Source organism: Coturnix japonica, chromosome 1 (assembly GCF_001577835.2).
Source record: "Coturnix japonica isolate 7356 chromosome 1, Coturnix japonica 2.1, whole genome shotgun sequence".
NCBI lineage: Eukaryota > Metazoa > Chordata > Aves > Galliformes > Phasianidae > Coturnix > Coturnix japonica.
Window position 1 is genome coordinate 53564999 of NC_029516.1, and position 72089 is coordinate 53637087.

The window sequence follows — 72089 nt, forward strand, 5'->3', positions numbered from 1 at the left end:
CCTCCTGGGCCTGATTTCTTCACTGCACTGAGTTCTGCTTCTGCCATCCAGGTGTTTGTGTCACTTCTTAGCATGGCTGGTGCTTCTTTTCCTACATTACCAGTGAGTTGAAAGTAGCACCAGATGGAAATACTTCATGGTCAGGAACTGGAATGTGCTGCCCATGGAGGTGATTGAGAGATTGGTGGTGTTCAAGAAATACACAGATAATGTAGTAAGGTTTAGTGGGCAATATTGGTGGTAGGTGGGTGGTTGGACCGCTTGATCTCAGAGGTCTTTTCCAACCTTAAAGATTCTACAAGAAACAAAGTGTGTTATAGAAGTCGTTACATTCACCAAAGTGTTTATTTGGACACGAGAAGTTGTTGCAGGTGTGCAATTAGTTGTTTTACACCAAAGGGATAACAGCCTGCTGCTATCTTCTGTCGGCATGGTATCAGTTTTCCTCTAAGCACGTTATGGGAAATCTTATTTTCAATCAGGTAATGCAGCGTGAAGCTGATGTGCTAACTCATAAATCTTTCAAACGTGCAGGTCTGTGGCTTAGTAAGTAGGTAGCAATGCAAAGGAGAGGAACACCACGAACCGCCTTGAAAAATTCAATAGCTTTTGAGAAGTGAGCATCTCTTGGGGTGGACTGGAGGTGACACTGTGTGAGCCAAGACTCTCTGAACTGCTGGGAGCACATCTGCTGTGGCTGCTGCGTTCTTCAGAGCCCACACTGCAATTCCTGCAGGCCTGTGGATGGCCCAGCTCTGCTCAGCACCCTTATGTTCATGTTCCTTGCCCTCTCAGAATTCAAGCTTTGCAGTTCCTAAGGCTTGAAGAAGTGTCTGCCTTTGCTTAGCACTGACTGCAGTGGCTAACAGTGAACATGATCAGGGGCTTGTGTCTGGGAGGTACATACTTCTGAGAGGCACCTGGGCTGTGCTGTATCTCTGACCCTAACTGTAAACATCAAGCTGCCTGCTCAGCCACCTGATAAACAAACTGTCTTCAAAGCTGACAGCAGATGCTTCCTTCTGGGAGAACATCTGATCCTTCAAGCCACTTCTGTTTCTGGAGGTTGTTTGCACACATATGTCATCTCTCTTGTTGGCACACTGTACAGCCTGCAGACAAAAGAAGCACTAAAAGTGATCTTTGGGATGTGGTGTTTGAGGAGCTGTTACAGCTTTCCCCTACAGCAGTCCCCTCTGTTCCTGCCGGCCCATGGGTGAGGTATTAGACATAAACCCCAATGCCAGACATTTCTCAGAGACCACATGCTTGGCTCTATGAGCAGAAGGGTAACAAGGCTCAGTGTCACAGCAGAATGATTCAGGTAGTATTTCTGTGCCCCCCATTAAAGCACAGCATGCATTTATCTAATAACGGGAAATATCATTCTGCTTTGACTTCTACCTCAAGTACCATGTTAACTTTCAGGCCCTTTACTACAAGGAAAGACATTCAAAGCCCTGGAGCGTGTCCGGAGAAGAGCAACAAAGCTATGAAGGATCTGGAGCACAAGCCTTGTGGGGAATGGCTGAGGGAGCTATGATTGCTCAGTCTGAAGAAAAGAGGTCTCAGGGGAGACCTCATTGCTCCCAACAAAGACCTGAAAAGGAGGTTGCAGTGAGGTGGGGTTTGGCCTCTTCCAGGTAGCAGTGGTAGGATGAGAGGGAATGGCCTCAAGTTGCCCCAGGTGAGGCTGAGGTTGGATATTAGGAAACATTTCTTCTCAGAAAGAGCAGTGATGCAGTGGCACAGGCTGCCCATGGAAGTGGTGAAGTCACCGTCCCTGGAGGTGTTCCAGAGCCGTGTGGATGTGGCATGGAGGGACGTGGCCAGTGGGCATGGTGGGGATGGGCTGATGGTTGGACCGGATGATCTTAGTGGTCTTTTCCAATCTAAATGATTCTGTGATTCTGTGACTTGCTACATGAAAGCCTTCAGCAAGATGGATGAGAATATCCCCTTTAAGATAATGTATAGATGATAAAATGTTACTTTCTCCCCCAGCCCCCTTTCCTCTTCTTTCACATTTCAGAATGTTGTTTGCAAACTCTAAGAAAACTTGTTTCAAACTTAGTAAACTTTAGAAATAGCATCTCTCAATATTCCTATGAAATGCTTAGGACATTTTGTTGCTCTTGGTGCCTACACGTAAGACAACGATGCTATGTCTTCTCTTACCATGTAGTTCATTTTTCTTGTGTGCATGTTGACATGGATTCTGAACATCTGTTGTATTGTACTTTTCTGTTTCTCATTTAAGGTGTTCAGTAGACATTTACATCAAGAACAAGAATCTTGTGACCACATAAGCAAGTGATGAGATAGAATGTTCAGTGGACAACTGTGCCAGCTTTCATTAGAGATCAGCAGCAAGTAATTGTTGTTATTTTACTGATATTGCATCACATATATAAACAGTTGTCTTTGATGTTCACATATGATTAATGTGATGGTTTTGTGGCCTGACAGCTAATAATTTACATTCTTGCTCTACTCCTGAATATGTTCTTCTCTCTTCCCAGGAACTGATAGTCAGTGCACTCCTTTCAAGCTGTTCATTCCCTATGGCTTTGTATTGCTGTGTGATAAGGGCAGTTTCTACATGAAATCTTCTGGCCCTGCCGGTGTTTCCCTTAGCATGTCACAGACCTTTCCAGATACAGCATAAGGCAAGCTGCAAATAGAGATAAAAGGCAGGACAAAAAGTTCATTTTTTTCAGAGTAGAGATGAAACCCATTAAGGATCTACACCGGTCTCTGCGGTCTAAAATTCTCATAAACAATTTGGAAATGTAGGTGGCTAGTGAGTGGCTGATGGGGAGGAGAGGATACCAGATTCCAAAGACATTTCACGATGCTCTAATCTAATTATGTTTGGGGATTTGCTCTGTATCAAGGTGCTGTTGTATCTAATCTGGCTTGTCAGACATCACGGAGACATCACAATGAGGACGAATGTGGTTCGGTAGAAACCTTGAGACTTACATTTCTGACAGGTTAGTATGAGAAACTCCTTGCTCCAAGAGCAGGATCCACTCAGAAGAATATATATATATATTCTTAATATATATAATATTATATACACACACACACACACACACACATACACACACATACATACAAACACACACACACACACATATATATATGGATATATATATATATATAAAAAAAAAATAGAAATGACAGTGTTTGTTTTTCCAATAACAGTCCCAGAAGGGGATGAGGATTTTGCACAGTACAGGATTTCTCTGTGCACAGATGCAATGTTTAACTGCTCTTATCATCTCAGGCTTAAGAAATGCTTTAAATTCCTATTGTAAATCTGTGTGTTTATGCCAAAAAGCTCAAGCATGGGAAAACTGATACCACTGCAAGTACTATGTCTATCCTTCCAGTAGAATGAAGTACAGTCCAACACAGCACTTGTATGTGGTGCTGGTAACAATCTATAGCCCACACCCACCAGAAGCAGCAGGCTTTGCTGACTGTGGGTTGCAGTGATTGTTGGAGTGAGGCATCTGTCAGCCCAGAAGCCTTGTTGGAGCTGTGAAGGAGTGATGTTCGCCAGGCCAGGCCAGTAGAGACTGCAGAGTATCCATACATCCCAGCTCCTAGCAGTGACTCAGACCAAGTGATAACACTTGCCCTCAGTGTAAGAATCCAGCTACTGCCAGTGCTCTAGTTATCAGCCTGATGGATGGCTGTAAACCTATGTGTCCCCAGAGCTGCAGTGCAGTGGGCTCTGGATGTTTGTCACCTTTCCTTTGCCTCCAGTACTATGCAGCAACTGCAAGCTGGAAATCAAAGCTGCTCCACTGTGGTTTGGCTAATAGAGATTTCCTTGGCCTGCTGAAACAGGTAATGGCAGTAGGCAATTCTCCTCATTTCTCTGGCACATTAAAAACCAGGCAGACAGTGTCCCTGAATTTCTCAGTCTGCAGTGACTCAATTATTCTTGCAGGTGAGGAGAGAGGCTGCTCCTCAGCACAATGTGCATCTTACCATTAGAGCATGCTATAGGGTGCTGATAGTGGTTTACAGTGCTTAACTTCAATGTCAAACAAGACAAACTGTTTCAGAGCCCAGGATAACTCTCACTGCCAGATAGGAGGGAAGCAGTCCAGGTGCAGCTGTGTAAGCACTTTGATTTGTGTGAACCTCCAATAACCCTGAGGAATTCATTATTCCATCTTTACCATCAGCACACAAACAAACCTTGCTATAAATAGCAATTTCATTAGTGGGGTAGGCAGAGGAGCTTCCTGCCTGCGTGGCTTTGACACTGAGGTTACACACAACCAGCCTATCATTTTTAACACCTACCATATATCATAATGTAATAACCACGATTAATATATAATAACCTCTTAGGTTGTATATGAATATATATATGTATATGTATGTGTGTGTGTGTATATATATATATGAGTGTATATACATATATGTATATATGAAATATATATGTCTGTGTGTGTATATATACGTATATATATATAATATGTATATAGGAAAGATTTTAATAAAAGTCTGTATCTAAAAAGGCCACCTTCTCTTTTCTTGTAGTTGCTGCCTTTGGTTCCTTGTAGCCTCTGCTCGCAGCTGTCTCAGAAGCACTCCTTGCTCCCCTTTCCTTCTCCAGCTGAGAAGTGGAGATGTTTGGAGCCGTGTGCCCTTGGTGAAGGATTGCTTCAGCTCAAACCAAGGGCAGGCACTGAGAACAAAAAGGTCAGTGCTGGGGCATGGGAAGAAGGTTGAAAAACTGAATGAGAGGCAGGGAGGATGACAGCTGGGGAAGACACTTCAGAGAAACTTCCTTTACCTGAGAGACTGGAGAAAAGAGGCCTTTGTCCCACTCAGATCTCTTCACCCCTTTGTCCTAATCATTTTTCCTTTGTGTGCCAACTGTCCCATGGTAGAAACACTCAAGAGGAAAGGGGAGCTTTTCTGTTCTCTGAAGTCCCTTGCCTGGATGCCTAGGTATGGTAATGTTTGTTCCTCACTCTAAGCAGAGAAGGGTCCCTGCTTTATTCCTACAGCCAAACTTCGGTGTTGATCAGAATGGCAGATAGCCAAGGAGAATTGAACAACACATTGATAAATGGTCAGGATAAAAAGGGTTTTAATCCAACCATTCAAGGATAAGTAGCAAATCCACTGAATGTAATCAGAAGTATTAGACTGTAAATCAGTTGCAAATACTGCAGTGAAGCACTTGCTCAAGACACTATGCAGAGCCACTGGGGTGATGCACGTGCTTAGAAATGTCAGCAGTCATTATCTCAGAATCACTCCTGTTTGCCACATACTGCACGATACTGACGTGTTATCACAGTGACATTTCTGTTATTTCTTTTATTTTATTTGAAGGAGATAAGCCTCCATATTTCCCATGCAGTGTTTTTTTTTACATAACTCTGTGCTTCAGCCATTGGAAACCTTTCTGCTTTTTTGATCATTTATATTCCACTAACTTTTTCCAGATTACAAAATGATTTCCATGTCAGGACCTGCACCCACACTTGTGTCCTGACACTCAAAACCATGACCACTGCAGTAGCAGCCTTCCATCCTGCATGGCCTCTTGTATCTGGTGGTCCTCAGGCCTTTGGGCAGACCCCATGCTGTTGAAGCAGAGGCCCAAATGCACTTTTGATGATCGCTTTCTTCTATTTTCTTCTCCCTTTGCATCAGAGTTATATAACAGGAATTAATTTAGCTTTGGAACATACAATTTCCACTGTGCTCCTTTGTGCTGAGCAGCGTGATTTTTGTTTGGTTGTTTAATATTGTCCGATCTGTAGCACTGTGATAGATGATTAATCTTTACCAGTTGTGTTATCAAGTAGTTCCTACCAAGTATGAATTCAAACGTCTGCACTTCCCATTTTCCCTGGATAAAAAGGCTGAGCACATGTTGCATTTCACTTCTAATTACATATGTTAGGATGAATTATGCGCTATTACTCAAAATAAATTACCCTTTGATGTAAGTTCAACACATGAATGGACGGTTATAATTATGCTAAGTTGAAACAGAAATCAGACTCATTGTGCCTAGTCCAAAATAATTGTATGTGTTTTGTAATAGAATAAAATCAGCAATTTTCTGTTATTTCTCGGTTCAATGTGGTCATTGTGAAAGCATTTTTCCTTTGTGCGTTTGAACTGCAAATGCAAGAGGTAAGTGAATGGCACTGACAGAGACAAAGGAAAAGTGAGCCTTTCCCTTTGGTTGTCTCTGGTTTCCATATCACTTCAAAGTGAGTGGCTGCTGTACTCTTACTTCAATTCATCCTTCTCTTGGGAACATGCCAAGGTCCCAGTGTATGTTCCTGTATATTTCATAGAATCATAGAATCATCTGAGTTGAAAGGCACTCTTAAAATCCATCCAATCCAACTCTACTGTAATGAATGGGGACACCCACAGGTAGATCAGGTTGCTCAGAGCTCCATTCAGCCTGACCTTGAGTGTCTCCAGGGACGGAGCATCCACCACCTCTCAGGGCAACCTGTTCCAATGCCTCACCACCCTCATTGTAAAAGACTTTTTTGTTATATCCAACATAAATTCACCCTCTTTTAGTATGAAACCATTCCCCCTTGTCCTATCATCACAGACCCTGCTAAAGAGTCTGTTCCCTCCTTTCCAACAGCCCACCTTCAGACACTGAAAGGCCACTATCAGGTCTCCCCAGAGCCTTCTCTTCTCAGCCTGTCCTTGTAGAGGAGCTATTCCATCCCCGGGATCATTTTTGTGGCCTCCCACTCTGGATGTGCTCCAACAGGTCCATATCTCTCCTCTGCTGAGGACATCTTCACACAGGTGTTTTTTCAGGTAGACATCAATTCCTCACCCTGGCTGCTCTGTTGAATAACATAAAATGTAGTGTGTGCAGTTTAAGGTAGGGGAAGAAAGAGGCATTTAAAGAACTCATGGATGTTTCTGAGGTCATTTTAGTGGATAGCACTGATCCCATACCACATCATGTCCTCCAGAGCACATCAAGCAACTGCTTTTAACACAAACTCAGGATATATATAATATATATATATTAATGAGAGGACATTCTGTGTATCAGGCCTTAACTACAAGGGGTTTGGTTGATTTGATTAATCTGTAACTAGTTCCCATATTGTGCTGGGTGGGATTTGTTATCAGCACAGCCAGGTGCAGCACCAGCACTGTGTTGAGCTGCAAGGTTCTCTAGCTTTCATAATCATGCTGTTGGCTGCCTGTTTCACTGGAGTGTGTGTGTATGTGTGCGCTCCATTTTGGCTTTAATTATTGGTGGTAAATATGCTTAAAGAGTGAAATGTGTTTAATCAGGAGAACTCTGGAAGTGCTTTCTCAGGAGAAAAATAATTAGAAAGGTTAATGCAATCCACTCTATAAAAGGCTTTAATCTCATTTGCTTGGAGATGCGAAGTAGATGCTTTGTTCACATAACTATATTAAATTAGCCCTTGGGGGGGTCCCATTACTATTTCTGAAGTGTAGCAAAAATGGCAAATAGAATATAAATCAATTTTAAACATTGAAGATAAACACTGCTTGCAAACATGTACAACACTTCATCCAAACCACCATCATCTTACTGTGTGCTTTGTTTCACACAGACCTTAGGAGAGTGAAATTCAGAATTGCCGCTCCTTTGTATTAAAGCTGTTGGTCTCCTTGGGCATAAGACTGTGTTCTCAAGAGAATGGCAGAATTGATGTCCTAAGCCGTGAGCCAGGTCCTGGCTCAGACTTTAGGCAATAAACACTGACCAGAGCTGGGAACAGTTTCCTTTTGAGGCTCACAGTCTAAGTAGATGGGTTGACTTCCCTTAGGACTGTCACCCCAATGTTCCAACCAGAGTAGACAGAGCCTGACCCTTAGCAAAAGAAATAGCCAAGATAATACTTTTCAAGCAAGTATTCTAAAGCCACATGGGACTGTGGTTGTGCTGCTTGTGAAACAGCCATGCTTTCATAGTGAGAAACATTATTTGTGCAGATTTGACTTCTTTCTGTAACCCAGGGAGGAACGAAATGCTAAAGCACAAAAAAAGCTCATTCAGAGAGAGGCGTGAGCCTCGTTTTGTGTCCCCACTGTCAGCGCTAATCCAGGATGGATTGCTGAGGTGAGGATTCAAATGGGAAATTTTAAGCTCTGTGAATTTCCTTCCTTTGAAGCTAGTAGTCTGTCATTTAAATTACAGGGGGTTTGTTATCTCTGCAAATAATTTTTCACATAGCCATCCATCTGAAGGGATTAAGACAGAAATTTGCATTGAACAGAGGTAACTTTGGGGCTAAAATAAGAGAAGCTGTTTCTCAGGAAAACACTTGAGAGGAATTAATGCTGCTCAATCTGTCTCTCAATTGTTACTCGAGCCAAGATCTTACATGTTTTCACAGGCTGATGGGACAAAAATATAAACCTTCTGCATTTCATTCCCTTTCTGTACTCTCAAATTTATTACTTCCCCTTTGTCTGGCTAAATTCAAAGATATGTGATATAGAGAAAGCTACTTGGAGTAAATACAGAAACACGGTTCAGACTGAGGCACAGTGAGAACAACTGCAGAGGCTGATTTCTTAATAGAAGGTGAATTTTTCATGTTATCACTCCAGTTCTACCCAGATCATTAGTCCAAGTGACCTCCATAAGCAATGTTCTTTAAGCACAACAAAGCACTCCCCACAGGTGTGCTGCTGAAGGTCTTAGCCTTAAGTGCTTCCTCATGGTACAGCGCGTTATTACTAACAAGATGGCTGCCCAGTAGCTTCCCATTACTTTGTCTCTCTCCAGCTGAAGAAACTGCGATTGTGCTGAGATGCCCTTTCCACTATCTCTGGCCATCCTTCCAAGGTTTGAGACCAAGCAAACTTACTGCAGCTTAGGAAAGAGGAAACCTTGCCCTCTTAGTCCTAATCCTTCAAGCTGCCCCCATGGGGAAATGGGAATCCTCCTCCATGACCTTGATGTGGGTTACCCAGCCATGACCTGCCTGCTGTAGCCCAAGTCCTGCTGGCTGTAGTTAGCGCTTTCCTTTGACTGGCACTTTCCTCCAGATTAAAGGACTGCCAAGCTGTTACAGAAAAGTTATACTGCCAAATCTACTACCAAAGGCACAAGAGTATTCAGTTAAAAGTGTGCGTGCCCCATTAGACTGAGTAGTTCTTTGCTTTTTTTTTTGATGGCAGTTTTCCCAATTAGGATAGGGGTTGTTACACACAAAACTGCAGATAATTCTTCTTAACTTCTGGTCATTAAACAGTGAATTTATTGTCGTAAGTTCTCTTGCTTTACTTGGATGTCTTTTAATCAAGATGTGAGGCCCTGGCAAGGCCCTAACACAATCCTTTTACTCTGTTAAGTGATAGGCTGATGGTTTTTATTTCCTAAAAATGTTTCACATTATATCCACACCATAAATGCCTTCAGAAGTTTGAATTGTATTGTGTCAAGTCTACTAATCTAGATGTTATGATGAACTGGGGTCAAGATTATATTTACTGAAAGTTCCTTATTGGGCCGTATGATTTCTTGCTAAATTCCTGGGAAAGCGATGAATCTATTGGCAATTAGGAAAGCACACAGTGAAAAAACTGAGATCAGTTCAAGGAAGGGTGGGGCTAGCGAAGCTCAGTTGGCCTGAGGGTATCATTAAAAATAAGCTGTTATCTCTGGAAATTTGTTACTGATAATTGCTCCAGGGAAATTACTTCCTTCAATGTTAGTTTACTTATAACATGGGTATGCAATTTTTTTGCTTGCCTGGGCTCCATTGAGTGAAGTGGAAACGTCTTGAGCCACATATCAAATATTTAACACAGAAAATATATGTAAATAACAAAACTATATAATTTCATATATACTCACACACACACACACACATATATATTTAAATTGAAAATTGAAAAGAGAGCAACAACAGCATAAATCTAGTGGGACATGTGACCCTGTTTTTGTGAAGCTAATGCACCAATGCCTGGTTCAATGGAAATGGCTGTGATTCTTAGTGAGAAAGGTGCTCACTGGGTATTTTTGATCTTATTTTTCTCTTCCAGTACTTCATCCCTGAAAACAGTTGATAAAAAATGTACATACTGTCAAAAAAAAGCTGAGAGGAATAAGGCATGATTGTGAAGCGAGGGATATTTTTCTCTGGTAAGAGACACTGGCCTTCTCCATTGCACTCCACTGTCACCCGTATAGACTGTACTCAAGCTACATGCAATCAACTCATGAAAAATATTGCTAAAAATCACATAATAATGTTAAAAGTTTATGCTATGCGTGTGGCCCATGGAGCACAGGTTGGACATGCCTGACTTACAAATACACTGGAACAAGACCCAGGCTGCCTTTGTGCTTTGTGAGAGTGTTTTGGAGACATTTGGTCTTGTGTTGTTTTGTTACCTTGGGCCTAAGTATTTGTAGCACCAACAGTGAGAGGAGATTGACTTGTCCCTCCACTGTGCAGTATGACAGGACATGCTGGCTGAGTTAAGTGGTTTTGTAGGCTAAATGGGAAGAAAGAGTTTAACTGGCGCCCTCCCACACCAAGGGTGTGTTAAACCTAAAAATGCTGGTGACTTTAGCATACCTGTGGTCTATTATATTTTATTTTAATGCCCCACTTCCTTTTCTTTTGGTAATGCAGAAAAGAAAAAAGCCAGAAGGAGAAAAGTAATTTTGTTCAGTCCGAAGTATAACATTTTTTTCGTCCTCAACTAATAAACATATTCTTCATGGAAATCTCAACCAAAACCTTTTCTGAAATGGTGCTTCCTTACCTGGTACTATTGACATTCGGATTTTAAGAGAAATCACCTTGCTTTCCCTTCCAGGACAAATGGGCTGATGTTACCAGGGATACATTTGGCAGCAGCAACATGGGAGCACACACCCAGCAAGCAAGGAAAATTACACAGGGTAATGGGTGCGGCTTTTCTGCCTGAAGTTCAGTTGGCCAGTTGTAAATGAAATAGCCGCAACAGCCTTGTATTCCTATGAGTAATCAAATATTGCTCATCAAGGGTGGGTACACTGTGGTTCACAGTGTTAAATCCTAGCTGCAGAAAAGGGCTCTGTGATACTCTGCTAGGCAGTTTCCCACTTGATACAGATGTGCAAATAATGACTGCTCTCCTACCAGCAGCCATGGAGCAAAGAGAACTGTGGCACCTGAAGTCCTGCTCCAAACATGGGTCCTAATTTCTGCAGAGAAACAATCTCATAAGTCCTGAAGGCAGCTAATGAGGTCCCTCCTTGACAAGGTCAGCTTTTGGCTTGACATCTCCACTTTGCACATCTTGTTTCAGGCATGATTCTCAGCCAGCTCCTTCTCTAGATCCTGTTAGATTGTGTGGTATGACTATGGACCATCAGCTCATGGCCTTCTAGTGGCTGAGATGCTGTACCTTCTTGGGTTCTAATGTGTCTACTTTTCACCATGGAAGTCCTCTGCTAATAAGCAGCTTGCTTTGGACAGCTGTTCAGAACAAACATGTTGAGTTACTAGGTGATATTCAAACAGCCTACGTCTGTAGGTTGCACACAATGAATTGTGTTGCAGCTCTTTCAAGGTTAATGAAATAATGGACTATGATATGTATCTTTATGACTTGTTTAGTGGTTGTGTTCCTGACTCAGTGGGCAATCTAAGAAGATGCTTCCTGAAATTAATTACTTTTGGGGCATTTAACATTATTCATGATCCTGAAACACTGCAAACAACAAGACTTCTGGTTTTTCTCATCTCCCTAAGGAAGAACAGATCTGGGACTTGAATCAATTAACTTTAAGCAAGAGGAGACTTGAAACAAGTAAGATGACTCCTCTTGTCCTTTGAAGGAGAGAAGCTCTTTTCTCACTCTAGAGTACAAGGTTATGACCCACTTTCCTGCTTCACTAGCATTAATGGGGCATGCATGCAACCATTAAGGTAGTCCCTTCCTGGACTGCTTGTCTTCTGAATAGCTTCCATTATGCTTCTTGGGACCTGGCTCACTCTATCATTCCTTGTAAGCCCTGACCTGAAGCAATATAACTGGCTGGACACCTGTGACAGGTCTTGGGGACCTCACATAAATGCACATACAATTCAACTGTATAAGACAGCAATAAATGAATAGATAAGAGATCCAGATACTTGTCATTACAGTCTTGATTTCTCTTGACGTCTCAGCAAGTCTTCTGAAGGGCAAGGTGCCCATCAGGTGGTGCCTATCCAAGACATGATAGCTGAGGTTTGATCATGGCTACTCTGCTCTGGTGCCATACTGCGCAGCACTCAGGCACACTTGGGAGGAAGCTGCAACCACTTTGGGTGGTTTGAACTATTGTAAAACTGCTTTCAGAGCCAGCAGTGGCATCCAGATCAAAACACAGGATTTCCCTGTCCTATTTGATGCTGTTGCTGCTCTTTGCTGTCCACAGTAAATTTTCTTTGAAGCAAGCATCAGGCTTTTAAGTGCTCCATGAAAGTGCTGAATCGCGAGTCAAATAACCTCAGTAAGGAAGCTCTGCAAATACACGCTCTTTGCAACTAGCTGAAAACTAGTCAGCAACTAGATCAGACTGAAGAGGTATTCCTTTACATGGAGTCGGGTACAATTAACCTAATACCTTCAGGCAATCTCTCTTTGGTTTCATGGATTTGGTTTTTGTGTTGGTTTTTTTTTTTTTCCTTTTCAGTTCAATTCAAAGTCAATTATATCTCACCTTAAATCACAGAACATCTTTTTGCTTTATGTCAGTCTTTTTTCAGGTAACAGCAAATAAGGGAGTCTATTTCCCTACAATTACTCCAGCTTAATTTCAATGGGAGAAGCATCTTTCAAGTTCAAGTGACAGAAACTGTTGTGAGATCATCCAGGAGATCTGTAGCAGGTTGCATGTTGGGCTCAGTAAGTCTCTGTCCATATTCAGAACATACTGTCAGAACAGAACTTTATTTATCTTACCAGAGATCAGGTTGGTTGGATTGCTCTATAAATTCTCAGCTCACCTCTTAATCTTTGATGAATAATTTTATAATTCCTCCTGAACCTCACCACTTGTGCTGGAGATAACTGCTTAACTTCAGAGATGACTTCAGTCTAATTATTTCAAGAATATGTTATGCTAGACCCTGAGAACAATAACATGTATTTTATTAGGCTAGCAGTTAACTTGGTTTTGGTCTACAAGAGCCCGTGCTTCTATTTCCTTGTTAAACTTTGCAAGATATTGCTTGTAGCTCTGTGGGCCTCTTAAAGCACTGTCTAATCTACTTGAAAAACTGAAAATGAGCTTAGGCATCTGACTTGGTCAGTTCTAATACCACACTGAGGGTAACATGAAAGAAGTTAGGCTACAGATAACTTAATGCAGGTGAAACTTTTCAGATGGCCACAGAGCTGGGCATCCTGCAGGTCTTGCTGTAAGTTCAATTTTCTTCATTTGATCTTTATTTATTTAGAAGAGAAAAATATAAAAAGCACAGATGATATACAAGTATCAGGACTGATTTTACTAGTGTAAACACCAACGCGGACGCTCTTATTGAAAAGGAATTTACTTTTCTAACAAGAAATGTGGGTAAGTGTAAGCTTCTGCAAAATATTTGCTGCGGAGCTGAAATGCAAAATGTTGTGTGCTATCTGAAAATCTGGCAATTTTAATTAAGCCATCTACTTTCATTCTGGCCATAAAAGAAGTAATTTTCTCAAATGCTTAGAGCATGTTTTCAGTATTGCTGTCAGATGAGCTGAACTTGCACAAAGCCTTTTATGCTCTGAGCATAAACTGGGAGAAGTGTTTGGATAGGATCTCCAGATGGTTCTTAAAAACAGACGAATCCTGTCTTCTCTGCCTTTGTGCTACCATGGATCAGAACGTGGCAGCAGCATGAATGGACTCTTGCCTTGCGGATAGTGCAGTTTGACCGGGGTACTACAGGGATGGCCCCCAGCCTGGCTTCCTAAATGTGCAGTAACTTCAACATTTCACAACACTAAGTCAATTATCTCTCTGATATCTTTCTGATTCAGGCAAAATCATAGAATCGTTATGGTTTGAAAGACCACTAAGATCATCTAGTCCAACCATCTGTGCCTGTGCCTGTAACTGCTGTAGACCATGTCACTAAGTGCCACATTTACCCTTTTCTTGAACATCTCCAATGATTCTACCACCTCCCTGGGCAGCCTGTTCCAATGCATCATCAGTCTTTCTGAGAAGAAATGTTTCCTAGCATCCAACCTGAACCTTCCCTGGTGCAACTTGAGACCATCACCTCTCATCCTATCACTGTTACCTGGGAGAAGATGCTGACCACCACCATATGTTGTAGAAGGCTATAGTTTGATATATGATTATCTTTGTCAGAAGGGTATTCTCTAACACAAAGGATTTGCTTTTCACAAGGACTTCCTTGCCCCAAACCAGGCTATTAAATCCAGCTGTTCTAGTTCACCTGTATTGTCCTTCCAGCTTAGATTCTTCTTTGCACTGTCCAGACAAGAAGAATGAGAAACAGATCTTGTTGTTTTGCTGCACGTGTACATTTTTTTAGGTGCCAAGTGAATCTGCAGAGCTACTAGTTAGATAAGCCAATGCTGCTCTCATCTTTGCAGAAAGAATTTAGAAGTAATAATACAAAAATACCTCTTTTCTTACTTTTCTATAGTGTACTTTGGAATAGGAGCTCAGTTTATGGTTGTACATGCACTGCAGACATGATCTAATGGTAAGATTCAAACTGTAGCAAATGCTTGTATCTAGGTTTGGCACTGAGTCACCTCTTTCCAGGATTGTTGGGATGGGTTGCCAAAGAACATCCTCTTAAACATTTATCTATGCATCTGGCCCTCTCTTGGCATGGACTTGGCCTGTACATTGGGAAACAAAGCTACAACTTCATCATGATGTTGAAATGTAATAATTACCTGGAGTGGTTTTGAATGTTACTGAGGAAAATGAAGCACACTGATTGACCTGCTGCCAATACACAACTGGCATCCATGTATTTCAATCACGTGATGTTTCAATGAGCACTGACGCAAGTGCTCTCTGAACTGCTAGTGCAAGGCTGGGGTACTTGCTAAGTACCGTGAATTGTTGTGGATATAGTCATATGACTACCAATTTTGATTGCAATTTGGATATAGTCATAAGACTACCAATTTTGATTGCAATTTGGATATAGTCATAAGACTACCATTTTGATTGTAATTTGGATATAGTCATAAGACTACCATTTTGATTGCAATTTGGATATAGTCATAAGACTACCGTTTCAATTGTAATTTGGATATAGACATAAGACTACCATTTTGACTGTAATTTAATTACAGGCTTAAACTCTTCCTCTCTGTTCCCACGCCTTCAATGTTTGACCTTTCTCCCTCAGTCCCGAGAACAGTGTCTTTATAACCAGCGTGCAAAAATTTATATAGACACACACAAATGTATGTACATATGAAAGACACTGGAATTAATTGCACCTGAAGAGATTTCATGCACTTGTAGAAACAACTCAGGTGATATGAAAGCTCTCTTGGCAAATGCGTGCCCTTAAGCTAGTGTGTTGCATGAGGTGGCTACTACAGTGTGTGTGGGAGTTGTTAAATACATATAATCTACAGTTGCCTGTCAGAAATAATACATTTCAGCAACAACGAAGCAGTGGAGAGCTGTTGGGCCTTGAAGCAACGCTTGAACCAGCTGTGCTTGCAGCAGTCAGCATGCCCACAGATGCAGATGGTGCTGCTCACAACCTGGGGCTCCTACGAACCTGCAAATACCATCAAGTATTTGGTGTCCTAAGTCAGAACAGAGATCAAAATCACCAAGTCCATCCAAGCTGGCAAAAAGCAATAGATTAAGTGATGAGTGCACCTATATCCTTTCTGCTCTTTGGAAAGGATTTTTCAGCTCTTAGGTCCCATGGCTGAAATGCAATGGTGTGATTTTTCCTAATCTCAGTGTGGGCTTGAATCTGGGCTGCAGGACTGTTTGTACTGTGCTGGTTTATTCAGCTGAGTGCAGGCTTGGTAAGCTGTAGCATGGACAGTTGATCTGCGTGGACTCAAAGCCATGTGTGGGCACAGCAGTAGTCACTGCAGCTACAGGTTCTCAACAAAGAACAGCCCCTTTTCAAAGCAATAGATCTCCTGAAATCTGTCAAGACTATTTGAATGAAGTAACTAAACAAAGCAGCAGCAGATCTACAGGTTAGTATAGGATCCTACAGCTGTGAACTTTGTAATGAAATGATTTGATCAATGGTGTTTTTACTGTCTCTGGCTCCACAGGGGTAAGTAACTACTGCCAGGAATAGGGATTGTTTTGTTCCTAATTATGAAACTGCTCTAAAGCACTGAGTTGCTACAGATATTCCTATTGCCCTAAAGAGTAGTTCTGGTAGTATCTTTGCCTTTTCATTATTGATTGAATACAATCATTCACAATACAGCCCTGTACATTCATTACTTACGTGTGGAGCCCCAGCAGACATTCCACCTGGTGCCAGAGTTGTCTTTTGAATAAGACTTTTCAAAGTAATAAAACATAACTGCAACAACAACAACAAACTGCAATCTTGGTACTTTGCTGAGGAAGTGGCATGGATTGTCACTGGAGAGTAACCCAGGGTGGATATTTTAGGGCAGAATGGAGCATTTGAGATGCAAAAGGTGAGGTTAATTCAGCTGCTGCTCTTCCAGATTATGCCAAGGCAGCCTGGTTGTTTTGAATGGGTTCATAATAGGTTTTACTTTTTTACTTGATGCCAAGAGCCTTTCACTGATCTGACAGGTGAGCAATAACGAGTAGATTACCTTTCAATGCGGGAACCAAGTAAAGTCTTTAGGAACAGGTACAACCTGTTGGTCTTTTCCTGACGCACATTCTGAACTGTAATGTTTATATAGACAGTAAGTTTTGAGCACAGTGTTCTGGTTGCTTCCTCTACTTGTTTGTGTCTGCTGAGGTTTAGCGATGCAGTGCTACAGCACAATTAAATAACCCTATATGGCATGACAGCATTAAAGTGACTACGTGCTTGAGGAATAAAAATCTCAGTTTTATATGTGATTTTGATGGAACAGAGGCTTTGTAAGTCCTCAAATTTCTTGGAAGGAAGGCTCCAGGGTGTGCTTTTTCTAAGTAGTCTTGGCTGATTCCTAAGCCATTACATCCACTCACCCAACTGCCTTGCATTTGGAATCTGTGCTAGAGCTCTGCAGGCTTACATGTCCCTGTTTATTATGGTCGGGACTAGCTCCTCTATCAGTAGACAGTGCCAACTAATTCATGTATTTATATGGAGCTGTAATTGAGTTTGGTCAATGCTGATGTTGCAGTCCTGATTTTAGCATGTATTTTTCCTTAAGAACCATCAGCAGAATGATGACCCAGAAACAAAAAATAACCCATACTTGCAAGTCCCAGTGCTGTAACTAACAGTAACCTTTAATATCTTTGCATACTAAATGTGGTAATTTGCATCTGCAGTAACTGTTGAGAAAAAGTAGTGGCGCATTATAGAAATATTTACATTGAAAGCCCAAAATTTGAGTCTGGAAGCCATCTATTGACTACATGTAGTGAAGGCAGCTAACAAAAAAGATTAGGTTTCCTTCTTGTCTGAGACCTTTTTCACAATTGATTGCATTGCTCATTCAGCACCTAGGCAAGCCTCCAAGTCCTTTAAGAGGTCGAACTTCTTCCTGATGCAGGGCTCACATTTAAGCTCTTGGTTAGTGAGTTGATTAAAGGAATTTCCCAAGCTGGCCTGGTCTGACTAAATGATGGCTTTTGTAGCCGTAATGTGAGAGTTTTACTGAAAGGAGATGACAGAAGGATGAAAGTATGGCAAAAGAAACTGATGGTGTTGTGAAAGAAACAGGGCTTGAGCACAAGTACAGTAGTTTCTGACAACAAATATGGAGAAGCTCTTTTGTTGTGATGATTTTGAGACTGACTTCAGGAAAATCTGTTAATTATTGTTGAGGGTTTTTTCCTCTCAACATTTGCTTTTCCTTTAAGGTGAGGGTTATATGAAGTATCACCGAAGCAGAGCTGTTGGTTTGATTGCAGCAATGGGATTTGATTACAACAAGAAGTTAATGCTAATATTAGCTGGAACAAATGTTTCTCTGGTTTGGTTTTCCCACCAAGGCGAGGCTACAGAAAGCTCGATAAGCTTGACCATCCACACTAGTGGATGGGACTGCCTTCAACTGGGAAACATTTCTTAGTATTAAGCTGCAGTTAACTGAAAGAAACTATGGATTATTTTGGATTATTTGCTGTCACTCCTGTGAAGATGGAAGGCTGCAGTGGGGCATTGCTTGCAAGCAGATCTGGGGACTGCCTGCAGGTGAAGGAAAGGAATAATCTTACTGGTGACACCTTTAGCCAACAGAAGAATGTCTTTTAGCCCAAGCTGTGAATCATGAGTGTTTTAACAAAGATTCTGTTAGAAGGTTTCTCCAGCTTGTGCTGTTACACTGATTTTTAATTTATTGGACCTGCATGGCTATGGAGAAAAGTTCTAGCCAAGGCCTTAGAACCAAATTGCATGAAAGGCAACAGTGAAAGGGCAACGCATGCATTTTCTGTAGGTGGCTGGTGTAAGCACACAAGAAGTTGACAAGCATGACTGCACTCTGTTTACCTTTGCTTTCTCTCCTTGCCGGGCATCAACCAGCTGCTATTTGCTAACTTTAACAGAGAATCTGAGTGGACAAGCCTTTTCCAAGCATTTTGCCAAACATCAGTCACACAAGTGTTTCATTCATGCTGATAAGTGCATTTTTCCCAAGGAGCCGCGTACCCACAATATGAGCAGAAAATGGCCTCTGTGCTGCCCAAAGACCTTCCACATTGTAATGCTGTTCCTGCCTCAAATTTTGTTCAAGTAACAAACCCATTAGTCACTTTTGCTCACCAAAGCATCCTTCCATCCCATGGGCTACGTATCAGCTCCTTGAAGTGCCCCACGGGTCTCCCTGCCACCTGGCACCCTGCCCCACACCATGAGAGTGGATGCTGGTAGGGAGCCAGCCACATGCTCAGCTGAAGGTATTATACAAAATGGCAACGGTAGGGCCTAGCTTTTAAATCTGCTTATAAACACCTCAGATGAGATCACCTCTTGTTCTTACTCCCAGCTTACATTATAGGCTGTGAGCAGGACCCAGATAATACACCTGGTGTTAAATGCTAGCGGCAGAGTAGGCTGACAGCCTGCATGGCCACCCCGTTGCTGCCCAAGGATAAAGGTCGTCTCTGAAAGCCTGCATTGTTCTCCCTGCAGCACGCTGTGTGTTCCCTAGTCACAACTGCTACGCACATACAAAGGTAACCACAGTACAAATGCATCATAAAACCCCTCCTCTCCCCATGCCGCCAAGCAAAACTTCTATTACAAGGGAAAAGTTTTATGATGAAAAGGTGTATTTCCTCTTTATTTCCTTTTCACTATCATCAGCTTTTACAACAGATCTAACAGGATCTGTTTTAATCTCAGCTACAGCCCATTCACCCTATGTGCCATATTCAGGATTCTCCAGCCTTCAAAAGCCATACAGAGTTTACGCTGTTGCTGTGTTTTTAATTGGGCCAAGCCTAGTGTCCAGTGTTTTGAGTTCAACTAAAATCTGCTCACGTATCTTGGAGCACTCTTCCAGGAAGAGTTCAGCACTGCTTTTACAACAGTTACTGACTTATTTTGTTATTACTCCAAGCCAAACACAGATATTCTGCCTGAGGCCATTATGTTATGACCTTCATGGGCTTCAGAAAGCTTTGAACTTTCTGAGAGATATTGCCTTCTTAACCAGCAGCTACGCTTACCCTAAAAAAAGCAGCACAACCTAATGAAGAGCACTATTATCTGCAGCTGGTACTGATGTCTCAATTCCTTTGCACAGTCACAGTGCTGCCTGCCCTGTGAGCGCACTACTGGTCTACAAACACCATCTGCTGTAAAACCCTTTTTGTCTCCCTTTTATGTTTTCAGATGCTGCAGAGCATCTATAACTGTATGCTCGGTGCAGACTCTCGTGGTTATATATCAATGTCTGCTTCTTCACGTACTTGTCCTTGATGCAATGTGATGCTGAGTGCAAACTTGCCTTTTCTCCAGTCTGATTTCTGGCACGACTTCCAGATGTTTTGCTTATAGCAGGCCTCAAGGCTGATATCTTGCCCATGAGCTGCATCTGTGGTTGAGTCAAGGATGACAGCAGAGGTCTTAATCAGTGGCAATAACAGTAAAAAAGAATGGAAGGACAGCTGCTGGAGTTGAAATAACTTCCATAGCTTTTGTGTGATTCACGTGGTGTCTGCTCATTTACTTATCTCAAGAACTCCTGCAAAGAGCTACAGAGTGATAATGTTGGGTGTTTTGGTCCTGAATGCCAAAGACAGGAAAATGTAAGGCCAGCTGAAGCCCAAACAAGAAAACTGGAAGCCTGAGATACAATTCCTCAGCTTTAATAAGAACCTGGATTTCTTTTATCATGGCTCATAATGGTGCCAGTTCATCTCATCTACATGGGCCTATAAGGGAGGGTTAACTTTTCTTAATACATGGCATTCACCTGCACAAAAGAAAAAACTCACCAAAAAAAAGACAGCAAGTAACATAATGCCTATGTTCATGCACAGTGTACTGCAGTATTTTACATAGACCAGTTCTATTTGGCATGTGAGCGAGAAGGCACTAACATTTAGGAGCTATGACATCAGAAGAAAGGTAGGAGGATGCTGCATGCAAGCAATTTGGTCCACCAGTAACAATGAAGGTCAACGACAGATATTTCTGTTAGAGTACACTTTATTATTTCTCTAACATTCATTGCTTTCTCTGGCATCCAGCTGAAATGCTTTTGATTGTCTGCAAGTAGGAGATTAGTTGTCGTAAGGTGTGTCACTGTTCCTTATCCCTGTTTATAGCTTTCAGCTGCTGCCAGGCCCGACATTCCTCTTTGTGACTTCTGAATGCCGCTGTGATTTTAAAGAGACACTATCAATAGAAACAACCCTGAAAGTCTGTGATTACCCTCGTTCTTATTTAACTCACACTTGAGGTAAATAAGGTAGACTTGTCGTTATTCACTCACAGTATATGCAGCATTAATTGGTTTAACAAGTTAGAATTAAAAATTAGACTTTAATTGTCCATTTTCGGTCATAGTTATAAAACTTATAAAAACACTGTCCTCAATACGAGGTGCTGTAAGTTCCCTTCCCGTGTTGTTTTTGGACTTGGAGTATTTTGGAAATAAATGATCTCTTAAAGGACAATAGTATTTTTAAAACCTCCTACAGGAACACACTTGATTGGAGTTATTCTAAGCAAATGTGAAGGACTAACAGACCTGTGAAAATGACCTTTGCTGGAAAAACAGGGTTGGTTGTTTAACTTCCAGGTTGTTTTGTTCTGAATGCAAGTGTGTGACTTCTTGGCAACTCTGCAAGAACTATGTGCATTTCCAAGCATAATTTAGCTCCAATATCCAGAAATACATCTGGACACTATGCAACGTCACAGTCTGCTGGTTCTAAGTTTCTGGTGGGGAATAAACCTTCGAGCAGAAGTGTTGAAATGAATGGACCTCTCCTCTGTGAGGTCCCAAAGGACTGAACATCTCTTTCTGGGTTGGAACAGCTGTAAAAGCTCCTATGCCAGCAGTTCAGGGTGGAGGCACAGCACAGGTTCCTTTCTTGCAGGAGGGCTAGTGAATGCATATGCCAGTTGCGGGTGCCAGCAACGCAGCTTAGCTCCTCTGGTTGTAATGTCAACTCAGAATCCAAACCACAGAGCTTTATGTATTTATGTATTTATTTCCAAATGGTTTTATGGACAATCTATCAGCTGGTTTGTTAACTACTGTCTAGAAAAGACATCACCTGGGAGTTTTTAACACTTCTTTTTCTTCTCCTAGGATCACACTAGAGGAACAGACTTCGGGTGCGTAGGAATTTGTCTCCTGTTACCTATTCCCACATGTGCAGGCATAGTCCTTCTATTACCACAATGCAGATATTTGCTGTAGGGAGGATGATGATGAACTAAGAGAATATGAAGCAAGATCAGATGTGTCCCTTAAGCAGCAGTGTTCCTATCCTCATGTATCTTTCTCTTCAAAAATAAAGACAAGACTCCACTCCTTTTACTACATTTAATCAACAGAATTGTTTTGAAAATGTGATTTTCTTAAAATAATCACTGAATCACCAGCAATTAAAAAAGAATGATGGATCAGCCCAAAGCATCTGACATATTGTGTCTAGATAAAACCCCTTCTGGACACAGTTATCAATTCCAACAGCCACATGAAGGAGCATGATGAGAGCCAGGTGTAACCAGATCTATGTAAAATCGATTTTATTGCTGTTGATAAAATCTTGAGAGAAAGAGGCTTAAGAACCAGTGAGCACATGAATACAAGTAATAGAAAAATACTCATTTTAACTTCCTTAGTGCTTTTATAATGCAGGTAGTGAAATAGCTTCTTGTGCACACTCACAGAGTCTGGAGATTCTTGTTTAGCATATGTGAAGAAACAAAGGGGTGAAAAATGACTGTGTGTCCTGAACAGTGCAATTGATGCTTACCCTCTGTAGAAAACTATCATCTGTATAAAACATTCTGAAAAGTATTTGCTGCCAATCAGCATTTTAAACCTCTGTGCATAAATGTCTGGTAGACTAAAGGCGGTCATCTGAAACTCTGAGTTGAATGAACCTAGATGAAACTTCACCTCAAATGTCCTGATGAACCCACTTTTGGTTATTCATATTCTGATCTACAGTGACAACAACGTGATGAAAATTAGAAACAGGACAGCTATCACAGGTCGTTCAAGTCTATAAATCAGCCTCTTTCTTCTGAAATACTTCCTGGTTCACAGGAATACCAGCCGCATGAGGACAGTTACACTAATCAATATATGTCTTCTGTGATGTTGTGATCTGATTCAATCTTTTAGTGAGTTATAGGCCTTTGTGGTTCGGGTATTGACGAAATCTGTCTTCTTAAAATCAGCCTTTGGAATGAAAGAAAGAATAATTCATTATCAAGTGTTGACTTTGCAAGGGTTCACCTGTCTAAAAGATGGAGCCATAGAAAGGGTCTAGGTAGAGTCCTCTGCAATCAACAGAGACTTAAGAGCTATCTCCCAAGAGTAACTCAGTTCAGTCTAAGATGGGTGAGGGGGTATTCTACAGCTTCCTCATAGAAGGGCAGAAATTGATCTCTTCTTTCTGGTGACAGTGACAGGACCCAAGGGAATGGCACAGAGCTGTGTCAGAGGAAGGTCAGGTTGGGTATTAGGAAAAGGTTCTTCACCAGAGGGTGGTGGATGTGGAACAGGCTGCCCAGGTCATGGATCAGGCCTCAAGCTGCTAAGTTCAAGAAGTGCTTGGACAACACTCTTGGACACAGGGTTTGGATTCTGAGTGATCCTGTGTCGAGGAGGCAGGAGTTGGACTCTGTGATCCTTGTAATCTCCTCCAATCTGGTATAGCCCTAAGATACTATGAATCACTGCTAGGAGCTTCTTAACTCTCTCTACTGAATGTATGGGGAGCCTATTCCTCTAGCTCCAGCTCTACAGACTCATAACTCTTAGATGACTAATGTCAGTTGAAATTAACCCTATACCAATGAAGAGTATAGGACAATGCCAAAATGCCTCATAATTGGATTAAAAAAGGAGGTACAGAGCCTCAAAAGGAGGCTCAAAAGATGGATCTACTGAGCATCACTTCTCACTATCTGGCTGCTCTAGCCTGAAGCAGGAGTATTCCTCATCAGGTTTGCTACTGCATATAAAACCAGAAGGGGAGAGAATACAAACACTGATAAGCAAATTGAAGAGTGTTCATTGCTTGTGCAGGATTATCATAGAATCATAGAATGGTTTGTGTTGGAAGAGACCTTAAAGACCATCCAGTTCCAAAACCCTGCCATAGGCAAGGGATATCTACCATTAGATCAGGTTGCCCAGGGCCCCATCCAACCTGGTCTTGAACGCCTCCAGGGATGGGCGTCTTCTCTGGCAACACATTCCAGTGCCTCACCACCCTCTGAGTGAAGAATTTCTTCCTAATATCTGATCTAAATCTATCCTCTTTTAATTTAAAATTGTTTTCCCTTGTACCATTACTACTCTTCCCAATAGTCTTTCCTGGATTCCCTGTAGGCCCCCTTTAGGTGTTGGAAAGCTGCAGTGAGATCACTTCACCAAGCTGAACAACCCCAACTCTCTCAGCATATATTTACAGGAGAGCTGCTCCAGCCCTTTCATCATCCTCGTGGCTCATATCTGGACCTGCTTCAATGGGTCCATGTCCCTTGTATGCTGAGGGCCCCAGAACTGAATGCATCATTACAGGTGGGGTCCCTTGAGATGGAGTAGAAGGGGAGAATCATCTCCTTTGACCTGCTGGCCCTGCTACACACAAGTAAGAGAAACACCAAGTTCAGCAACCCCTTGAAATCCTACCAACAAACACCACAGAAGTACTAAGGGCCCCAGGGAACAAATGAGAGGGATCTACAGCTGAAATGTCAAATTAAATGTCTTTGCTATAAGACAGGTCTTACCTTTTTGTAAGCATTGTGGAGGTCAGTATGTGCCCACAAGGAGTAGAGGAGGACTGAAGCAGCCTTACTAGCTTTGCTGAACATGTTACTGAAATTTTGTGAAAAGAATGATAAAACACGTTTAAATTCCTACTTCTTAATCACAGTGCATGTAGAGACTTCAGATATTATAAACTCATATATTTTTTCTGTCTCCATCCTTCTAAATGATGCTTTCTTGCTTTTTAGGTATTCTAGCAATCTCATGCTGTCCTCACTAGTAAAGAAATTGAAACATACACCTCAACTTCATTTAGCCTTCAAAATTACAGAGAAATTAAGTACTCTGTAGCCTTTATCTTGCAGTACATGTTATGGGATTCAAATTCAGTTGAGAAAATATACCTCAGAATAACAATTATTCTGAAGGATCTTTCTTTGCCTCATTAGTTAGATGAAAATTAATGTTATTCAGGGCCTCATGAGGCCTCCTTTACTGAGATGAATTTCTTCTTTCTTTTTTGTAAAAAGAGAAGAAGGCAAACAGAATAATTATTCCTATTCATAACTCACTATTCTATTTTGATTAAATATTGATTATGTGTGATTAAATGTTAAGAATTATTAAAGAAAATTCAGGACCTATACCTAAAAAGAAACTCAGTAAGTAATTTTTACATATGGCTCCATCTTTTCTATAAAATATATTCCTGTGCTAAAGTTTAAAGGTTATCAGAGCTGTGTTACAAAGGACAGATAAAATCTGATAGCCTGCCAAGTACATATATTAGAATATAGGTACTGTGCCATCATCCTTGGAGGTGATATTTAAAGAGCTGGAACACAGCATATTCCTTTGTAGATGGAAGAGATGTTACAGAGATTTTTCTTTGTTTTCTAATATATGTAATTCTGTTCATTTTGCTGTCATTTTCAATCTGTCCTGTACCTTAAGATGCGATATTCCAAGTGGAAAAGGCTGCAGTTTTCTTTTTCTGTTTTTCCTGAAGGAAAGGAGGAAGGAGAGGGGAAGGCTTCTCAACCATCTTACCTGTCATTCATGCTGATGGCAATGATCTTTGGCAGGCCACCAGAATTTAGGAGAAGCCGTGCATTGTGAGAACTGCTCTGTGTCAAATTGTATAAGGTGTAGCAGGCTGAAGCTGTGGTTTCACAGGCAATATCAGACCCTGGGACGTAGTCAGGAAGTACTGAGACCAAATCAGGCAAAACTTCTCTAGCTGGAAATTGGAAGACAGGCAGAAAACTCCATTACTAACTGGTTAGTAATATTACTACATTATTACCTACCTAGGACTCCTACATCAATCCTCCCATTATTGCCCATCACAGTGCTGTTTGCTCCCCAAAAAGAGTGATTATCTCATAGCTGCATTATATCCCCACAGTTAAGGCAAGTTGCATCCACACAAAATCATACGTATTTTGCTTCTTATGCACAATACATTAATACTTAATGTACTGCAATTAAGTCATTAGTTGAGTTCAGGCAGGAAGCTACCACCTGAGGAAATGTGAGTGTCTAAAGGTAAACATGGATTTGGTAGTACATTACAAACTGAGAAAGGGTGACTACAGCTTGATTTTAATGTTGTATATGACGGTGGTTGGCTATAGGGGGATGCACACATTGAACCTTCTACACCTGTAGGTGTTACTTATTTAAGAAGAAATTCATACATGGAAGTCTCCTCCTTCTTAAAGAATACTTCATTATTTTGACCAAACTGTACGTCACCCTACAAGCCATATATATTGTGTATGTTGTATGTATATTGTGAGGACTAGGACAACATGGAGAACCATGCCACATGGACTGGTGCATGTTCAGAATTGATGGAGAAAACTACAGCAGTCAGCAACAGGCTGCAGCCAGCTGCTCCTGATGTAAGAAGCAGCACTGGGAAGTAGCTACAGGCATGTGGGGAAGGAATTATTCAGTGTGATGCCATACCGGCCCTCAACACTCAGCATGCCACTTATACTGAGAATGTTTTGCTCACTCTGACTCCTGTTCTTTCCTCTGGGTTGTGACAAAGTTTGTTTGTGATGAGATTAAATTGCATACAGTTCAGATAAGGACTTTAAAACTGAATAAGCCACCTGCTATGATTAATATCAGACAAAGCAGCTACATCTGACATGATAGTTCATTTTTTTTCCATTGATAAATCAAGTAAGGAGATTTTCAGGAAGTCTGAAGATCATTTTATTTCCAGATATGTTTTATATGAAACTTATCTCAATTTGAAATCAAACGTTAATTTCACTTGCTGAATATAAACGCTTTTATCTAGGAAAATTATTTCCTTCCTTTCCGCATCTTCTTAGCTTTACCCAATTTTAAGTGAAAGAAATCTATGTATATGTATCTATGTATATTTTACTACTTTGAATATAACATCATTGGAAGTATCTGATGAGGAAAACACGATATAGAAAAAGCTCGAGGTTAGAGTCATTCTTAGACAAAACCCTTATTTTTAATCCCATATAACGAGTCAAGCCGTCAATGTAAATGACTGTTAAAATTCACATACCATTTTTTTTTTGAAGAAGGAAAGGTTAAAGTAAGGACGGCAGAGAAAGAAAGCCCAAGAGACAACATTAGTCTTTGCTCACCTATATCGTTTTGCAGAGAGGTGTTGCGAGATAAGTTCCTGAGCAGTGAGACTGCTGTCTTCTTTACTGCTGGGTGGCTTACATGCAGCATATTTCGAATACTTGGAAGGCCATTTGCCTTCCGAACAACAGTCTGGGCCACTGCAAACGGCATCTGTTATAAAGGCATTTGGCAAGAATGTGTCATTACTATGAATGTATAGCCCCAGAAACAACAGCAGGAAGCTCTTTGTACTGTTTTATGTCTATTTTAGATAGTTTAGATCTGGAGCTAGGTATGAGCTGAAACAGAAGGGAAAGGTGATATAAAAGAAGTTTCAAGCCCACTGTATCCCACATATTCTTTGGGCAGTTCCTCAGCCAAAACATAACATAAGTCATCAATTTCTAAACCATGAAAGGGATGTGTAGTTGTGCCAAGGAATTTCTCTCTCTATGGGACCGATTTTGCTCCACAAATCCACTTTTTTTCATTCTTTTAGCATCAACTTATCCCTCATTGTGCAATGGATTAGCAAATTCCAGATGTGGACACAAAGTGAAAAGAAGTGATCCTCCTATTTGCCAAGCAGGAAATATCTACAGTGCTGGTTACGACTTTCTCTTAAAGTTCTTCGAGTTCATTGATTGTATCTGGAAGCCAGTGATTTGCCTGTAGTTATCTGAGCTCCATACTGTGAGCATGTTGCAATTGCAGCCCTAAAGTCTATACATTTACATCAAGAACTAAGTGACAAGAAAGAGAAGAAAGATGACTTACTGGTCCAGTGCCGGCTGTGAGGTTCTGAAGAGCTCCCAGGGATGCTTCCTGGGTATAGTTTCTGGTACTCTTTGCTATCAAGGAGAGATATATCCTAATCAGTGTGGAATGCCAGAGTGATTCCACACCTCTGGGATTGCTCTTTTCCTCAGGTAGTGGGGTTTCCTGCTGCTTCTAAACATGTAAAAAGATCGTCTGTTAGAACCAGTAATCTTATATGACATAATGCATCACAATCTAAACTAGCAATTTTGTAACTCCATGACCAGATGATTTTGCTGAGCCCACTACAGAGAATTGTTATGTGAATGAAAGTGAACGTTATTTTAAGATAGATGTTTTTTGTTGTATTATCACCGATAATGATAAAAACACTTGCACAGTTGCTGAACATGGTACAGACACCAGTAAGATCCACCAGGTAATGAATCTGAGAGGCAGTATTTCTTAGCTAATGAAACTATGATTGTCATTTGTTCCATCAGACATCTAATAAGATAATGGATGTTAGGAAAGGCCATCGATAAATTTACATTTTGAGGGTGACTGTCACACTACCAGATGCATCACCAACAGAGAAGCAACCTAATTAGATCACAGTCTTATGTCCTCCAGAAGTTGCTACAACTGATTAACCAAACGAGATGTAACAAAACACATGCTTTACCTCTTTCACTTTTCTGCTTCGTGTTCCAAAACAGCCTGGTGTTCTGTCATTGGTAGAAATATTTCTTCTTTGTACATAGATGCTCTGGGCATAGCTTTCAGGAAGTTCTATCTCTAGTTGGTAGGAAAGATTGTGCAGGATGCACACACAATTTTCTGTGGCCTAAAATAACAAAAGAATAGAAAATTTGGAAGCAATGGCACGTGTTGAAGGGACATGTATAGACAAAGAACTTCATTTTTGGATCTTAAACAATTAACTGCATAGCTTATAATGGTTTAAAGAAGAGCTAGTTTCCATGCCAATGATCCACAAGACTGCTTTTACACTGAGAAATTAAACATGTCCTGAGATGTTCCTAAGCACTCAGGCCAACTGGCACACAAGGCTTGCATTCAGAGCATGGTGCATGACTGTTGGAAATGATCCTGGGATATTATAATTCCTGAATGTACCTGGGATTTGTCTGTGCACATGCTATTTAGCACAGACCAGAAGTATGCCAAAGAATGCACAGAAGTTTAAGGGCAAAAAGGAACACATATACACCTAGTCAGTGTCAGCAAAGGGAAAGCTCTGTATCTTTCCAAAGGATATAGCTGCTTTTTTTGTTTATTTATTATTATTATTATTATTATTATTATTATTATTATTATTATTATTATTATTATTTTGTGGTAGAATACCATTAAAAAAGAAAGAAAAAAAAAATCAAATCAGATGTGCCTTTCTGGATGTGGCTCTGGGCAGTCTGGTCTGGTGACTGGAGACCCTGTCCATGGCAGGGTGGTTGAAACTAGATGATCTCTGAGGTCCTTTTCAACCCAGGCCATTCTATGATTCAGTGCTTCTTCGATTCTGGTCATGACTGAGGTCAGGTTGACAATTTCCGAATGATGAGTTCAGTGGCAAATAGTTTTATTACCAGTTCTTCACTTTTTGAAAGTAAAATGGGGATGAGTGATTTTAGGACAAAGTGCAGCAGGGAGCTCTTGGTACAAGTTTTATGTGTTGGATTCTCCCTGGAGCTACTGGCTCTGGTTGCAGGGTGATGGAGAAGCTCAAATAACTAATCCCAGGAAAGAGCTACAAATACACAGTAATTACCAGTACACAGCACAAGTTGCAGCAGGCACCTTAGAAGTGCCTGGCAGGCTATGGTTAACCTCGTAAGTGGCTGCTGGTCTTCTCACCTAACTTCACCCAGCTAAAAGACAAACATCTAGTCTAAGCAATGTTCAGGGTTCATCTGCAGTCAGCGCTGGGAGGAAGAGAAGGAGAAAACCTGACTTTTGGAATTGTCCACGTCCTCTCAGTTACTGGCTTGGGCTGAATGCCCAAAAAAATGTAGGAAAATGAATTCCATTCTAAATGACATAAACTCCTAATCACTTCGCCACCCAGATTTAGGTTCTACATTTCCCAAGGAACATGTAGCACTTCCTATTCAAGAAAGTGCTCAGATTAATCCTTTAAACTTCTAACTAGCTAGCTCCCTTAAACAAGCAAAAAAAAAAAAAAAAAAAAAAAAAGTAATGCCTGAATCTTTAAATGTTTCTAGTTCTCTGTGGTGATCCTTAAGACTGTTTTCCTAAAGCAAAGGTATGTTATTCTTTCAGACAGCGGGATAAAAAACACTTTTAAAACTTCTTTTTGAACTTTCATATTTGGTAGCAGTTCTAAAATCACTGGAAAGAAGTATAAATTTGGCAGCTATATCACAACTCTTTCTGAATGCTGGTTTTGAAACAAAATCTTGCTCTTGGTGATTTCCCCTAGGAAAAGACCTTCCATCTTGAAGAATACCTTGTCATTAGGCTCGTGGTCTGCAATAGCTCCTTGAATATAATACACAAGAGAATCAATCAAACCGTCACACTCTCTCATCTTTTTCCTTCCTTCTGGGCCAGCAGAGCTCATGTTTCTGTGCAGGAAGAAATACACTGGTAAGAAGAGATTTACTTGAAGATATTTTCTTTTGCCTATCTGACAAATTTTTCCAGATAAACCTTAAAACAGCAAAGTTAAGGATGACTGCTTCTTTTCTGTAGGGCTGTACAATAATATGAGACTCTGTTAAATAAAACTTCAATTTTAGTGCATTCCCAGACAATAACAAATAACAAATTAAAACAAGCTGTTGCGTTTGGATGAATAAGGTATGCCCCGATTCCAGTCTTCATCTCGGTGTAATCTTCTCTAAGCAAACAAACTGAACTTTTTTTTCCCCCAAATATTCCATTTTAAGCTGTGTTTTTAATATCCATTACATTGGCTATGTCAAACTACAAAAGTACTTGTGAAAACTTCCTTTCAAAAGAAGTCTTCTTTTAACATTTACCTAAACCAAACCAATTCTTGATTACCCACCAACAGACTTAAGTTCTGGGAGTTTTAGCAACATCTACACACTAACTATAAAAGTTCTGGAAAACAGGAAACAGCTGTTTCTTTATTGCCTAAGTTCGTTCTTGTGCTTGTAAATGAACCGCAGAGTAAATCCAACTTTCTCAACTTGAAGATGATTGATTTCAGCTATGGGACCAATTCACGAGACACCCCATGTGCTGTTAGAAGGAAGGGAAAGAAAGCTGAGCCTGCAGACTAAGCTCAAGGCGAGCAGACAAGTAATGCATCACAAGGCGGCCAGTGACTGTAGTCACTGCCAGTTAAGCAGTGTGTAAATACTGAATCTAATGCTAGTGACAATGGGGAGCTCAGAGTCACAGAATGGTTTGGGTTGAAAGCCCATGCAGCTCAAACCCTCTGCCCTGAGTGTGACTGCCATCCAGCAGCTCAGCTGCCCAAGGCCCCATCCAGACTGGCCTTGAACACCTCCATGGATGGGGCATCCACAGTCTCTCTGGACAGCCTGTGGCAGGGCTTCATTGCCCTCTGAGTAAAGAATTTCTTCCTAACATCTAACCTAAATTTCCCCTCTTTTAGTTTAAAACAATTCCCTCTTGTCCTATCACTATCAGTCCATAATGTCACTCTTCTGTCTTGTTTATAAGCTCCCTTTAACATACTGGAAGGCCGCAATGAGATCTCCTCAGAGGCTTCCCCAGGCTGAACAAATTCCCTCTTCATAGGAAAGGTGCTTCTCTTTCGGCTTTCCAACATTTCTCTGAGGGACCTCACAGTGGCTGAGCACCCTTTCTCAGTTTGCTCTTTTGCCATTCTGTTTCATGTTCTCATGAGGACAACAGACCCATTGCTACTGATACTTGTTTCCCGCTGCCTGCCGAAAAAAGACACATAGAAACGACAAACTCCTCAGAAGAGTTCTATCAAATCCTGCCAATTCTTTGCCAAATGTTTCCTCGTGCACCTTCATGGAGATACTTGGGTACTCCTTGCAGTGGACGGTTACCCCAACCAGCTGAAAACACAGTGTCAGTGCAATGCTGCTGCTGCCCACATGCCTCCCATTGCTCCTGCAGCGTTCAGCAGAGGAGATGTGAAGGGACGAGGAAGAGTTAAAAACGCACTGCTTCCTAGAGCATTCTTCTGGCTTCTGGCACCTAGGCAGACAAAGCTGAAGCCATTAGAAACTGCTCAGTCCAAGTGAGGGAAATGCCAGATGCTCTCTGCTGATGTCTTCTGCTATTCTACAACAGTGGCTCAGGCATTGCTGCACATGCTGTCTGCCTCCTCCAGACTCAAAAGAAGACACTATATGTCCTACTTTCTGCTCACATTTCTGTTTCATGATAATCTGAGAGATGAATTATGAAAGCCATTTAAAATCCATTGAAAAGCTAAGGACACACTTCCTGCTTGAAGTTTGGCTCAAAATAAGCTACTGATTATCAGGGAAGTAACAACACTTCATTTTGAGGTATAATTACTTTTACAACTGAACTGCCTCTGAATTATGGAATGTTGGAATTATAAATCTTGGCCTCATTATTCTGGCCTCCTGCTGCTCTGTTGGCCAAAAGGCTGCATACAGTATCACATTCCTGCTTTGTTTGCAACAACATTAAATCCAGCTCAGTGTTAGTATCTATCACAAACAAAGAGGGTCATGTTCTTTAAATAATTTAAGGGAGCTTGCTTTACCCTCTTATTTACCCACTGGAAAACACAACAGTTTAAAATGCTATTAATGACAAAGCCAGAAAGGCACAGCTTTAAACTTTCCCGTGGCTTGTGATAATAAAACATGATAATTTCTACATACTGCCAATGCAGTTTTGTCCCCTCCTCCTGGGAAGCACATATTTAGGTTAAATATTAATGCATTGTAATTACATCTTTACTTTAGGTCATACTGTTTATAAGGTTCCTATGTATGAGTTCTTTCATGCTCTTATGGAATTATATATCATGGAATTAATATTCAGATTCCTCAATGCAGTAACACTTTGGAACTCAATTTTACCTATGTATGCCATGGTTGAGTCATGTCATCCTTTCAACAGTTCATGGCTATGCTGACAGAAATGTACATGCTCTTCTATTGCATAGCACAAATAGTTTCTGAGGTGCACAGACTAAAAATACCATTAAAAGATAAGTGTGGAATTTCCCCTACTGAAGACCTTCAGCTGATATGGCACTTCATCTTGTCACAGCACAAAAATCACTGAACTTTAGACAATGATCATCATCCCGAATAGTTGTACAAGGAAAAACCATCACTTGTACTTGCTGTCTAGCATGCCTTTGGGGAGTGGCACACAGATTCATAGCTCAGGAAGCAGCGAAGAATATGAAGGTGAGGCACTGCTTTGTTCCACAAAGGAAATGAATCACTGAACTGCTTCTCTTGAGTTGCTGGCACTCAACTGTTTATCCAGACAGAGATATCACTATACGTGTGTGCATACATATATGGCCACACTGTTCTCCACCTCCCTCTCTCCTTATTACCACAGTGTGGACTGGGAAGAGCTCCTACTCTCTAGTGTGTCCAATTACATTTGAAACCACTTTACTTTGAATACTTTACTTTGAATGGGGCCAAATGGGTTTTCAGGATTGGGTAGCATCATACAGGAGTTAATTTCTAATAATAATAATAATAATAATAGTGATAATAATAATAATTTTGAAACAATGGCAACATTTTGCTTAGAAAACTGCAAAGTTGACTTAATCTTTCCTTCACAGTATTTGAGGCTCCTGACAAATACGGCACCCCCCTCTGAGCTCAGGGGTTTAACTCTCTTGTTGTGGAGCTCCTGGAGGCCCTGAAATATCCATCACTTGAGCAACTGGGCAGTTGCCATACTGGGTGGGCTGGCTTAGAATTGCAGCTCCTGGCAACCTCATGGTGAGATCCCAGGGCTACCTAGAAATCTTCAAGCTTGCTATGCAAGTTTATTTTCCTTGCTTTTCATTAGAGTATACCGAGACAAATACATCTGTGGATAAAAAGAATTGGAGTCAAGATCAAATGTACTGTTGTAGAAAACCTCTTGTGCTACATAATTCTTGACACCTCTGTCTCGCATCAGTATTGAATAGTTGGGAATGTGAAACACGAGACAGGCTGCTGCTTGTAGGAATGCTCTCCTTTGAGTGACTTAGAACTTAAGTTTTGATATAATTTAGCCATTAAAAACCTCTGACTTCTGGCATGCTTAAGTACCTTAATCCTGGTGACATATCTGAACTATACTGCACGCTGAAGTGGCTGCATGTAACTATCTACAGACCCCATTCACCTCATACCATGCACAGTGTAACTGTAAACAGCCATTTTCCCATGTTTCAGTGGCATTTATGGAGGGTCAGCTAGTTCATTACTGGGAAATATTTTATGATCCAGGTGAGGTAAGTACAAAGAATTTTAACACAGTAAAATCAAACACAATTTTCACACAAGCAGAATGACAACATGTTCAATTACACTGCAAACTGAACCAAATGAAAGGGTTTTCCCTTTAAGCCAGCACTGAGTCACACGCTGGCAGACATTGGAAGAGGCTTTTGCATTGCTGTGAATGATCCAGGCTACTGATATGAGGGCGGCTTTTGCTCCTGGGACTCACTCTGCCAAAACTGGTAATTTGAATTTAACTCAATTATGTGACAACAATCTCCTGAATTGCTTCATGATGTTCCTGAATTACTTCAGGAAACTATTCCTTTCATGCCTTACACCATTTAAAAGTGCAAAAAGGAAGGAAAGGAATCTATAGATTTACACAGTAACGCTAGGCACCAGGCTGCAGGCTGCTGTCTGGAAATAACAAAATTCCTTTCAGGACCTGGGGGAGCAGACAGACCGATGAACAGACACAGGAAGATAAGAATGGATGGAAATAAACCTAAAGGAGTGGCAATGCTGTGCAAAAGGCCTTGCTTCAAAGACTTGTTATCATTAGTTCTTTGTTTTACAACTTCAGTTAGAACCTTCCATTACAAGCTTGAGCTGCTGTTATTACACTTTCAACCAATAGTAAGAGCTTTGGCCTTACTTATCTCTGATTAAATGAAATGAGACAGTTACGCAGCCTCCTGGTCTAAAGTGCAGTGATAGCACTTCCTCGATCTACAGCTTTCCATACTCTATGGGTCACTGTCAAAGGTAAAATAGATCTGGGACAGACAACAGGACAGAAACAGTGATGAAAAATGAAGTGTTGTATTTGTTTTACTTCCTGGGGAACCAAGAGCAATGGTTAGCTGATTTTTCTGAAAATGGTTGTCTGAAAAGCCTTGAATAATTAGGACACACAGGGCCACAGGAAAGCCCAGTTACAGAGCAGTTTTAAAGGAGGACTCCAATGAAACACAGCAGTTGTAATCATTAGCTCCAGCACCTAAAATAAAATGCTTTGCAGGAAGAAGTGCGACCTGTAAACATCAATTCTGGAAAGTTCAGTTCTCCAAGACAGCACCCAGAATAATGTTTCCAACAGCAGCTTCAACAGATCATGTTCTGTCCCTGAATAACAGAAATATCATGCATTGCAGAACTTTTGGAATAAGTATTTCATGGAAAAAACATAACAAGATCATTATCAGAGTTCAAAGTATAATAGAAATCCTTCTAGTAACCCTTCCCTTTAATTCACAGGAAAAGTCATCCCAAACATTTGTATAATAATATTCAAAACCATATATCCTGCACGCTCTTGGCATCTTGCATTTTTAGACTTGGAGGAAGAATGTGGAGGAGGAGGCAAATATCTCCTCTTAGCCAACCCACTCCTATTGGAACAAGAAACAGTACTATTATGCAAAAGACAGCAAGAGTTTTCTTGCCTGCGAAAAGTCTGCAGTTTAATACACAGGTTTTATTAAATTGGCTTGTGTTAGACAACCAGAGGAGTCTTTCGATTTGCTTTACTCCACCTGATCAGGGCACAGTGATTTTTATCATATTTCTGGACTGAAAAAAATACCATCATTTATTCTAACTGTCAATGCTAAATATTGTGTTGTATGCAGCTTCATTTTGATCTATAAAGTTCTGTGACCTACAGTTTCTGTAAAACCTTCAGGAGAGATGCCTTAGGACAAAAAGCAGATCTAGAGAATGGGATTAACAAATCTGTCCAACTCCTTATCAGTAATTGAACGTACAGACCCAGGCAGTTGTAGTCTGGGACTCTACAATATGTCTTGCAGTTACTGGTTAGCAGAATGAGGAGTGTTTTGGTTGTTCACTCATTCCAGTGTTAGCATCTGCAATATTATCTGCTGGATGTGGATTCCCTTTCCGTCCTGAATCACTGTTAAAAGGAGTTTTAATTTACAAGTTGGTAAGCATGTGGCACCGATGTCAGATGACAGTGCTAGATTTGGACTGTGGCTGACTTCTGTCAGGCAATGAAAAGAAACTCTGGCATTCTTCTATACCTAAGCACTGTACTATGCATAATGTATGCACTTCAAAGTTCTATTTTTACTCTGTAATAGAAGCTGCAGGCTATGGACTTTATCAACATGCACAACAAACATGTTAGTATTACAAAAGGGAAGACTAATTACAGATTTATACTCTGGCACATTAACCTACTCTTTAAACATCTTTATTAGTACCATCATTCCCTCGGTGCACAGTTGGTTTTTTGTTTTTTTTATTTTGTAATGTGCTGTTCTTACAGATTTTGTGCAAATATATTATTTTAAAATAGTACATAAGTAAAGAATACTTCTGGTGCTACTCTGGGAATAAAGACAAACAAATTGATTCAAATAAAAACATTATATTTCTGGTCTGTGCAAATATAAGCCTCATTAAAACCTATTTTCTGCAATAAAGTGTGTTGGCAATCCTACAGAGCAACTTTACCTGAGCATTTTCAAGATCTTATTGTCCTCTCAGTTACAATTCACAGTGTTAGAGCATTTAAAAATGACAAGGACTAAAAAATGGACATCGTATTTTTTTAAATAGCCAGTGTATCTTTGGGCAAAGGTCAGTTTGAGAGACTTTCATTAAAGCTGTAGAACTATCTGCAGCTTTAGAGTACCCCTAGTCACTTTCTTTACAGAATTAGGTATGCTCAGAATCTACTTTTCTTTGATTTAAAATAACCCAGCTACTGCAACTCATTATTTGTCATATACCAAAAGCGATGTCAAATTGCTACAACTAGCTTGGAAAGAGTAACACCACATTAAAACTAAGAATAATTCTGTGATCCCATATGCTGTTTTGCTGAGAAGAGGCAGTTCTGGAGTCCAAAGCAGGAGTGGGTATAAAGTGGCATAACGAACCAGACTGGTTTATGTACAAATGCAGCATGAGCAAATTCATATGAATAAAAGACAACCTACTTCTCCTCACAGACAACACCACTAGCCAGAGTGATTTTATTATGTATAGTTAATGTTTCTCTGTATTTGTTTTTGAGCTATCAAAGAAAGATAAAAGTTAATTATTACTTAAACCTGATGTTAGTTGGTGGGCTGACAGAAAAAGATACATTATTGATGAGTATTTTGTATCTCTAACAAGCCTTTTGTTCTCTGAAATCACTCATGAGTCAGACACAGAACTATTTGCCCAGTACAAATTAAACCTTCCCAACACAATTACTCTGCTGCTGGACATGTTAGCAAAACACCTATGTACAAGGAAAACCAGGCAGTTTCCCAAGCCTCTAAATTTTGAACTTAATTCCTCGTACTTTACTAAAAAGAATTTAAAACTTAGGCCACGCCTTCACTTATATCATTACTCATTAATTTTTCCAAGTATGTTCTTTCATGTAAACAAAGACACGTATTTCTGATACTCACAATTGCATTTACTTAAAGAGCAATGACTTTGAACTCAGGAGAGACATGAAGGGCCACACTTTAACCAGTTGTTATTTTTAAAGGCGTGTCCGGTTTTAAATATGAGACTTTTATACTTCTGTCAGTTAGGGGTGGGTCTACCTTAGCAGTCTTTTGTACTGTGCTTCTCTGTTCTAATCACTACTGTGTTCATGAGGCTGACTGCAGTAGTGGATGCACAGATGTAATTCTATTCATCCACCCCATGGCTGCAGCCTGGCCTTGATAGATCTGAACTTGTGCAAAAAGTTGGATGTGGCTAATTTTGATTCAAAAGTGACTTTTTTCCTAATTTAGTTACCAATCTGTATGCAGACTTTTCCCAAAGTAAGCAAGAAAATGCATGTATGCAGGCCTGCTCTATCATCACTTTATTTTAGGTACTTGTGAACTGAGTGCTCACCTTAGGCATCCTGTGGCATTATAGAAGATATCGGGGTCAGGTACAACACTTGACTTGGGGTAATCTCGATCTGGCCAGCCAGAGCAAGGGATGAGAACAGCTTCTGTCAGGGTATGTAGGGCTTCATTAACCAACAGGTGCTTCAGCTGGTCATTGGAAGACAAGTTCCACAACAAACCTGCAATATCCAAAATAAAATCAGAGTGGCAAAAAATTCTCCCCTCAGTTTGAAAGACCTAATATCAATCTTCTTGAATTTAATCAGTAAAAGAGCCTGTCTGGCTCTTGACGTCCTCAAGAGGAGCAGAAGGACATGATTAGAGTTCACCAGCCACCATGACACAACACTGCACAACACCCTCCCACATGCAATTGCACACTGCTCAGTCTCAGAGACTCCAATGAGAATGTGGTGGCTTTTTTATTTCATGAGGTAAGTATTTTGGCATTCAGTCACGTGTGGACTAAATTAATGTGCTCTTCCTTTATCTTGAGCAACTGCAATTAGCCATAGTAAGTATGTCTAAGAGGCTCTACGGTGTCAAAAAAAAAAAAAAAAACAAACCCTAAAAATCTGAACTACACTGTGGAGTTTCTTTGTTCAAGTAGTACTTCTTGGACTGAACACTGCTGAAGTCTGAAGTGGGTACCTATTGATCCATATGGCTTCTCTCTAGGGATATGGAAAAAATGGGAAAAGATTAGTGAATGCATAAGGAATTTGATTTCCTGTTTCCTCCCATTGAGCAGATAAGTGACAGAGCTTTTGGGCATACTGTCACATACTTTCATGGCTGGAGGGCATAGCACAAGTTTTACCTTAACACTGAAAAGATAAATAAATAGCTCTGAAGGTTCACTATCGCACCACTTATTAATTTTGACCATGTCCTGCAGCTGTATAAAGTTCACAAAGAAAGCAGTTACTAACATAAAACTCCTCTCATGGAGGATGCAGATAGTTGTCTGACCTATGTGCATTCATGGCAATGTACTGCAACTCTGGGAGTGAACTTTTCCTGAGTGACAGGACTTTGATCCAAAGGGAAGTGGCACTGAGAGAGGATGTACTCATCCGTGTATCAGAAGCAGAACTCTATATGGTCTAATGGCTGACTGAAAAGAACAGTCTTCCATTGCTCTGTACTCACACTGCCAGTTTGCAGCTATCTCAATCACCAAAGCAACACAAATTAAACAGATAAGAACCTCCAATACCCATGATCATTTATAGGTTTACAGGAAGGAATTTATCCTATTAGATGCCTGGCAGACAGACTGCACTTTCAAGTACCATCAAAATGCTGGAGAATAAACTTAAAAATGGTGTAGATGTGAGGCACAAACACTGAGTTTACAGGTCTTTGGGAATTTTCTGGAAGGTGGGAGATGCCCATCACCATGCTTCTCTTACGGTTGATAGCAAAATTCCCCATAGAAGGGAAAAATTAAGCTCAACACTGGTTGGCTGTTACTGTCCTCATGCTTGTCACTAAACAAATGATTAAGTAACACTGCACACTTTGTTTACTTACAGTGTACAAACACTAAAGCAAATATCCAATATAGTATTGTAAAATTGATTAGATCTTCTGTTCTATTCCAGCAGATGAAAAATCTTTTTAAAGTAGCCTTCCCCTAGACGTGTATTTCTGCTTTTCACTTACAAAGGCATTCATTGTTTCGCCCACTTGCTGCTCTAAGATCTCCTCCTCCAAACACTGGCAGGGTATTAGTGAACGTTTCTTTCATCAGCTCACAACAAAAAATGTTTCTTTTGTATCTCCTTACACTTTGAATTTAATTACAACTATTGTGAGCAATAGTAAAATCAAAACAAAACCCAGCCAGAAGCAGCCATTCCTTCTTCTGGGATCAGCTCTCCAACCTCTGAATTAGGGGATAAAAAGAAGAATGTACTTTCCTGAGGGATAAGTAAGGCTTACAGGAAATCAGACATGCAGTCCAAAGGGCACTGGTGGGGGAAGCATGTTAAGACAGAACGGCACAAATGTGTAGGCACAAGGACAGAATACTGTACTAAAAGGAACAAGTGCATTCTGAATTACAGCTGGATAGCTAGAATAGCGGTCAGAATTGTCAGAACAGAATCTGAATATTGCTCACATTGTAAATTTCCTGGCAAATCCAACCTGTGCCCACAGGCACTGTTTCACTGAGGTCAGAGGGATTCTCTCAGTGGCATTTTGGTTTTGAACGAATTGGTTCACTTTTAAAACTATCTTTAAAAGTGGGCTTTTTTCTTGCAGCTATATGCTGTCATGTATTTATAGTGGCATATTTTTCCTTTAGATGGTTATTTGGGAAAATGGGTGGGGTATACTTTGAAATTTATTTTCCTTTTTACGACAGATCTGTTTGTGCAGTAACCTTCCCTGCAGAAAGAATTTTCTTTCATTTCTTAGATTTACGCTGCATGATAACAAGATCAAGAGGTTAGGTACTCCCTAGAGGCTCATCTGGCTTACCTTCAAAAGTTCATCTTTTTTTGTTCATGCCCCAACCATTTTTCTTTCTGATCCTCAGTGTACTCACTAAACTAAAAAATGCCATTCCTCTCTTGGCTCCTGCACTGTCTCAAAGTGACATCTTCCCTCATTGCTCAGGAGTAACCTTACTCCTTTTGTAAAAGATAGGCAAGAAGTTTGTAGGCCCAACAATGGACAAAGCCTAAGGCTCTTTTACTTTAGCTGTATCAATGACTTTAAGAAACTAGCAAACCCAGTCAACGCAATCTTGTGGAAGCCTCATTCTCCCTAAGAATAAAGCACAGGATTTGCATGGAGAAACCTGGTGGGTCTTTTCTTCACATATGCAATAGGTAAACTAGGACATGGCAGTTTTCAGACCACTGTCATAAGCACAAAGCTGCTTCCGTGTATATACTGGTTTGGTGCCTTCTGTGCATACTTCTGGGATGCACAGACTGTGTGGCAAGACACAGCACTTGCTACAATCAGCCTTTACTCCCATACATTTTCACCGCTTTCAGTCTTTTCACATAATAGCACAAAACATGCTACGTATGCTCAGGCTGTTTACCTTAGCCTGAGTTAGCTTGGACCAGCATGTCTGATGTTCACATGGGAGCATCCACAAAGTGAAGCTGCAGGTTCATATGTATGGTGGAGTCAACACAAAGAAGTCACATTTTTGATCTTGAGAGATCATGCTTTCCTGATATTCCTGGGGCTTCTTAGTTCTTATGTTGAAAAAGAAAGCAAGAGGAACGGGCAGGCCAGAAAAAACACAGGCCTTCAAAATATTCTTTGAGATATACTATACATGATATAGCTTATTATTGGGCAGAGGTACATTGGTATCAACTCTGCTGCTAATTACCCACTGCTTAAAGATAAGCTTCTAAGGCTGAGTTGTATTTTCTCATGTGCACAAGCATAAGATTGTAATTCTGACTGGTACTGATCCCTGTTTGAGAAAACTTTTGTATCATGGACACAAAAATCTTATCTCCGGAAAATTCTTTATTATCAGGTGTTTTGGTACCGGGCTTCCTACACAGTGTGGAAACAGAAAACTGTCATCTGCTGAGCATCAACATCTTTATTAATACTCTTTATTAATGAGTATGTTTTCTATCTTTGTACAGGAGTCTCTCACGAGAGTTTAGCAGGTTATTATCAGGTACCAAGATCATTTTACTGATCTCTTATTGGGGAAGACATTCAGCTAGTTATCGTATCACATTTTTTGAAGTCTCTGATTTATTGGCAACTAATTAATACGATGTGAAAAGACAGTTGGGCTTCTCCCGTTGAAAGAGAATCTACATCAACCTATTTCTGGAAGCATATTGTTATAATACTGTTGTGCAATTGCATGCATAGCTATGATATTCTTCTAGTCCCAAGGGAAGACAAAGGCAATGAAAAAGGGAGAACAAAATTTGTAGGTGAGTTACCAACTATCCAAGGAAGCTGCTGTTCAGTGGGGTTTACCCACTCAGAGGTTTGCATTGGGCTTGGAAAAAAGACAGTAACATTCACAGTACCTATATCCATACAAATCTTCCTGCAAGAACAGTCAGGGGTCTGATAAGAAATGACAAGCAAGAAATGAGCAAAGCTTTCTGGTCACTGTGTCATCTTTTTCACTGCTTCCCTCTCTGGTGTGTAAACGCACAAAAAAGACAATGCACTATGCAATAAACTACTTAATGACCCAATTCTGTATGTGACGAACGTGAAAAACTGTAAGACATTTGAAAGATGCAAATTGATAGAACAGAACCAAAAAAGCCAACAATACAAACCTTTGTTCTACAGCTTAGGGAGCACAGTTCAAATACTTAAAAGAATGCAGAATTACAGAAGGTCTCAACATGCCTTTGCTTCGAGGCAGGGCTGCTTGACACTTTCTGTATCTTTTTAAGCTCTGTTATTTTAATAGCTTCTGTTCCTGTTGCCTTTAGAGAACACTTAAAGTAAATCCCCATTCATTTATTCATAATGTTTTCTTACAGTTATATAATATAAGCCAGCTCTTCCCTTGCATACTAAATAAAATGAATATGGGTCACAAGTAGCTGATTTCCTCCAAACAGGAGGGCAGGGATGAAGGAGTGAGCATTTCTTAACTCGTTGCTGAAAAGCCATCAGGGCAATAATCAGTTTTCTTGTGAGAAGAGGTAACCATTTTCCCTCAGCATTCCTAATGCTGCACTAATGTACAAGAGATGTAATATGGGGTTTCTGTTCCAACTGGCTCTTCCTCCAAAATCTCAATGGGCCATACTCATTTTTAACAATTCCTTGTGGAAACTGGAACCAAAAGGATGAGGATATAACCTTCACAGAAACTGATTTATAAATGTAGGTCACACCACTGATTGTGTCCTAGTATCTTTACAACCAAATCGTAATAAAGCAATTCTCTCTCTTGCACACAAAGGAAGCATGGTGTTCCTGTGGTAGTATTTTCTTGTCAGTCATCTTAGAAGGTAGAGTGGGGTACAAACAGCTGTAAGTGAGTGAGTTTAAAGAAGGAAGCAGTGCAACTGGTACCCAATCCTTGACAGTTCTGGGGGACAGATCCAACACAGATTCCAGAATGGAAATCCGAGAACTGCAGGGAGGGTTAAGCTGCTGTAGAGGGCAAGAAACGCAGAGACACATCTTTTCGGAAGAAGCTTTGAGAGAAGGTTTCAGTTCCTAGTCTTTTCTTGCTGTTGGTCTTGAGTAATGACCTTGGAATCTCACCTTAAGAGAACTCAGAATAGGTGACGGTGCTCTTGTACTTAAGACACCAAACACTGGCCTAAGTAAGCAATCAGGCACTTGTGTCCTACTTAAAGCACTTCATGCTTATATGAACAGAAAACACTACCTGTTATTTGCTTTTTAGTTTCTACATCCTTGGTGTGTCGGAGTAAACGGAGCAAGACAGGAATCCCTTTCTGCTCGGAAACTTCCAGTTTGTTGTCATTGTCTTCAAACACCAAGTTTCTCAAAGCACCACACACTGCTCGCTGAATATCCTCATTCTGAACCTCAAGAAGCTGTATAAGTCTGGGGATACCACCAAGTGAGAAAACCTGTGAAGAAAAGAAAACAGCAGAGAATGGTTAGATAGTGATAATGACAAATTCCACTCCATCTCTCCCTTGCCAAAAGTTTAAGCATTTTTGTAGAATATTTATTTATTTATTTATTTCATTTTCATATTTGAAACACTTAAATCACAGAGCATTAATCACTTGGGCATGATACTAACCTCTGGGCTTTTGTATGATTCACAGTTAAATCCACAACTAAGGGAGGAATCATATTTTAGTAATTAACGCAAGAGAATTAAACTAAATCACTGCCAGCTCTGCCACAGATTTGACTTTCTGACAAGACATTTGATTGCTCTGTATTTTAGCTTCCATGTTGGTGAGATGGATATTTGAGATTTAACTCTGGAACACTCATAAAGTGCTTTGAGATTTCTGGATGTAATGAATTCCTGATGTGCCAAACTGTTTTGTTTTGTTTTTTTTCCTCGGCAGCCAGACTGGTGGGAAAATAATATTTTTCCCTGTCAACTTCTATGCATGTGGTGAATATATATTAAGTAAAAATGCATTTTACTTAGTACTTATCTGTGGCATACTGAGAAAAGAATAGTTAACTTCAAAATGTAGACAATTAAACATTGTAAGCTCCTCAACTACTGAATCCCACATGTAACAAAGACTACTCTTCAGTGTCTGATTTTTAGAAAATGGGGTTTTGGCCCCAAATGAATGAAGAATTAAGATGTTATTTTACAGCAGCTTTAAGGAGGAAACATATAGTCTCCAAGTTCTACAAGTTGTAGCAAATGATAAATTCAACATGAGCTGTGATGTGGTATAAGCAAGCCTTGGCTCATTTAGGAGTGAGTTTACTATAGAAAGTACCTTACTTTCATGTAAAATTAAGGACTGCTTCCTCCAGCATCTAAAAATACCATGTGGTTTTGTGGACAAACACATATTTGTGTGGAACTGACAGCATGTGAAAGACTTAGAAACCTAATACAACTGTTTGAGCAGTCCAGAGCTTAATGATAAGAGGAATTCAGTTTGACTGAGAGGTATTGGGTTCTGGAAGAAATGAACTGCAACAGGGCCTTTTGCTACCTTCATGCCCTGACAAACTACATTGAATGTCCACCTTTCATCTCATCCAGCTGTACAAAAGACACAGTTTCTCGCTACAGCATTGCTGATATAATCTATTTTGCTTTCACCCAACCATCATCTACGTTCTAATAGAAATAAATACAGAAGTCTATATCTAAAGGTAAATGGAGCATAAAACACTTTGAAGGCACATCAACCCATTTTATTTCAGTAGATAAGCCAGTTTGACATGGATACCTTAGGGTTTTGTTTGCATATTTGTTTTTTACTAAAAAGATTTATCCAGGCTTTCTGTTGGTAGTTTGAAGTTTAGTTGCAGCTTTTACAAGATAAGTGGTATTATTTGGACCTCATGTGCAGAAGAGAATTTACAAGTTATTGACTGACCTGTCTTACTCTCTGGTAAACAAAGTCCACCAAAATACAGTAAGACCACATGTTTAAAAGAAAAAAAAAGCCACTAGACTTACAAAGTATCAGGTAACAGGAAACAAAGCATTAGGAGAGAGAGGAAAAGAACTCATGCTGAATGTGGAAACAAGATAAAGTGAACAAGAAAAGAACTTAGTTTGCAAAGGGAGATTTAGTTACACTTTACAAATAACTGGCATGGATATAGTAAATATTCTTGACTGTCTTCAGCAGCTTGTGGTATCCTTTTTTAAAAAGTTGATCATAAACATCTGCAATTGCAAATGGTTTAGATGAATTATTGATGTCTTTTCTTACTCTATGTTTCCATGTTTCCTATCACAAAATGCTGAAGACCAGACTTTTGCTAGCATAGACCAGTGCTACTCTACTGATTACTCTTCTGGTTTAAAGAATCTGCAGCAAAAAGCATCAGTATATTTTAGGGAAAATATTCAACACCAGTATCCTGCAATGTTTCTTGGACTGCATTTTCTTGTGTTGGTACAGTACAGTAATTTGCTCTACCTGACTAAAACTTGTGTAAAAACAGTCACTTACTCTTCTTCTGGCTTCTGCTTTCTGGAAGCATTCGTGCTGTATGAAAGTCACTGCAGTAAGTATCCGAGGTGCTGACTGTGTATTTTCACTCTTCAGTATGCTCACTGCACGCTCTAGAGTCATCTCCACTTCTGGGCTCCTTAAAAGTACAATTAGAGAAAACACAGTGAGGAAAGACTAGAAAAATCATTATTTAGCCTGTGAACCACCTTGTTAATTAGCTTTTCTTAGAAATTTGTTTCCTTACCAACATTATAAATGTTTTAAGAGATACTGATACTCTGGGGAACATGCAAATCATAAATTGATTTGTTGCAGCAATGAGACATTCTGGACAAAACAAGTCACACTTGAAATTAAAAACAATATGGAAACATGAGCAGGTGGAAGAACTAATCAAGGAGGGCTAAAGCTGAGTTGCAGTGTGACTTTTACTTTTGTGAAGATGTTTTTCACTTTTTGTGATGTTTTTCACAGCAGTGTGAGTATATTTTTTTCTATTTGTTTTCATGCCTTTCCTCAGACTTTCACATCTCAGCCTATATATATGCAGAGCTCAGTCCCTGACTTTTTTCAAATGTGCAGAAGTTGCTTTAGTTTAAAACAGATGGCAAAAGACTTTTTCAAGTAGAAGAGAACAAAACCACTTATTAAACTAAGTAAGAACATCACATCTGGTAGGATTAAAAATATGCATGTCCACCTTCTTCTTCATTGCCAGTGTGTTAGATTCAATAACTATTACATTACAGAACCATATCAAAATTGGAAAGAGGTCACCACTCCCATTTCCTTCCTAGTAAAGGAAACAAAACAATTAGTGGCACAGTCAGGTGCATTAGTCCTGGGATAGGCAAGGTTTACTTTTGGTTTCAAACACTCTCCACTCAGAAGGAAAGAAAAATAACAATATATATGTATATATATAATACATATATATACATAATATATATGTAAACATATGTATAGTTATATTTCAAACAAAAAAAAATATTATAGAATCAGCTCAGAGATGGTCCAGACAGGGCCAACTAGGCATTCTGTGAACCGTGGCAGAGGTAGTAAATTTCATGGTAATCATTTCAGTAACTATATCTAAAATTAGAAATTATGATACTATTGATTTCTTCGGTAAAACAATTGTTTGGAAAACAACTTTGCTTAAAAGGAAAAAAAGAAAACAATGTTATCTTCATCCTCTTCTCTGGTGGCATTTTCAGCAAATATGCTGCCTACACAGATGCTGACACATGCTTCTGCAAGAAAAACATGAAATGATGGGGACAGTGTGCTGACACTGTCATTGAAGAGGTTAAATCAGATTGCAATTAGAACAGTGGTTAGTAATTCTAGTGTTCTGGGCTCTACTCTGGCAACGCTTACATCTTCCAGATTTTCACTTACTACAGCTCTGATTTAAAATAAAGTAGCTATTAAACTACTTCTCATTACAAGTTGGATGCACTGTTCAGAACCCTACTTAAAAATCATAACCAATGAGTAGTGGAAAAAAGGTAGATCATGTTTCTTGTTAGTCTCTTTAAGAGAAACAGAAAAAAACAGTCTTTTCAGGCATGGGTTTTAGCCAGTCTTCTTAAACTAACAAGGTTTTCATGACCATATTACATACTGTGTACAAGGAAGAAAGCTTACCTGAGTGTTAGTCACTGTAATAACTTTAGAGCCCTTTGACTTAGGCTGATACTCCTTCAAAAGCAGTAGTCAGAATCTTTCATGTTGCACACTGCCATAGTAGGAATACTTTCCATTGGATGAAAATAACATTTGCATTCACTAAAGTTTTATCTGACAATAATATAATCTTTCACTCTTAATGGTATTCAACAAGTTGAAGCACCCCAACTTGTCAAAATAGAATTTGATGAAATTATTCTATCCTATCCTCAAAACAGTTATGGGCAAACCTAAAGACCACATGGCTAATTAGCTGACGTCAAGCAGAAGGACATTCAAGCAATGGTTGTTAAACAGTACAGTGATTTGACAAGTTGTGGCCTCATCTTAATTATGAGGATATTGTGAAGTTTTTAACTATTCTGCTCTACCAGAAGATGCAGAGATAGCACCTCTATGTTCTTTCTTCTACTTTGACCTTATAGCACAAGTTATTCTTCTATGGAAAGACTGCATATTGTGTATATAATTTTAAATTCTATACAGATCTAGCCTAATGCTTCTTATCAATCTTACAAAACTATTTTACATCCTCTTAATAATTAAGTCTTACCCTTGGAAAGTCCTGTGTTGTGATTTGCATTAAAAAGTACAAATTTATGGAAAAATCAGATTGATTTGAAAATGAGCATACCTTTACTTGTCCCTTGCATTATTAAAGGAGCAACAGATAAGAGAGAATATATCACATAATGCAACCTTAAAATCAAAAAGAATGGGAAATGACGGGAAATGTGAAGTCATTAATAATGCTTTAGACTGAGAATTCTTGATGGAAGAAACTGTACTTCTGGTGGAATGATGAGCTCAGGTGAAATATCTCTAATTTGACAGCAGTGTGTTCTCCAAAGCAAAATTTGCTCTATTATGTTTTAAATACTTAATTCTGAATTAAACTGTGCGGTAGCTGAAAGTTGATGAACTAAAATGCGCTGTAACCAATGCAAGACTTCAGTGTTAAGCCCTTGCAGTGATGAGAATTGCAAAGCATCTTATTAAAAACATATTTTAGACATCTGAAAAGTGTATGATATCATACGTTATTGTATAAGCAAACATAACAAATATTAACCTCAGTCAGCTGAAGTGACCATAGTTTTCTCCCTTGTAGGAGTCTAGTGATCCAGTTTTCTCAGGGAATTATCGTGCACACTGATTTCTACCAGTCTCTCACTAAGATAAACTGTTGTTGTATTTTACAGAAGCCTTATTAAACTCTAGGTGGACTAAAAAGCCCCCACATTGCCCTCAAAAACTAGCTCTGAATCTGAAGTAAAACTAGTTTATTTGAAAATTAAACAAATTACTTATGAGTAAATGAAATAGAAGTACTGAGAAAAATGAAATCTGTAAAGATTTGCAAAAGGAACTTCAGAAACTTTCAATAGAACTTCAAATCATTTTCCTTTGTAACTTACAGCAGAAGTTAAACTGAAAATTGGCACTTAAGCAATTACACTGTCAAACAGATTTCTATTAGGTCACAAATCTACCACATGCAGTTCAGCATGGTCCCAAGCAAGTCACAATGACTGAAGATAAACGTTTACATCTGAAGGCATGAAAAACATTTTGGCTGACATTTCTGCAGGCAGACATCTAGATTCCAATGTCTGTACCTAGAAAAGAACAACCAAGACTGCTTGTACAAAAGACTGAATGTCAAAATAGCTGTCTGTGATGAAATTACCTGTTTTCTTAGGAGCACAGTATTTGCCAATACATTACACTGTATTGTCATTTAGTTTGTATATTTCTCGGGATCTACTCTGTGTCTCCTCAGATGTATAACTCTTAGCAAAAGGTGATCCCAAGCATTGTGGACCCTTCTATATATATAAACACATACTTTTTTCCTCTCTTTCCTCTGTTGCACTAGAAGTGGATTTTTACACTGCGTTGGCCGTCAGTTTACCTTCCTTTCTCAAACAAATCTGTTCTTTTCAGTTGTGACACTGAGCCAAGAATTCTTCGTTGGACTTACCCCAGCTGAGATCCATTGATGGTGGCTTGTTCACTCTGCAGGAAACCATTTCTCCCTGCTGCTGCTGCCATAGCAGCTGTCATTGTCATCCTCTTCCCATCTGGTTCTGCAGCAAAACTGGTTACTGAAGCTGGTTGGGAAGCTTCCCTCCTGGTCTGTGTGCTTCTGAAGGTATTTTGGTGCCAGCTGGACCTTAAAGATTGCCTGTTCTGAGATCCAAAATGGGAAGCAGTTGGTGATCTCACTTGTCCCATCGCACTGCCTGAAGTCAGGTAGTTTTCCTTCTCTAACAGGTTGGTCATACTGCGACTGTTGCCTACTTGATGGTACAGAGATACAGGGGGGCTAAGAGGGGCACCATCAGGGATGGTGCCATTAATAGCCCCCAGCTGAGAGTGCCTTTTAAAAGAGCGTCCTCTGCTCATTGTATCACGAAGAGTGTAACCAACAATCTCAGACCGAGCATATCTTGGTGGGACAGTCCCGTTGGATCTCCTATAATCTCCATGCCTTGGGGAGAATCCAGTTGAAAACCCTCTGTCATAGTGAAAATCATTGGACACATATGCCAATCTTTCAGGACCTCTCTGGGGTGAAACTTCTAATCTCTTCAGAGGTTGTCTTTGAGCTCTCCCTTCCACTGCCTTGTAAGCAATTCTTGTCCCCCAGCCATTTGTATAAGAGGATGGTGATGCAACCTGTCCAAGAGTGTGTAAGAGAAAAGGAATCATGGTAAGATCACGGCATTTAGGATTAATAGCAAAGAAACCAAACCAAAAAAAGCTAAAAATGTTAAGGTCTACTATAAGAATAAGAAAACAAAATTTGAACATTACCAAAACTGGATATTAAATGAGATTCTGCAACACTTCTTCATATCTGCCTTACAAACATAGGAACAAGCATGATCTAAATATAAGGAGACAAGTCTAGATTGCCATCATTAAATCAAAATAGCAATCAGTTACACTTGGTAGAGAAAAGTCTGTTGGTTAATGGAGACTTTAGTTTCAGTTGCAAACTCTTTGAGAATTAATGTTCACATCAGCTACAGAAATGAAATTCAAGGCTGTCTAGTAGAAGATAATTTATTAGTCAGAAACTAGAACAATATATTAAAATGCCTGTATATTGTTACAGTGTACAGCCAGAAAGGAAACTGAGAGGCTCTCCTGTTCACTTAGTGGTAGCACCTACTGAAAAAAAAGAAAGGAGATATTCCCTTCCCTGTTTGTTTAGCTGCTTCCTAAAAATGAAGGAGATCCCATAACACTACAAGGAAGCAAAAAGTCATGATTTTTATTTTGGTGGGTGAGGATGATAATTTATCATCCTCTTGTTTTCCAGTTTTCTCTTTTCTCAACTCAATAAACTCAGTTCTTTCAACCTCTCTTTTTGGTTGTGCCTTCAAACGTTTTATTGTTCAAATGATGTATGGGTTCTCTCCATTTTTTCTACCTTTTTGTTAAACTTTTATGCTCTAAATTGGACTATTCAAGACTTTCCAGAACTAGATCAACTTGGCAGACTATATGCTTGACACAGAGGAGTGATGGCCAATATTTTATTTTATTTTATTTTATTTTATTTTATTTTATTTTATTTTATTTTATTTTATTTTATTTTATTTTATTTTATTTTATTATTTAATCAGTGAATGTAATGGCACCCAGCTGTGAATGTAACGGCACCCAGCTGTGAACCAGAGCCCCATACATTTTATTTTCATGCTGTGTTTAGGTATTATATTATCACAGGTATTTTTAAGGTAAAAGTGAAGTTTCCCTGAAGTTATTAATTGAAGGGGGGTACAGCTTAACAGATAGTGATCGAAACCCCTTTTCTTTATTGTTGAGTAGTCACTAAACATGATAACTGACTCACAGAAGGATAAATGGTTGCTGAATCTAGAAGGCTGAGCCTAGAATCACTGGATATATCTGTTTATTATGCAGGAATTATGCAAGTATATCTTTATGTCTTCACTGAGGTAAAAAAATGAATGCTTTGTGAAATACTAGACCTTGTGTATTTTTCTGGCTTGCATGGCTGCCTGGCAGAACAAATTGTCCTATTTCCTTTCTTTCCCCCCCCCGCCATCCCCCCACCCTTTCAGCCTTGAAAATTTCTGTGGGAACCACCACATAATAAGTGCTCCCTCAGCCATATAATAACTGGTTATGAGCAGAGTCAAAAACCCTGAAGAAAATCAATTATTTCCCTTAGCATTTAGGCCACAAACCCAAGCAAAGAGAGTCAAAAGAAGAACTGAAGCTGTAATCAGACAGCTTAGAAACATTACTGTATTACAAGGACTGCTGAAATTCTTATAATACTAGAACAGGTTACAGCAGGACTGCTTAAAATGATAAGGAACACTCTACATGACATTTTGAAACTTATGCAATGTTTTGCTGTGGCTTTGGATGCTTAATCCTTGAACATCTTTCACAACATTCCCATCTCCTATCCATGTCACTCTATATGTTGCAGGACCATGGAACTTCATCCAGCAACTTCTGTTTTGCTGGATGCAGGGCATCGTGGCTTCTGGCCACTTTGGGCAATGCATGTGTTGACTGACTGGCAGCCTGGTGGGAGAGATAAAGGCCTGACTTATAACAACCTCTGTCTTAATGGTGTGTTAATATGAATTTTCATTTCCTAACCTTATGCCGTTTCTCATAAAACCAAGATGGTTGCAGAAAGCCCGTTTGTCATACTGAGCTGAGTTTGGTCAATAAGCACAGAAGTCACAAGAAGAGGAAAAAAACCACATTAACTCAATTAAAAAAACCCTCCTTTTCTAAAAATTGGGCTTTAACAAGTGAACAAGCAAGCATGCAAACCTTGCTATTATTTGTGTTAACAAAATAAATAAACTATGCATGGTAATATATTTGTTACTGTTTGTTGTGTTTTCCTCACCTGGTTTGGCTGATAATATGAGAAACCATACTGAGATCTTGGTGAAAAATCATTTTCAACAATCCCCATGTTATAGACACGTTCTGGGACACTGGAAGCACGATGTAAACTGCCTGTAAACAAAGACTAGTATTAGTAAGATTTTAACAACACCCAGAATTACTATAAAGGACGGTTTCCAGTACTAGGGTAATGACTCATGTTATGCTGTCAATAATATGTATTAATTGAAAGTCAGACAGGGAAAAGATGGAAAGATGTTTGCAGTCAGTATAGCACATTCAAAACATAGTTACAATTTCTAAGGTCATGGTTCATATCTTCAGTTTCTCTTTTATTTTACTTAGGACATATTTTTAACTTTGAGAAGTCTTACCATTATTCATCTACACAGTGAAAGACATTTTAACACAGCAGGCTGATATTTTTAATATCCCAGGTAATGACATATGATTAGGTACTGAGAAAGTGTATCACCTTACAGCTACTGAGAACGTTTGTCTTTCATTGTAACCACTTTAAATATGGATGTCTTACCTGATAGTCCCACTCTAACAAACACAGCACGCATGACTGAAGCTAAAACATTGCAGCTGTAGATTGCAGCTGAGAAAACTGGGTTCATGTGTATACCTTTGTTCCTGCATGCCCCAGAGACACAGTTTTCACAATTACTAAAGAAGTACAATAACCAAATGTGGACTATTCACTTCATAGCTGTCTGCTGATGTCTGTTCTCCCTCAGGCACTAGTTTAACGATAATATACTGAAACAGGTAATGCTTCACTAATCTTAGTGCTTCACCCAAAGAACATGAAGAGTCCACAAACACATTCTGTGGCTTATGGAGATACGTGGTGTACAGTGCTGAAAAAGAAGGGGAGTTCAGTGATGCTTTAAAACTGTACCTGTAAGGTTTACTAATTTAACAAATATTGTAGAAGACCCACAGTATATCTGCTTTGATAGATGCTTTCCACATCTCAGTTTTGAAAATGGAACAGTGCACTGTGATTATTTCTTTCATTGCCTTAAGCTTTATAATAGATACAGTTGATGTAATTGTATACAAGATTGCAGTGGTTACTATGAGAATCTGTGTAGAGGAATTTAAAAAACCAGGTTTAAGGAGGTGACATAGAAGCTGAAAGCTAAAGGCAAGATATACCTCAAATCTGTCATAAATGGAGTCAGTGTAGGTTGCAGAAGTTTTGTCTGAACAGATGATTATGGCTAATAAAGAAACCGGACATGAATGTTCAATATAGGGGATACTGCCTGAGATACTACAGGAAGGAAATCAGCAGAAGAAAATCATTAACTGATGGAAGTCTCTGCTTCTAAAAACATTAGGAGCCATATACACAAGGAAATTCAGATACCAAAAACAACAGGCAAGAGCCTGCTGGGATTTTTGAAAGCAGCTTGTGTACATGTTTCAAGCTGCTGAGGCATTTGGTTTGCGCTGTTAGTCCTGTGGATGCATTAGGTGCATGTAGGCATCCCTAAGAACCTCAGTATTCCTGTGTCTTTCATCATTACTGCATGCAGTCATTAAAAGCTTGGCAATGTTGAAAAGAAACACACTCATGTAACAGAAACAACTTGCGAATGATTCTCTTTATCATGTAACTACCTGGATAAATCCAGATTTGCATATAACATGTAAGTTGAATGCAATCATTTGAGGTCCAGTTTATTCACGTTTTCCAGCTGTTTAATCATATTTTCCAATTCTTGTGCTTTGGCTATGCAAAACAGATTTGAACATGTATTAGGTGATTTGTTAAGACACATTCATGCTAACTTTGCATCAGTGAGAGTGGAGTGATGCGGCCCAGCCAAACTCATGATTTGGACTGTATGAATTCCTTCATGACATATAAGACTGTCACAGCCCAAGGGTTACTCAACTACATGACAAAGCAGTTAGCAGGAGACTGTTGTTTTCATATTGCATAAATTTCCTACCAATTTACGCTGACATACAAATCTGACAATTCATATAAGTCTCTCATTTTTATGACATAATTGCCCCATTAACATACGATTTCAGGTGCTCAGTAAGATTAAACCATACTGCCCACGTTTGCCTTTTAAAAATTAGCTTTACACACTGCTACCTATCAAAGTACGGTCATATAATCAGTCTTTACATAGATACTCATAGGACTGTTTCTTTCTAGTTAGTATTTTTTTGTCTTATCTACTTAAGGAGCAATTATTGTTATTTATCTTCTTCAAACTTAAAGATAGCTTGAGTAAGTCATTTTGGCATGTTTTAGTTAACCCTGAATTCTCTGTCTTTATTAAACAAACAAAATAATTTTGATAACAGAAAAACAATAAATCTGTCCATGAACCAGCATAGGGTAAACAGTTTCCCCCTTAGTAAAGCAAAAACATGTTCAGCCGCGAATTGCAACACTCAGTTATCTCTGGCTTTAAGTGGCTTCAAGCAGCCCTTTCTTTTTAACCTTCAGCCTCCCTGTTAAACCATCCATCAGTAAACAAAACATTTTTCTCAGTCAGAGATAAACACAGTAAATGTTAACTTGAGGAATTTCACTTCGCATTTTTGTACCTCTTGTTTGTTTGCTCTTACCATAGCAGTAAACTATTCTGACAGCATTTTACCTGAAGATTTATTAGGGTGACATAAAACGTAGATTGTGAGATGGGGTGTCTGCTTGTGTCAAAAACTAGTGCGCTACAGGAAAAAGTGGGAACTAAAATGCTGTGCCTTTCCATTAGCTATGAGATGCAGGATAGGCCATCTACTCAAAACTTGCCTCTATCATCTCAAACAGCAGCCATACGTAGGTAACCGAATGGAACCTTTTATGACGGTCTCCCCTTTCTTCAGTCAGTCTGAACTGAAGGAACTCAAGAACACTGGCCCCATGGATGCAGTCAGTGGCGGAGGAACACTAACTCTTCTTCACACACAAAATGAAAACTGTACAAAAATCAATTAATTTCACAACAGCTATGACAAAACTGTGAGATCTGGCAAAATAATTACACTATCAGGAAGAAACTGAATAGTTAACTGAGAAAATAGTCCTATTCATTTTCATGGTGGCTCTTTTAAAGTCTCCTTAGGTGAGCTGGTTCCACATTTCTAAAGGCTTGGAAAGTTCCTCCCCAGTAATCACTGGCTATAGCTGCAGACAAACCAATCATCTCCTATGTGCTTGGCCTTTGAAAAGAACAACAGGAAGCATCTCTAAGACACACAGCGTTCAGAAAAGGCGATTACCTGTTAAGGAATTAGGTGTAGGATTCCTCCCAAATCATATGCACTGTTACCTCTCAGTTGTCTTTTTCAGTACTTTTGTACTTGAATGATCACTGTGAAAGCCAGATTTTGGCTTTAATCCCTCTATTGCAGGAAATAATGAAGTCATAAACTATACACACAAGTCTATTGAGGACTGTGGTATTTCCACACATCCTAAGTGCCTACATGCTGAATGTCTCTTGTCCACTGACGTGGTGGGAGGGAGGTTATATCCTTGAAAGACACTTGTAGCATTCCTGTTTGTCATCTTTTAATCCTTTTTTATACTTCATCACTCACAAAGGACTGAGCTAGTGGCATTTAGTAAAAGTACATCAAAACCTTCACTGAATCACCTCATGCAGAGAAGAAAGAGCCTTCTTTTTGATTATTCCCTTTCATCATAATGCCAGAGCATGCCTGGTCTCAAGTGACATTACAACTCTGCACTGGTCATCACATTCACACAAATGCTCAAATCTAAGACTTACTTTTTTCCTTCTGGCTCAGAAATTAGCAGTGAGGAATTTAAGAAAGGCAATAAGAAGTATAAGTAACCAACAAGGAAATTTTTATTTCCCTTTTCCATGAAGACACAAAATCACTTTGAAGCATGGTCAGAACACTCCTACAAATCCCTGAAGCAAGGTAAAGAAAACTGCTATTAAGAATTTCAGAAGTGAATAAATGTAAGGAAAAAAATAGGGTTCTAATAGTAAGTATCTAACGCTGTTGGTTTAGAAATCATATAAGCTTAAATCCTGTTTTCAAATAAACATTCCATATTTATGAAACCGTGTATTAGAGAACAAACACATCTGTACATAGATTATCAGTCCATTTAGGCTCGTGAGACATACTACTAAATTTTGTGTTCATCTTTTACAGCAAAGCTGGCAAGGATGCAAGGGTGAAGGACTTTGGTCCAGAGACTACACTAGAGAAAAAACAGAAATACCACTGATGAATTTAAAAAGCCAATCAAAATCCGAATTGAACAAGATTAGATGGAAGTAGATTCATAAACTGAAACACACAACGTATAATCAATACAATGACAAGCACCAGTCATTAACATATAGGTACCGTAACATTTCCATTTTTGAACAACATTAAGAAATTTCGCATGGCTGTTTTTCAGTGCAACATAATTTTTTATTTGCAAAGGTGCAGCAACTTATCAGCTGGAAAAGTTACAGCTGTTGTTAAACAACTGCTTGAAAAACCACTAGCAATGTTTAACAATGTTTCTAAAATAGCTGAGAGTTCATAATTTTAACTATCTGGCAGCAGGAGGAATCCTCAGATCTGGCGATGATCTGAATTTCTATTATGAAATAATAAAAAGTAAAGACATCCTTAATAGGGGATGCAGGTAAAGGCATAAATCAGCAAGCAATATAGAAGTGGAAGGCAAAAATACATTTTTTCCACTTGAAGATAATGATGAAGGCCAAATCTTTAGTCTGAAGCTTCAAGGAGAAATTCTGCTGCTTGACAATGTACTTCTTGAGGCTTCAAAGCTTCTAGTACAGTAAGTGGAAAATGAGTGTGCATAGATGATACTTGGTAAGACCTTTACTGCCACTGATTTTTCATACCCTGTTGTTCTGTCCCTGGCTAATTTTAGGCATGCATGTGAATGCTCTGGTTAGGTATGTGCTAAGTACCTTGCTGAACAGTGTCTGAAATACAGATAGGACATTATATCACAGGGAGCTGCTTCTGATGCTTTTAAATCTCTCTATTATCTTCCCTGCAACTCCAAACAATGAGACTCTTACTTAATATATCTAGAAAACTGTTACAGAAGTGAAGTGGGTACTTTTTTTGCATGTTAAATAATGCATATTTTCAGATGCACCTTCCATATAAAATACGCTTTTCAAAGCAAAGTGAAATGTTGTTCTGGCCTTCTATGAAGAAAGCACAGTGGGTCAAACATATTTTTCAGGAAAGACAGCATTTTAAATGCATTATAAGCATTTGATACGCATTCTAGATATTCCTTATGTTGTACATGAAATGCATTCTGATTCTGTTTATTTCTTTTGAGCTTTGCATAGGGACAAAATTTGCCCGGTGAGCTGTTCATTTCATGCACAAACAATCCATCTAACAGAAACGATATTTGCCACTTCTGATCCTGAAGCTTAAAGTTTCGGAGCCTCAGAAATGCAAAGTATTCAAACACTTGATCTCTATAAAAACAAAGCAGACAAAGACAATTATCCCTAAATCCATCAGGTCTGTTAACATATTCCAGAGAAGTTAAGATGAGCTGGAAAGATGGGAATTTTGTCTTCATAGTTTTATCACAGTTTAGATATATGATGTTAGGTTCACAAAACCATCTTGTTTGTTACCCATTGCTTTTAAATGCCCTCTCCATGACGTTCCTTTCCATTGAGTGAAAAATAAATGGAATTACTCTAAAAACTGTTAAGAAACCTCACTGAAGGGAGTGCTGCCAGCCTTACAGGTGTAGATAGCTGCACAATGCACAGCTGTGGGTACCTGTTTATGTGACTGTGTGTGCCTCATTTGTCAGAGTATGTCTGCACCTGCATTGGATTCCTTTAGCGATGAGGCATTTTTCAGATGGGAATCAGAATTACAAGGAAACATTCGTCTACCTGACAAGACAGACGAGCAAGTTATGGCCATAAATTTAAAGACACTGTGCTCACAGCTTTTTGCACATGAAAGGTGAGGACTTCTATAATTACAAACATGGGAACAGTGTGTATAATCTGTAAATCCATCATATCATAGAATTATAGAATCGTTATGGTTGGAAATTAGCTCTAAGATCATCCAGTCCAACCACCATTCCATCCTCGCCATGCTCACTGACCACATCCCTTAGTGCCACATCCACACGGCTACTGAACACCTCCAGGGACAGTGACTCCACCAGCTCCCTGGGCAGCCTGTGCCACTGCAGCACCGCTCTTTCTGAAAAGAAACATTTCCATACATCCAACCTGAACCTCTCTTGTTGCTCCATGAAGCTCTCTCATCTTTTTGCCGTTACAAGGGAGAAGAGGCTCCCCTTCATTCAGATAGCTGTAGAAAGCAATAAGGTCTCCCCTGAGCCTCCTTCTTCTCCAGATTAAACCCAGGAATATCTTCCTGAGTGAAAACATGATTAGAAGGATTAAAAGTTTTCATAACTTTTTTTGGGCCCAGTTCTGCTGAGTGCCATGGGGCCGCAGCACAGCAGAGCAGCTCTGCAAGCAGGCCTGGCCTTCTGGCCATCAAACCTTCTAGCACAGATCGCTCAACTTCAGTTTGTATCCTGCATGCCAAAAAGCAGCCAAACACACTTCTGCCAGAACTACAGCTCAATGTTTGCCATCCACGCCTTTCCTAAAGGTACTTTGCCAAACCTCCTTTCTCCACATTTGCTTTTACTTAGAGGTGAAACCAGAAAAACCATTTCCGACTCTACTCCCCAGCTCATTCTGCAAACAAGCCCAGTGAGCGCAAGCAGGGCCGTTGGAACAAGCACAACCAGCGGCTGCCGGATTAGGAGCACTCTGGCTCCATCCATCTCTCCAGCAGCACTAAATCCTGAGCAACTCCCACAGCTCACAAGTTGCAGCAGTTGGGAGGGAGAAACTTCCCCCTCCGGAGATGGGCAGCGTGAGAGAGCTGGGGCGTGCCCCAGAGACCCGGGACCCCGGGCCCACAGCCAGGCACGGCTCAGGCGGGCACTCACCGTTGTACAGCGAGCCTCGGCTCTTCCTGGCCAGCGTCTGCTGGACCTGCCGGTGGATCCGAAGCGCCTTCTCCTCCCCGCCCGACAGCTTGAGGCCGGCCTCGGAGGGCAGCGCCAGGCTGGAGCTGTCCAGCTCGCCCAGGATCTGCTGGCCCAGCACGGTGCGGATGTAGCCCTGCTCTCCGCCGGGGCCGCGGCCGGCCATGGGTGCGGGCGGTGGCGGCACGGGGCCGGGGCCGAGCCGCACGGAGACCTGTTGCGCCGCCGCTTCCGCGCCGGAGTTCGGACTGCTGCTGACGGACGGGAGGGGTCGGAGCGGGACGCACCCCGCTCTCAGTGCCGCCCCAGGCCCTGCCCCGCCCGCCGCGCAGGTGCCAGGCACGGCCGAGGCCCTCCGCCTCCCTCCTGCACAGTCCCCGCTCCTCCCGTCCCCTCCCCTCGCAGGCTCCCGCCGTGAGTTTGGCAGCCTGGAGAGGCTCCGGGGCCGTGCAGCCGCGGAGAAGCTGATGAACAGGAACGTTCTAAACGCGTGTGTACGTTCACACATCTTACACTAACATTTAAGTACATCTGTGGTTTACACATAGCTTACAGACAACACGTGTTTTGCATATGTGTCTGATCCAATTTGGACATGTGAAATGTGAAACTGTTTTCACAGTCTCTGGATGTGAGGCAAAAGCTTTTGGGTGGGATTGCGTTGGTGTGTCTCTAGGGAGGTTTCCCTGCTGCTCCAGGCTTTCCTGAGACTACGGAGAGCTGAATGGAAGCACTCTGCTCTCCATCCCTTCCTAAAGGGGAGATGAGAGAATTCCCCAGATAAAGGCTGGAGGAAACCCAATAGACAAACGTCCGTGCTTGTGTTTACTGTCCTGAGTGGCTTTGTACAGCGGAGACAGAGCTTGAGGAATAGGAGCAGCACAGCGGCTTCAGTTGTCCAGCTACGCTGGGACACAGCACGGAGCTGCTGGCTCAGCAAGCTCTGTGATTGCATGGGTCTGAAAGGAGAAGGGAAAAGGAGCAACCAAAGTCTTGTGAATAGGGAAGAGCAGACTGTCACACTGCACTTAGTTAGCAAAGGAGATAGACCAACCAGAGTTGTTTGATTTAAAGACAAACAAACAAACTGAAAACAAACTGAAAACAAAACAGCAACAAGCTAAATGTAAAAGCTAGTGGTATTTCCTAAAAGAAAATGGCACTGGGATGATCCCTGATTAAGGATAATGCAAGAAACTGCTCCAGTTCATTACCTTAAAATTCAGGCTGGGGGAAGGACTGACCCCACGCATAGGAGTCTCCCCTGCAGTATCAAAATCCTTTTGCCTTTGATTTACTTTTTGTCTCTCTCTCATTTTTCTTTAGGAAGAGGAGAGGACTCTGGCCTGGCCTGTCACTGGTCTGGCTAATGTCATCCCCTTTGTTCTTATGTGGTGTATCACAGGATTTTTGGAGGGTATACAAAAATAGTTTCACTAGTTAAGAGAGGTGGAGTGACACATTCCCTGCTAAGGTAACATACAGGAGCTGAGAGCCTGGAGATAAACTGTGGGGTACCTTCTGGGAAAGGAAAACAGGAATTTGTGAAGAGGAAGAAGCTGGAGGTATGTGTCAGAACTGCGATGGGCAAGCCTAAAAATGTAACAGAGAATTGAAAGGATAAAAAAGAAAAAGGAAGAATGGGAAGGACAAGGCAGGAAAAACAATGGGGAGGACGCATCACAGCTCAGAAGGAATGTAAACTATGCTAGAAACTGGTAGACCCTCTTACTATATATAACACAGAGAGTCACAAAGGCATCTCCAGTAAACAATAGATACTATGTTCTAGTTGGTCGTCTAGAACAGGCAGGCACAGATGAGGGAGAACTGCCGAGGAGATTAAAAAACAGGTTTAAAAATGTGAAACATTTCCTTTCCTTCTCCTTTTTCTGCCCTCTTCTCCTTTCCTGAGTTTCAGGACAAACAACAATAGTTGACACTAATTTGGTTTCACACATGAAATACACTTCAAATAGACTCAGGATTTAGAGAATTATCCCATACAGTGTGTCCTCAGATGCTGCTGAATATTCAGTGAGATTTCTGAGACAGATTTCTTCCCCTGAATGCTAAATGGAAAGATTTTGGGGGTGTGTTTTTTGCTTGTTTGTTTTTGAGGGGGCAGTACATTTTCTTTCCCAGCTGTTCAAAACAATTCTTAGATAAGAACCGAAATAAAGATGAATTAAGGCACTTTCTACTCAAGGAAAATAACAAGATTCCATGTAACCAACTGCTCCACCAGTACCCATTATTTGAAGCTGACTTATGTTTTTTGAGAGCAGAAGCATTTATCAGTGCCATTTGTAGAATCAGAGCACCGTAGCTGGAGTTCTCCTTGAATGGGTGGCAACATGTGAGGGGTGCATGATCTTCAGTTTTTTGAAAAAGAGATTTAATTATGATGCATACATTGACTAAAGGGAAAGTATCACATACACAAATACCACAGAAGAACACATACACTAGAGCTGTGGTAGTTGATCCTTTCACTCTTCTTTCTCTTCCTTCCACTCTCTACCCGCAATATGACTGACAGAGCAAACTGGTTTTGAGGGCACTCTGAAAACAGATCACTTCAGAAAGCTTGGAGGAAACTGGTGTAAGCATGAATATTGATGCGTTCTGTTTAGCTTTGAAAGAGCTTAACAACACAGTCTTAATTTTAAAGACAAACAAAATTCCTATGTAAATCTCCAGGATCACCTGGAGAATTAAATGTCATTCTCCCAGCACCTTTTTGTCTTTGTTATTTATGCAGAGCTTTGGATACAGTGGTTAGAGGTGTCGTATACAAGTGCAGGCTAGTCAGGAATAGCTGAGTTGTTTCTACAGCTGGCCTATTCGTTTGAATAACCCCGTGTAGAGAAAGCGAACCCATTCCTGCCTTAGCAAAGCAAAACCCTTGCGAGGACGGAGCGGCCGCACTGCCACCGCGCGTTTCCTGCCTGGAACAGCACGACCCTGTGCCTTGCTGCCTTTCCTCTGCGGATTACAGCCTGCCAAGCGGGTCTGTATCGGGACGAGGGTGAAGTCCGTGCTTACAGACCTGCCATCGCTGTTTTATTGCAACTGTATTTGTCAGAAGGGTTAAAGATGAAGTTAAATCCAACCGTCTTTTGCAGTAGACACAGATGACCTATGCTTTTATGCAAACATATCCTTTTCTCTAATCTTCACGTCCCTTTTGGAAGTAGAGGAACAGAATATCATCTGGTTTTTGTTCTGGAAGATAATTTAAGGTTGTTTTGTTTTTGGTTTTGTTTTTTTTCCTGAGGCATACAGGGGAGAAGTGTTACCTGTGTGTTACTAAGATGAGTGTGATGGCAGTTCTCTGCCTGATGGATGACAATAAAAGCACGGAGAGCTATCATAGAACATAGCAAGTTGAAAGGTACGCATAAAGCTTTGATGGGGACTCTTTCCGCATAAAGCTTTGATGGGGACTCTTTCTGAGCTGACAGTGTTCAGAGTGGAAGTCTTCCTGAAGAAGGAAGGTGTCCACACATGTATATACAAGATGATGATGATCTGCAGTTCTTGGCACATAACAAATTTTCCCTCGCTCTGCACTTTGGTGAGATATATGTGCAAATGCTGGTGCTGGAAATCCAGCCCCCAACCTAGAGCTGGTTGCCCTTCCTTGACTTGTGAAAGGTCAGGTAGAATTGCTTGGTGGCCATGAACTTTGTCTTATGTGCCAAGAGAACCAAGGGTGGCAAGAATTTGGAATGGTCCTGAAGCTGTAGATAACAGTGTCCCCTCAGGCATATGGATTTTTGGTAATGTGGTAGGGCCCAACTTGCATTATGACCCGGGGGATCAAAGCCATGTTCATTTCAGCATTCTTGCCTTTTTTGCTTTGTTTTCTCCTGTGAATGGAGGTGTCTAGACCTCCTGTTCCAGCTGACATTGGCCAGTGTTGTAAAGTCTCTGCTCGAACTACTGCTGGGCCACAGACCATGGAGAAGCTCTGCATGCTGTCAGTGCCATGTTGAGCTTAATTTGAAGAGGATGGGATCCTACTGCTGGAGATCTCTACTGGGATACACTCAGACAGGAGATATTTTGGGCAGTTCTGCCCAGCACACGTTGTAGGTTGAGATCATGTTCAGATACACAAAGTAGACAGAGTACTGCCTAAGAGAGAGGGTTGTGTGTGTGTGGATGCTATTGTGTGTGATGGCATCCAGCCTTCTCTGAGGTGCTGTGAAAAGGATCTGACACAGAGAGTGAGGCAGAAGGAATAGGAGGAAGTGAGAGCAGGTTTATAAGAGGCCTGGCTTAGAGCCACCTCTGTGTATTGTCCCTGGAAGGTACCAAGCATGGGCTCCTCTCCTTGCTGTGGTAGGGGTCCTGGTTCACAGCCCTATTGGGAAGAGATGTTGAGTGAGCAGGAGAGGAGGTAGAGTTAGACCAGGGTATGAGGCAACACCATCTGCGCACTGTGGCCTGGAGTGATAAGGAAGCAAGTTTTAAAGGAATGTGGTAAAGCCCATTGTTTTCTCTCCAGTGAATGTCTAGCATGTAACATTCCATTGATTGCTCTCTTCTGTGATTCATCAGAGCTGAAGCTTGCCAGTGAAGCAGACAGCACTGATGATAATGCACTGAAGCACCGACAAAGTAAGGGCACAACCTGTCCCTGCATGGTACTGTTTTCTGCCTGTGCCCAACATTTTCACTCCTCATGTCTTGTTACAGGTCATTCTGCTCTCTCAGTTTTATCCTTTCATTCCTAGTCTCCCAGACTTCTTTTTCTTTTTTAAAGTAATCAAATGTAATAATTTAGAAGTGTGATTTTTTTTCACTTTCATTCTAGGCACAGAGCCACGCATAACCATTTACCGGAACAAAAGCTGTGCCCTTCATCTGTCAGCTCTTGAGTGATCTAGGCACTGGGGAAGCAGCCAGAAAAGATGCGGGAAGACAAAATCAAATGGTCTTATCAGATGCTGCCCTAAAAGGAGCAGTAGTGTGATGTGACTTGTTTGCAAGGTTTGGAATGAAAGGAATGAAGCAGAGCTAATTTCAGTAAGCTGCAGTCAATACTGTGAGTAACAGTTGTCTCAGGTGGTAGTTGTTCTTCCACACATTAGCATTTTGGTCACTGCAATATAAGTATATGGAGGTACAAATACTTTTAAGGTGTTGACACAGGAGGACACCACCAGTGTTTACTGAAGTTCTTACTGCATGTAGTGTCTCCAAGAGACTCAGTCTTTATCAGTGCCCTTTTGCTGGTTTGTGCATGTAATGAAAGGTTTTTGTCTTCACTTTATAGTACAAGTAAACAGTATACCCAGATGACTGATGAGCCATCTAACACATGTCAGAAATGGAGGAATTAAATGCTATTCCTGAGAAATGCTGAAAACCAGACATTTAAAAACACTTATTATTGTTCTGCAGCTGATTTTGAATTGTTTGAAATTTGGGTATCCAGTACGTGATAAAGCAGCATTTTAAAATGATATTTTTTTTTCTAGTTGTATTATAAAGGTTTTTACTGATCATATTTCCCCAATCAAAGCATCTTTTGAGCTAAAACTAAATTTTTGTAGAATTTCTTTGGGTCAAATTATTAGTTCCATTAAACTATCCAAATATCTTTTGCTAGTATAGTGAAACTGTAGTCAAAAGGGATGAAGGGATTTAGGAGAACATTTACTTATCTCCTGCTGTAAAGTAGGATTAACTGTATATATGACATAACAGATACCTAATCTGCTTTTAATATGTTTTTAAAGCACAACGGGATACTCTTTCTGTGTGATACTGCTTTTTGACAGCCTGAGGATGCACACATGAAAGATCTATTATACCAGGCAGTCATCTGCATAATGCCACAGTACTGCATCCAAACTAGTTACCGTAAGAACATAATGGAAAGGACTGAAACATACGGGAGATTAAGTTGGAAAAATAACAGTGTGCACATGCATATTCATTTCTGGCTGGATCCTTAACTCTTCTTCAGCATCTTTGTACAAAGAGCAGTCACAAACCTTCCTATTCTGTTCCTTTGGGAAAAGGAAGTCTCAGATAGGCTCCAGCAGCCAGAATATTTTGTAATTGATTTGTGTGTAAATGAGCAGGTCCAGCTGGCCAGCAAGAAATGCTACTGAGAGCTGGTTTGTGAAAGCAGTGATTTCCTGATGGAATGTCTCTATGTCTGCAATTAGTTTTCCAGTACTAACCTTTTAATCATTCTTTGCATGGAAATAATTTCAGGCTTCAGATCATCTTTATCAGCCTCTTCTACTTCAGCTTTATCACTTTTTTACATTTTCCTGTTTTTGTGGTTCTAGACCTGGCAGGCTGGTGAGCTCACAAAGGTGTCCATGATGCTGTAGAATACATATTCTTTATCAGCTTTAGTTAGGAAGATCAAGTGTGCAGACGCACACAAAAATGGAGTTTTTACTGTTGAGAGAGAACTATAGGTCAAAAGAAGCTAAAGAAAAGCATTAAAGAAAAATACAATCCTTACCTGCAGATAGCAAATTTTGGAAGAAATCCAGGTCGTGCTAGTCTGTCTCAAGTGTTTTCAAACTTCCATCAGTTTCTATCCTAGTTTATATTAATAATGTAAAATTTCCTAAGCGTAAATCTAGTCTATATCTTTTATTAGTTTATGGTATCTTGGGCTGAAAGCATCTAGTAGAAAATCAGAACTTATTTCATTCCCTTCTAGTAACAATAGTTGAATTGCTTGCTCACATTGCCGTTGTTCCAAATGTTTCACAAACATTCATGAAATGTTTGACAGTATCACCACAACCAAATTATTTGGCAGCTAGTTCCCTCCCTAAGGTCATCTGTAAAACCAAATGAAATGCGGGGGGATTTTTCTATAAGCATGTTCTAACTGTGGCTTAATCAGTATACTAAAGCACTTTAATGTCCTCCCTCTTTACTCCTTCACTGGATAATAAATGCATATGTATTTATCAGTACCACAGCATTTGCCATCTGTTAATCTAAGTGCTAAATAGTGGACAATCTTTCTATCAGTGGCCTCTTCCTTGCTATGTGCTATATCTCTGAAGTTCCGTATCATTTTAATATAATCAGGAGACTGGGAAGCTGTTGCCTTCTTTGCCAGTTTGTGGAATATTTTAGATAAATTATAGAAGTGTATCTACTCCCTTTTTGCTTTCTGTAGTATTCTTTTTCATTTTCAGTTTAATGAAACTGTAACTACAGGAATATATTTCTCTCATATGATTTACATAACTCTGAACATGCTGTGCCAGCAACCACTGAATTTCATCTCTTTGTCAGGACTAGACAGTAACTACAGATGGGATCTGGGAGCTTTGTAAAGTGCTTCCTGAAAGGCTGAAGAAATCAATCCAAATATATCCCTGATGTGAGGCCACTGGTAGTAATGGAGATACAACAAGAATCAGTATTGGTTTGGTGCCCACTCAATCTGTTGCATTTTGTGTTGGTGGAAAGTTTATGAAAATCTTTATAAAGAAGGAGTCTCTGTAATGTGAATAGAGACTGGGAATTCTTAGTCAAGCTGTGCTTTCTTTTGACATCAGCTAATCTTAACTGATCCTCAGAAATACTGCTGATAATTATTTACTGCTGCTGTAAGAAGCTCATATCTCAACAGGCAATTTAAACTGGACTATTTACTCAGCTGAAGAGCAGGCTAAGCAGACAAGGACTTTTACAGTCTGGGTCTGAGCTCAAAGAAGTTGCAATGAAGTTAAAAAGTGTCTGCCAGTTCCTTGATATATAGTGTCCAGTAATTCTACTGGAGAGGTCACTGAGGGCATTTTCTCTTTCTGATGGGCTTCCTGACAGCCCCTTTAATATCTCTGCTGAAAGTTTTCTTTGCTAGACCTGGAATCAACTGCAGCCAGGAATTAAAATTTCTTCTTCGGCTCTGCTTTTTAACGTAGAAAAGACACCAAAGTCTTCTGGTTGCTAAACCAAGGCTTTGCTAGAATAGAATGGAGGCTGCAGACAGCTGAAAAACATGCATGAGTTGCTTTTCATTAGCTTTCCTCTCACCACTGGGATTCATCCCCAACAACTTCCTTATTCCCTCCTGCTCTGCGTCATTTAGTCCCTTGTCTCTCCATCATGGAGAGATGTTGGAGAAAATGACTTCACATTATCTATACTTTGTTCTTGGGCCCTGAAACAAGATCTTGGCAGTATTTCATAGGAAGAATTTTAAGTGAAGTTTATATAGATCTGTGGTGTTGTAGAAGCTTTCTAGGATTTTTTTTTCATCCTAACCCATTGTGCCAACCAGTCTGAGCTTTTTGAACTACTATTCAGTGCTATGATATGTTCTGCTTTGAGGTGTTGCTGTATGTTAGCAGTAGGTTATGTGACTCTTTTTGGTGCGTGAGCACACACACAGGTATGCACAGACATGCACAGACTATTGATCTCATTCTTCCACCAAGGTGAGTTCACTGAAGAGGAAGAAACCCTCAATTATGGAACAAGGCTGCAAACATTTTTTTCCAGAGACATGAAACTTTTATTCTGTTGTCATTTTGCATGAACAAAAGAGTAAAGAATGAATGATTTATCATTATTACTTCATTATTAACATATTCCCAGAACCACAGATCTATTGTGCTCCTATTATACCTCCTAGTAGACTGCTGTTTACACTGAGGGCAGGGGACCAAAATGTTTTGGTTTGTTGCCTGGTGTCCTGATCATTTGTTTGGTTAGGGAATTTGGCCACAGAATAGCAGTGCTGCACATTTATATTTGCATGGCCATATTTTTTTTTCTCTGAAAGTCAAGGGAGAAGGAGGAGGGAATAAAGTGGGGTTGCAGCTTGTATAGATGGAATTTGTCTACAGTACACTCTGTGTCCATCCTAGAAATGCTCCAGATTCTGTCAGTTCAGAAATATCCACAATAAGTCCATCCAGCAGACAGGTCAGAAAACAGCTGTATGACAACTCCCAGCTTGTCAGGTAGAATACAGAGAAGATAACCCTCCCTCCTGTGCCCCATCAAGAGATCTCCTACCTCACTTTGCCTGAAATCACACAGAACTTGAACCCTGAGCTCTAGTCCAAGACTTCTGCAGACAGTTTTTTCATTGCAAATCTGAATTTCCTCTTTTAGCCATTCCTCTTTAGTCATCAAAAGACTCCTTATCTTGAAGCAATCATGTTGTTCAGCTGGGAAAGACAATCTTCTGTTCTCATTTTGTGCTCTTATAGAGAGCACATTAAGAAATCTTCAGATAAGTATCTTCTAATTTATAAGTACGAGTGTATATATTATTACATGTTTCAATGTGATATAAATGTGATTAACAAAGTGAAATAGACTATGTATCAAAGACAGAATATTTTGCTTAAATGCAATTACAGTTATCAAACAGAGTCTCATATATGTTCTCTCTCCAAAGCTGGTTTATAATTGCTGACATTATTTTTCAGTTATTACTGAACGGATCAGAAAAGTAGGATTGCTTTTGTCAACTACTTTTTATACACAGTCATATTCCTTTTTCAGAAATGATACAAACCTGTAGCCCACTGAGAATTAAATTAATGACACTGAGATGTACTCTCTGCATTGAACCTCTAATTGAAACCACAGTTGCTTTAAATATTGTTTATTTTCCTCATACAAAAACATAAAAATTAAAAGGAAAGGATTACAAATATGGCTAGCAACAATTTTGATGGAGTAATGTGTATGTTTATATAATAGCCGAATTCAAAATCACACAAAAGTACTACAAATAAGTTCTGTGAGACTGACCATACTCTTTAAAATTCACTGTATTTTCTTATATACAGATTAGATACTGTTCTTCTCTTGAATCATGTGTAACTCTACCCAGTTAGAATGAGCTCGGTGCTAAAGTTATGTTGTCAGAAGAAACAGTGGTAAGATGTGAGTAGAAACTGAATATCTAGTGAACTGTACATTGAATATGAAGTACAGTCCTGTAAAGATGCTAGCAGAAACAATAGTCAGATATGGCAGAAAGAGAAGAACTGACTTGTCTTTGGCATTGCCTATTCTTTATAAACAGCTGTGTCATGCTCTTGATGAGATGGATATGTGATGATCATACCAACAAGACTACAAATATACTGAACTGTTGTAGTAAACATAACTGAAAATTTAAAATATGTTTCTGGAAGCAGAAATGTGTTGATGTATCATAAAATGTCAAATTAAAGTTCAGGATACTTTATTTTCATATTTCAATCTCTATGTTTTTTTAAGCGAGATGGATAATAAAGAAAAATGATATGTTCCACTTGGTCACACAAGCCCGAAAGACCTTTAAAAAGTTATTTTATACAAGAAAGAATAAAGGGTAGGTTGAAGCTGTCACACTATATACTGAAGAGGCAATTGGAATACTGGGGAATTTTCCTCTTTCAAATCCACTATATGATATCTTCCCAAACTGAAGATTTGCCTCTTGATACACTTATGAGTTCAGGCCTGATGAGAAAAAAGGATTGCAGTATCCTATCAGTATGACATGGAAATGAAAAAAACCCACACGCTTATACTGAGTTATTATGATTCAAGTGTGTGCAGATCTAGAAGGGGATTTTTACAGTTGTTCAGGAGAAGCAAGGATAAAAAATGATGGCTTTCAGGTAATAACTGGGTAGAGTGACCCAGGTGTCACTAAAGGTGAGAAGATAATTGCATGATTTTTAGCAGCAATGTCATCTCTTTTGTTGTTGTTGTTTTAAATTGAAGTAGCAGGGATAAGTAATAGCTTACATGAAGGTATTTCTTGTATGTTAAACAAAGTAATGCACTGGAAGTTGTGAACTTTAACTTTGACCAAGAGGGAAGCTTTTAGCTTTAAATTTAGCCTCCATGAGGTGTATCTGAGATGAGGTAATCATGGATGGTTGAAAAATACCTCATAAAGGTACATGGCTTCTACACAGAAAAATAGAAGGGTCACTTCGGCTGTTTATCTCTCAGAGATTATTCAGTTCACAGATGTAATTGGTTCTGTGGCAGAGGCAAGCTAAACTGAGCAAAGATAATGTTACCTTTGAAGATTATATCATCTTGATTCAAAATATGGCAAACCCCAATTCAAATAATTGTACAAAAAACGTTCTATTTGATGCGAACACTAGGAAGTAAAGAAGATCAAGGTTATACATCAACATTATTATTATCAAGTTACTGATTGTTTAAGGTGTTGAAGCCAGGCTAAAGTAAGGTTGAGAGTGCAGGGTCAGCCTTCATTCATTCTTTAAATCACTTTAGATTAGGAGTCACTGAAGTCAAAATGAAATCATAGCCTATGAAATCAGAGGAACTGCTTCATTATTGTCAAGAACATTTAAGGAGAATCAGGCTAAGCCACTGAACAGAGTATTCAAATCTATACTAACTGTGTTGTGCACTCAATTCTTTTACTGCAATTTGGCCTTGTGGTCTGTTGGTCTCTATTCTTCCTGTATCACCTCACTGTGCCTGTGTAAGGTGATTTTCCTCACTCTTTTGGGTTTTGATTAAGTGTGGAATTTTTCTGGGAGTGGTTGGCTTGCTAGACTATATCAGACTGTATTCCTCTCCAGTCTGTACAGACTCTACCACAGGATGGTATTCCCCCGAATTTCCCCAAAAAGCAATGAATAAAAGCAAGTTCTTGCAGGCTGTTGAGCATCTAATTATCTGCTTTGTGTGCACAGTATGGATCACAAGAATCCTTATAGTGTGCAGATGACTCTTCTATCTCTGCAGGTCTGTACTGAATTACATGGCTTGGATGCAGGGATTTTGGAGATTTTATTTTTTACAAGGAAGCCTGGCAAGGATTGCAGCTCCAATGGGAACTGCAAAATGGTTGAGACTGTGAGGAATGGTTTGTTGCTATATGCTAGTGCTAGTTGCTATATTCTAGTGTTTATTAACTGTTCATTTGTCATCTGCTGAAGGAAAAGAAATAATAGAGGATCAATCATTCTGAGTGGAAAAGGCACAAGGAAAGTGCTATGGATGAAATAGATGGTGCTGCTGAAAAGGAAAGAGGTGATCTGGATGGAAGTGCAGAGGGACAGAAGGAGGAGATGGCTTGGTTGTGTTAAATACACAGATGCTTACCAGCTTCTGGTGTTTGTTTTTTTCTGACTTTGTTATGAAGACTACTTGCTGAAATGTGGCAAGAGTGCACACTGCTCACCGTATTTCAGCCCTCCTCCCTTCCTTAAGACTTTTTTGTCAGAGAAAAGAGGACCTGAGATTGTTAAGATCACTGAAAGTCCTTTACCTTGGGGATTAGCATTGGCCATAAAAGTCATTGACACCGAAGGTAAATCAGAGCTCACAGACTAAATTGAAAAGAGCATGTGAAGAGAACAACAAAGTTACAAATTCAAAGATTCTGAGTCAAGAAAATCTCAGAGCTAAGACATAGACGGTATTGGTACTTTTTTATCCTGACGAGAAAAAAAATCCGATAATAAATAACATAAATCAAAACACTCAGTGTAAAGGCTAAGTGTAAATA

The 72089-nt window shown here is 40.0% G+C and overlaps 1 protein-coding gene across 1 annotated transcript; it reads right to left on the bottom strand.

The window, feature by feature from the left end:
• Positions 1–21821: 21821 nt before the first annotated feature.
• PKP2 (plakophilin 2) lies at positions 21822–60104 on the bottom strand. Its single transcript, XM_015866396.2, has 13 exons — positions 59543–60104; positions 52535–52647; positions 49607–50304; positions 45928–46066; positions 43674–43881; positions 38307–38484; positions 30464–30581; positions 28658–28819; positions 27991–28164; positions 27231–27384; positions 25639–25828; positions 24609–24696; positions 21822–23046 (listed from the first exon to the last, which is right to left on the bottom strand). Exons 1-13 carry the CDS (start codon positions 60087–60089, stop codon positions 22978–22980), a joined length of 2838 nt encoding a protein of 945 aa, XP_015721882.1. The 5' UTR covers positions 60090–60104; the 3' UTR covers positions 21822–22977.
• Between the last annotated feature and the right edge of the window lie 11985 nt (positions 60105–72089).

What these genes read in the sequence shown, in the direction of transcription:
- PKP2 (XM_015866396.2), bottom strand. Translation starts at nt 60,089, where the DNA reads ATGTGTGAACGTACACACGCGTTTAGAACGTTCCTGTTCATCAGCTTC. An exon ending in ATCAATGGATCTCAGCTGGG is followed by an intron (nt 46,067 to 49,606) that starts GTAAGTCCAACG and finishes TGTACTTTTAAG; the next exon opens with GAGCCCAGAAGTGGAGATGA. An exon ending in AACTAAAAAGCAAATAACAG is followed by an intron (nt 38,485 to 43,673) that starts GTAGTGTTTTCT and finishes TGGATATTGCAG; the next exon opens with GTTTGTTGTGGAACTTGTCT.